At 35.6% G+C, this 72,089-nt stretch overlaps 3 protein-coding genes across 3 annotated transcripts; all 3 read right to left on the reverse strand.

Moving 5' to 3' along the window:
- Positions 1–1,209: 1,209 nt before the first annotated feature.
- Positions 1,210–7,569, reverse strand: LOC134470473 (endogenous retrovirus group K member 113 Gag polyprotein-like). The gene is made up of 3 exons (XM_063224807.1): positions 7,055–7,569; positions 5,570–5,669; positions 1,210–5,295 (listed from the first exon to the last, which is right to left on the reverse strand). Exon 3 carries the CDS (start codon positions 3,977–3,979, stop codon positions 2,855–2,857), a length of 1,125 nt encoding a protein of 374 aa, XP_063080877.1. The 5' UTR covers positions 3,980–5,295; positions 5,570–5,669; positions 7,055–7,569; the 3' UTR covers positions 1,210–2,854.
- Positions 7,570–19,940: 12,371 nt separating this feature from the next.
- Positions 19,941–22,884, reverse strand: LOC134470565 (protein kinase C iota type-like). The gene has a single exon (XM_063225327.1). The coding sequence runs from the start codon at positions 22,693–22,695 to the stop codon at positions 20,632–20,634; it is 2,064 nt and encodes a 687-aa protein (XP_063081397.1). The 5' UTR covers positions 22,696–22,884; the 3' UTR covers positions 19,941–20,631.
- A 31,306-nt stretch (positions 22,885–54,190) lies between these two features.
- LOC134470539 (histone H1.8-like) lies at positions 54,191–55,075 on the reverse strand. Its single transcript, XM_063225272.1, has one exon. It carries the CDS (start codon positions 55,073–55,075, stop codon positions 54,191–54,193), a length of 885 nt encoding a protein of 294 aa, XP_063081342.1.
- Positions 55,076–72,089: the final 17,014 nt, after the last annotated feature.

A 72,089-nucleotide genomic window follows, 5' to 3' on the forward strand; every position in this document is an offset into this window, starting at 1 on the left:
TCTAATTCTGCACATTACAAATAATTTAAAATATAAATAAATGTAAAAGTAATACAAATATTTTATAATAAAAAAACCATGATTTTAGTTTTGTGGTATCTAATAAGCAATAATCATTTTAAATATAAATTCAAATCATCCATATAAAATGTATTTGTCATTTAAAATACATACCTAATAAAGTATGAAAATAATAGACTAAATATATTTGCAAGTTTTATAACCATTGAAGATTTTTTTCTTCAAATATAACATACTCCTTCAAAACTACAGAAAAAAACTAATATAAATCAGCATAATTAGGACCATATACAGAAAATGTGCATAAAATATGCTCAGTATTATCAGTCATAAAGGAAATACAGACATAAAAATATGCTCAATATTATTAAGCATAAAGGAACTGCAAATTAGACTCCCAAACAGATTCATTCACATGCACTATAACAGCTACAACCCAATGTAATTATGTCCCTGTGATATGTTGGCAAGAACTGACACAGTTGTAGCCCCTGTATATTATAGGTGGGAGAATCATTAGAGGAATACATAGTCCAAGCTTCTTTTAATTAAAGTTTACTTTACATCTGGCTAATAATCCTGTAATTACAGTTCCGAATAGTAGCCGTTTCAGTTGCTCATTGTGAAATGCAAGTGTGTGACGGAAGGAGTCTTTCACGATTTGCTGTCAGGTTTCCCACCACTGCAGACACTGTAACACAAACATTATTGCTTATGAATTTGCTCATAAAGCTAAAAGCACATGAAAAGCACAACAAAGGTGTTATAAAACTAGTTTTCAAAGGATGAAGATTTTGATATGTATTTTAATGTATTTAAATGATTTTGATAACTAAAAATATCAATAAGAACAGTTCAGTATTATTCATTCCTATGCATTAATTGAATACTTATCAGCAAGAATAAGAGGATGTGACACAGGCCACAGCAAAGAATGGATTTGCAGTCAGACAATTCAGTACACAGTATGCAAAAATAAAACACTGAAATGAGGGATGAGATTATCTCCATTAGATTTCTGTGGTCCAGAAAGGTAAGAAGGATTGGGAGGCGGGCATGCAAACAGAACCATGTTTTCAAGATATGAAAATGCCTGTGAGAAGAGGAAAAGCAAAGTGGTCTGGTGTGTCTTATGTACAAAGCAGAGGCCCAGCTGCATGTAACTGGAAGGAAACAGCTTAAACTCTATTTTATTTTGTTTTATCTGAACATTTCTTCATCATGTTTCATTCACTTTGTGAAATTTATTTTAGATGATACAATAAGACATAAGATTGTACATTCTAATGGAGTTTCATGTAATATTTTGGTAGCAGGTTTCCAAACAGCAGCAGGAAGCAGTAGTAGTTTTGGCCAAAATAACTTCATCCAAGGTGACAACAGCATCTCTAACTTGTCCTGAACGAGTCACTTGCATTCATAAGCAGGGTCTACTCAGCATCCATCAGAGGGAGTCAGATTTTAGGCACCATCTTGTCGATGTCACTCCCGGCCGGCAGGAAGGACACACGACAAAGTCTGGCAGTGGACAACCTTTTCTTTTATTTTCTCTCCGTACAGCCTGCCCTGGGATCGCTCCCAGCCGAAGCCTCCTCTGGTCCGCTCCCTGCGGCTCCTTCCGTGCTTCGCTCCGAAGCCTCTACCGGTCCGCTCTCCGCGGCTCCTTCCGGGCTTCGCTCCGAAGCCTCTACCGGTCCGCTCTCCGCGGCTCCTTCCGGGCTTCTCCTTCCCCCCAGGGGTGGCACCAGTATATATACGGATACAGTGTCCAATCATATCAAAGTAAGCAAGGCAAGCTGATTGGCTAACATATTATTGAGCGGGTTGTTTACGCGGTAAGCAGGAAACTAACGTGTTCGATGGGAGGGGTAATCTAACTCAGGCTTTACTCTTTACCACAGGCCGCATGATCGCTATATGCGGCGGCTCGGCAATGTGGTGGCTCCCAACATCTCCCCCTTTTTTATTTTAAATAAGTCTACGCATCGTAGCCCGTCCTGAATTGAGTGTAGAGGCCTATGCCCTGATAGGAGGCCCACCAAGGGCTCTCGGCGTCGGCCCGGGTCGGCCGTCCCCGAGTCTGCCAAGGCCCCGAGGCCCTCGTCCTTTTTCCAGGGCCAGGAAGGAACCGGACGGAACCTGGATGCACACAGGCATACACTCATGTCGCTCCGCATGATCCCCCCCGGGGCGACATTTGGTTCGGGCGGAACCTAGTAATTCAGCGGCTTTCGTGCGGTATGGGGTAGGGCCTGTCTTAGGTTGAGTCATGCTGGGGAGGCATGCTCTTACCCGTCATTGACTCATCTACCCTGCTATATCATAATTTTTTAGAGGAGGAGTGTGGGAAGCTCACCGTCCCTAGACTCGGTCGTAGGCTAGGCGAGCGAGCCATGCATATGCCTGAGGATCTTCTTGTCTATTTCGGGCTACCGCTATTTTTATTCATCTTGTTGGTTGGTCTGTGATGGATCTCCGGTAGGGCAGGTCTGATCTTCTGTCGAGGGCTTTGTCGCCCGTGTCAGTCTCTCCGGTACCCACAGTGGTTCTCGTCCCGATTCCTGCAGAAAAACACAAACCGCACCTCGGTTCCAGCTGATTACCGGATCCGGGCCCATCCATTGTCATGCCATAGATAACCGCACCTTTGGAGCCAGGCCTTGGCTTACTCCCCCTTTTTGTTTTTTATTTTTTATTTTTTATTTTTATCTTTTTCGTTTTTTTTTTTTTTTTTTTTTTTTTTTTTTTATTGGTACCAGGGATCGAACTGGCGATTGCCTGCTTACAAGGCAGGCGCTTATGCCGCTGAGCTAAATCCTCAGCCCCCATTTCCTCAACCAGCGTTTTTCTCAGCCTGCTCGGCAGAGAACTCTGTGTACCAGGCTCGCCAATCCAGGTAACTACCCGAGGGCAGACACGCCTTTGCCAGCTGAATCCAGTCCGCGGGGGTGAGGGGCCCAGAAGACAGGTTCTCCAGCATGGCAATGGTGTAAGGCGCAGTCAGCCCAAAGGTTGTAACTGCATTTTTAAGTTCTCTAATCTGCTTTATCTCAAAAGGCTCCCATGCATTACGTCCCTGGCCCATAGCTACTTGTACAGGAAATATCCCGTAGGGGCCACTATCTATCCCAGGTGGTGGATGTACCTCATGAGACAAATGTCCCCCCTGCCAAAGCCGCCTGTAAAAATACCGACCCGCCGGCGGCGGAGCATAAGACGGCGGCCGTGATTGGGCGGAAAATGGGGGCCCGTGCATCACTTTCTGTTCTGGCGAAAGGGGAGGGAGCTCCCACGCGGCCGCCTCGTGGCGAGGGATCGCTTCCGGGAACAGCCCCCAAGGTGGGGCGGAAGGCTTCGCCTCCCTCTCGCGCCAGGGGGCGCTCAGGAGCTCTCTACTCCTCCGCAGACCAAGTTGAGCGGAGCGCAATTCGCGGCGCAACGCTGGGAAAGAACCCTGCGACTCCTTATCGAGCGGCCTATCCTCTTGGCATCTAGGCTCCTTGGTCTCATCGTTGTCTAAGCCTTCCTCGTTCTCGGAGTCAGACGACTCCGAGGCCTGAGCCCCGTCTTCCTCCTTTATATCTTTGTCTCCTTTGACGGACCCCTCCCGGGAGCTCCCTGACTGGGCCTTTTCGAATGCCCTACGCACTTTAATGAGCTCTTGAGAACCTTCCCTGCAACCACCCTCGCTCTTCAAGCATGCATATATCATTTCCCACAGTGGCCGAGCGAAGACCGAAGCCCCGCCCTCCCTTTCTGCTAGAGAAAGATCCCTGCCCAACTTCTCCCACGAGGGCAGGTTTAAGTGCCCTGTGGGCAAGAACCAGGGAGCGAAACTATCAATCTCCTCAAAAAAGCTCTCCAGCGTTTTGCGTCCCACCTTGAGGTCTCTGGACTTTAAGAGCTTCCGGAGGACCTGTACCAAGGGCTGGGTGTCGTTACTCGGTACGTTACCCATATTTAATATGTTACTCACCGCGTGAGGCCCAAAAATCCGCCACTTACGCGTGAGCCTGAGGGGAGTCTAAAAACCCTGTAGGTGCGCGCCACCCAGGGCCCAGGTTTATCCCCTACTCACCTGTCTCGCAGTGCTGTATCAAGGAACGTTGTCCACTACCACGTCTCGGGGGTGATCAGTTGTTCCCCGTGCGGGCCACCAAATGTCGATGTCGCTCCCGGCCGGCAGGAAGGACACACGACAAAGTCTGGCAGTGGACAACCTTTTCTTTTATTTTCTCTCCGAACAGCCTGCCCTGGGATCGCTCCCAGCCGAAGCCTCCTCTGGTCCGCTCCCCGCGGCTCCTTCCGTGCTTCGCTCCGAAGCCTCTACCGGTCCGCTCTCCGCGGCTCCTTCCGGGCTTCTCCTTCCCCCCAGGGGTGGCACCAGTATATATACGGATACAGTGTCCAATCATATCAAAGTAAGCAAGGCAAGCTGATTGGCTAACATATTATTGAGCGGGTTGTTTACGCGGTAAGCAGGAAACTAACGTGTTCGATGGGAGGGGTAATCTAACTCAGGCTTTACTCTTTACCACAGGCCGCATGATCCCTATATGCGGCGGCTTGGCAATGTGGTGGCTCCCAACACCATCTGGTGGGCCAAGCGTGGTGGGCAGACACATGTGAGGACTGGGTGGTCGACACTTACTCAGGATGTCCAGTACAGCATGAGGCACCTGGACAATGAGGGCTTGGACTAAGATGAGCTTGTCAGGTTTCTTAATTGCAAGGACAGCAGCAATTAGAGCATGAAGATAAAAAAGGGACTAGGCAGCGCTGAGTAAGCATCATTGTTTATGTGAACTGAAGGGCCCACATTTTATAGGATGCAGAAGCTCTAAGAAATTTGTGGATTTTTTCTTGTAGTCAGTTTGTGCAAGACATTGTGCAGAGCTTTTCAGTCTTTCCAGCAGGCAGCTTGGATGTCATCAGTCAGAAGTGCTGCAATATGTTGAGATGGGAAATCAACAAGGTCATCTGTGAGGGTTTCTCAAAAAGAGGACACATAATTTTTTGATGCCTGGGTGGGTCTTTCCATCTTAAAACAAACATGAACTGCCTGACAGGAGCAAATCAAAGGCAGGAGATATTCTTTAGGTCCTGACAGCTATACCAGCAGACAGCGGGTGGCAGAAGTCTGAGGCAGTGCATATGGAGGCCAACTGCTGTAGCATTGTTAGCTCAGAGATTCCAACCAGGCCTTACACGCAGGAGAGGCCTATTTTAGCAGTTTGACAGTATACAGTGTTTGCTCAGGAGACCGTAACAGAGCTGAAAGAAACAGAGAAATAGGCTGTCTCAGAGAAAAGGTGTTGGTGGCTTGCCCAACTATGTCCTCGGCTCCCCCCCCCCCCAAGTAATGGGAGAGTCCTTAATTCCTTAGCACAACTGAGACCAAGTGAGCTAGAGCAGTGCAAGAAAAGTGTATGGGTTGGGAAGCACAGAGTGCAAAGTGATGGCTGTACTATTGGTGGCACAGCAGTTATTTTTCTCATGCACGCATTGTGTTCCTCTCAGGGGTCAAGTGACGGGGAGGCTGACTGACTTGGTGTAAAAGTGATGGTCCCTTCTAATTTGAAGAGCAAGCCTCTTCGCAGACAGGAACTGATGTTGGTGAGGTGTCCTTCCAGGCTGTAAGTTAGTGCCTGAAATAAAGAGTGAGAGATAAGAGTCACAGCTGCCCCAAATGGTAACTTTTTACAGAGGGAACTTCGGAGGGTAAGAGGGTTCTGTTCCATTGTCTATCAGGAGGCACAGGTTTGCCCCAACTTCTACAGTGACTGCAGGTTCTCAGGGGCCCAATTTGATAGAGCTCAGTTTGTCCTCTTTATCCAGCCCCAACATGGAGAAAAGAGGTTCAGGCTGAGGGGGCCTGGATAGTCAGGTTTCTTTATGTCTTACATATGGAACGAACATTTTTCTGGTGTCAATAGCCTGAAGCCAGAGGGTATGACTGTCTATCAGGCTGAATTTTCTTATGGACATCATATGCTTTAATCAGGTTTTTGGGTGATGGCAGGTGATTAGCTTTTGTGTCCCTTTTTGATGTCTGAGGTGTTCTTGATTGGGCTATTTCTAGGGAAAAGTGGCCTTTGGGAAATGTCATGGTAACTCATTCATCAGGGCTGAGAGTCCTCATTTCTAGGTCAAAATGTAGAACTCAGAAGGAATTGCTGACAGCTGTTGTGGGTAAGCATTAAATGATGCTATCTGGTCAGTGTAGGAAACAGAAGGCTCTGGAGAGAGGACCTCTGTGGCTGAGTGTGGGCAGCGGCTGACTGGACCTGGTGCAGGGGCTGGAAGGAGGTGAGTTGGGAGGGGGGAGTGACGCTGTAGGTGCTGGCAGGGACTCTGGCAGCTGAAGAGGGGTCAAGGTGGACTTCTCAGGGAAACCTGCCTCTGCTTTCTTTTGTTTTTTTCTTTGACACTTAGGGAGCAGTTTGGTTTCATTTTTAAATCTGTAAAAATCCTTTTCTGCAGTCAAGGACTGTAGGTTTTGCCAAATTAACTGCCATTTCTGGCTTCCTACATGTGGGCTCTCTATTCTTGAACAATGTTGCAACACAAAAAGAGTGAGCACCCCTCAGAGGTGCTCTGGGTTTAGGGTTTCTGCAATTGAATTTTAGAGTGCAATATCATATTTCATCAATTATAGCTTTCAGTCCTATTGACTCTAATTTCAGTGTTTCTCAAAGAGAGAAATTTGAATATAGTTTGTAAACAACAAAATGCGAGTTCTGAGATAGTTATGCTGACTCAAAAGCAAAGAATCAGATGAAACAGTTTTCCATATAGAAGAACTAGGTGACATTATCAATAAACTGAAATGCATGTTAAGAATAGACTGACACACTCCAAGAACTAGTATTATTAGTTATACAACTAGTATTGCAGTTCTTGCTATTTATTATTATTAAGCAAAGTGTTATCTTGATTTTCCTCTTTGAAAACATTTTTGGTGTTTTGATGTCTTTTCTGTTCACAGGGGTGAAACACCTGACATTTTCAATTTGAAGAGCAGAATACTTACTCTTTTGGTTCATGCTGACTGGCTCCGAGACAAAGGCCTGCTGGGGAAGGACCAGGGAAGAAAAGGCTTCTCATGTCATGGTAACCAAAAGGGAGAGTATGCAAAGAAAAGCCAGAGAATGATGGTACTTTTCAGTTTATGCCCACATAGTCCTGCTCCTAGCCAGGTTACACTTCTAACAGCACATGCAGTAGCTAAACTCATTAGAGGATGAATTCAGTGATGAACATACTCACTCCACGGTCTACTCACCTTCACTACCCCACCTGAGATTTAGGGGGGATGTTTTAAGTAAATCTTACAATTCTGTTCTGGTCCTGAAAAGATTTATCATCTCTTTGTGTAAAATATAGTTACCCAATCACCAAGACTCACCAAGGTTTTAAAAGTCCAAGAACTACTTTTTGGAAAAGTCCTAGTCTAAAATTTCCTTTGAGACTGAAGACATTACTCTTAGCCATGAGCCACTGTTAAAAATATTTAAAATACTACCAACATATAATGGCACATCATAAACCTTCTTTTCCAAAAGACTGAAATAAGATACAGAGAGTTATGTAGACTGGATCAAAGTGAGAATGGAGCCCAGCATAGTGAGCATTAAATTCTATAGCACTGTGTCCAGCACTCAGGGAAAGTTGTGAGCACATATGAGAACCCAAGTTTTTGTGAAACCTGGTCCATGTGAATTTGCCTATTGAAGCCCTCGCGGCCTTTATTGGGGTGGTTCTGCTAACTACCTGCAGCTTTTCTGACTAGGTGTTCCTCAGACTTGGCATCTTCAGCTTTCTCAAGCCTCCATTACACTTTTGGCTTCCCCTTTACAGCTTAATGACTTACTTTCAGGGCCACACTGCTGGACCTACCACATCTTCTGAAATCTGGGTAGAAGACACACAGCTCTTACATTCTTCTTTCCCATAAAACCAGCACAATGTGGAAGATGTGGAGTGCTGTGGTCAGATCTGCCAGTTTTCAGTTTCTCCTGGATCATGGTTACAAAGACATCTGATGCCTGAACTACGGGAAATGCTTTCCTGGATAGCACTGAATGAACTTGGCTCCCCAGGGCTCTAGTTCCAAACTAAAGTCTTTCATTATTGGACTTTTAGTCTTGTGATGGGTAATATATTCTTAATTTATGAAATGTTCCTCAGATAATTTTCCTATTTTCTTGATGCAAAGAATTTGGCTCTTTTTTCATGCTAATCTTTTAAACAACTGTGCTCTTTTTTTTCTGCCAACTTTCCCATGCTATATTTGTGATGAAACTGCAAATTTTTAAAATAACTTAACTGTCATTTTTTTCTCGTTTTCATAACAGATCTTGCTAGAAACAGCAAGCATCCCTAACTATAGATGAACTACTGGGCCGCCTTGAACTTTCCTCAGCCACATAAATCCATCATACTTAATCTTAACCTTCTGCATAGTCTCATGATTTAGATAAAGATTTCATTTGATTTTTTTGCCAGAGTATGACACCCATGACCAGGAGTCCAACAGCCAATGGAGTTCGTATTCCTAACTGGAACTTCCGGAGACTAGCTTTACTGTATGCATCGCTATCAGTATTCTGTTCTTCTAGCTCTGATCAGAATTTCCCACCTACCTTGGCAAACAGTATTCTAGATTTTTCTGGTCAGATTTTCAAACTACTCCCAAGAATGTCTTCCAAACAACTGGAAGCCAGTAAGTTAGATACGTTCACAGAAATGATCCCACTTTGTGTGTAAAAATCTATTTCGGTGACTTTCTTTCTTGCAGGGACAAAATATTCAATACCCAGAACTTTAAGGACAAAACGTTTATTTAGGCTAATATTTTGCTGTCTGCAAGAGAGAAATGGCATGATGGAAAGGCCTGACAGGAAGAAATCAGCTCATGTCATGGTGGTCAAAATTCACACAGTGAATACGGACCAGACAGTCATAGATGCCTCCAGGTCAAGGCCCAGATACCTGCCTCTAGCCAGACTCTAAAGAGCACACTGAACTGCTAAATTCACATTGGTGAATCCCTTGATAAGTGTAGTGCCCTGATGATACAGGCAACTTTCAAAACACAAAGTTTGAACACATCAGACTTTTCTGGGAAATTTTAGATCTAACAAAACAGTTGATATTATTTTTAAAGTTCAAGATCCAATATCAATTGGTGGTTCTTTTTAAATTTTATTTTAAAGCTCTGTGCATAAGCTTTCTATGGATTCCAATGCCATGAAATTACTAAGAATTTTTCACACTCATAACCCCACTCTCCCAGAATTTAAAGTCTATTTTCTTTGCCTTTCAACTATTTGTCATATTGTGTCTCGTTTCTTGTAATATATTCGTATAACAAAATAACATTAATTATAGGAGCTAGCTGTGTCTTGTTTCATTCATTCATTAAATCACTTATGCCACCGGTATTTATTGAAATGTATTATTTTTGATATAATATGGATTAATTATAAAAACAAAGACTATGGCTACTTTTGAAAAATATATTCTTTCTAAAAGCAAGGGAAAAACAAACCAAAAGTAACAATTACGTATTTGCCAATTGAGGTAAATGATGTTCCAAATACAAGTAACATCTTAAGAAAACAGTAAAAATGTAGTAATTAAATTTCTCTGCTATTTTGAATATTACCTTTTTTTTCATCTCAAATAGACTGCTTAGCAATTTGGTATGTTATATATGTGAATACAAAAAAATTGGGCCTCCCAAACCTTGCCAAAGTTAACATTATAATAAAAAGCAAAACCTTATTTCTCAAATTTAATAGGATTAATAATATCCTGATTCTTATACTGAAATATTTTGCAACATACTTTAAATTACTGTTTAGCTGTTTCCTTTCACTTGGAAAGATATTAGAATGAATTTAACTAACTTCCTTTTCTAAGAGTTTCCTAAATTTTAAGATATACTTGAATTGAGGGATCTAATTCTTGAAAAGGTGTCTGAACTCCAAAAGAGAAATTGGTATCTCACAAAATTGTAAACCATTTTTAAATCCAGTTATTTGGCAAAATGATTTAGGTAGCTATGGGCTTGTAGCATTCATATTACCTTGAACATTGTGCCACCTTTAATAAGAATGTTTCATCATTCTCTCTATACTTAATTCAGCATCTTGAAATGAATAGCTAAGTTTCAGTTAATATATAACCCTTCTGCTAATGAGCATTCAGATCCCTCAAGGCCTAGGACCAATTTGACAATTGTCTGAGTGCTATATACTCCAAGATTCTATTAAGTGATATCATAATTTCCCGAAAAGTAAATGTCATTTTTGGCAAATTTTCTGCCAAAGCACATTCATTGGCAATATGAATTGAGAAGTTAACTTCCCTAGAGAAAATTTTTCATAAACTTTTGGCTGTGTTATATGAAAATAATCAGTGAAGGTCATTTTGAAAGTCACAATATAGTATTGTTCATGTCAGCTTATTTGATAACTAGAGAAAAATTTAAGTGACTCCAGGAAATTGTACTTTTGTTACTCAATATACTTTTATTAATATGTAAATTTTGGAATGGTTTTATTTAATTGGAAAGTATGAATTATTTAATAGGTGCAACTAAAATTACTAACCATACTGAAATGTATGTACCTACATCTGTGACTGAATTGGCAAAACACTTTGCTATAACTTACATGACTATTTAAAAAGTGTAAATTTATAAATTAATTTTAACTGATGAACAAAAAAATATAAGTTGTGCATTGTAATGAGGTGCTTTGTGATGTTTCAATACATGTGTGCATTGCAAAATGTTTAAATGAATCTAGAAATATTTAATACTGCCAGAGTATTCTCTTTCCACCTGAGACAGAGACATTTCTTAAACTTTGAACTTCTAATTATTTGTTTCATTTTTATAGTTTTACTATATGTATAAATATGAGGGTCTAAACACATGTACAATTAGTTTATGGAATTTTACAAATACAGTAAGTTAACATGTGTGTCTAAAATAAATGTAGGTACTACATAACTCTTCCTACTTTATCATTTCATCTTAAAACTCAGCATTAAACTTTTGCAAATTTCTGTTTTATTTGTAACACACATACCAGTGTATCCTCTCACTGGGATATCCTACCAAAAATGCATAAAACCTAAGGCCTTTCTTCCTATACTCTATTTTACATTGTATGATGACTGTTTCTCTTTTATTACCATTTCATTCTGATAGCACATCTGTTTTTTTTCCCAACAATGTGTCTTATGTTTCATTTGTTAGACTATCTCATCTATTTTTGCAATTATTCATTTTATTTATAATCAATTTTAATGTATAATATAGTAACTATGTAACTCAACATTGACAACTATGCTGGTTTCTATCCTATTAGACTTAATCCAAGGAGTCCTGGGTCCTGACGTTGCTTCTGTTGCATTATATAAGAAATATTGATGAATAGGGAAATTTTATATTTTTAGCTTTATAATTGCCTGGTTAAAAGCTTTCCTGTTCAACACAATCCATAAATATGAGTTATTCATATTACAATTATACTAAAGAAAGTTTAGAGCAGAAGAGGTGTAAAGATTGTTGTTCATGTCACCTAGAAAAAAATGATAATCTGCCATTATGTGTAGGCATCAAGGACGATTTCAGCAAATAAATTCACTCTCAGGTACCCAACACTCATAAGTATAACAAGTACAGGCACTGAACTGATAATTCTCTTGTATTTCTTTCCTGTGTTTAATAGTTTGGTTTTTAAAACTAGTACTAAGGTCTTACTTGGATTACTGTTTTAGGTGAGTAGTTTTATATATACATGTATATGGGTGTATATACACATATGTGTATATCTTTCTGTATTTATATGTATAAACATAAGCATATGTCTCTATGTTAAAATTTGAACCCTAATTGTATTCTAATATAGCAGGTTTTTTGAAAGTCTTAATAGCGAACAAGAAAATATGTCCGTTTAACTCAGTAGATAATCTTATTAGTGTTTTTACGTATGTCCAGAGTTAAGATATTAGAACTCCAGATTAGCTAAATTTAGACATGATTTTTCAGTGAAAATATCTTACTTGTCCTAGTTACTATGCCTACTTTGCCACTGTAGTCACCTACTCAAAACACATGGATGCTTATACATACTATCCTGAGGAAGATAGGTTTATAGACATACCTTTCATCCTGGATGTGTGGAGTTCTATAAACTCCATTTTATGTACATGTCAAATTCTTTATCCTGTTTGGGAAGTTTTCTTCCATTAATTCTGTGAAGAAAACTTTTATGGCCTTTGTGCCATCTCCAGCTTTTTCATTGATTCCATTCATACTTATGATGGTCTTCTTTGCTTCTTCTAGCAAATATTGGATTTTTTATGATCTCTTAAGATTTTTAAGGAATCTTTCTTTTCATAGTCACTAGCCCCAATCCTGTACTCTAGATCTGATATTCCTTCCTTAGAGATTTTTGATCTGTTGCGTATACTTTCAGTGGTGATTTTAATCTGAATTGCTATTTGATTATGTTTCAAGGATTCCGTTTCTTTCCTACGTTGGGCATTCACAGTTTCCAAAGTCCTGTCCTTTTTTAAAATCTGTGTCTGCTTTAATATCTTTCATTTTGATCACCATTTATCTGTGTACTTGGGAGATTTTTTCTATGATCTCTTCCATTTGTTTTTTTCACTCTTTTGCTATCATTGTGGAAAATTTCAATGCTTCGCTTTTGATTTCCTTTATCTCACTGTGCTCTGGGCTTGTCATGGGTGGGATGGGGGGTCTGGGGTTGCATTTTGCTTCTGCATATTTTCATCTTCTCCTTTTACTTTATTTTGTTTTCTGTGTTTTGCTTGCTGATTTCTTATGGTAGGCATCTTTATCAGTAATATTTAGGACTCCCTAGGAAATGTCTTTTGTCTATCCCAAAAACCTATTTTCCCAATTGATTAAGGATGAAAAATTGTTATCTATTTGGCTTGGCACCCAATCCTTTGGTCCTGAACAATGAATGTGACTGTGATCTCATACAATCACCTTAATATCATACAAGGGACAAAAACATAACATATATGAAATCCTGCCTAACGTAGTACAGTTGTCAATAATAGTAGCATCAAGTACAGGCTATCTACTGACAAACTGTAACTGTCAACTTGATACCTTTAACAGGGAGCAAATTTTAAAGTTATATAACAAAATGCAATATATATCAGGAACTTGTATGCAATGATTTCCCCCTAAATGGAGTGATTTTACCTTGTGTGGAAAGAGAGAAGAATTTACAGAGATAAAGGATAAGACAGAGAGATGAAAACATTCAAATATAGTAGAAGCAAGGCTGGGGTTTAAGGATAATAATTGCAATTTTGGGAAAATGGAGGACACAGGAGACAAGACAATGAAACTGCAAGTGAAGGGGTATTGAAGTAAACCAGAAAGACAAGAAACAATATTCATTCGTGTGAAGCTACCAAATCAGGAGATAGTTGAGGAAAAGAGAAATAAGATGAATAGAAAAAAAAAAACATGGTGAAAAAAAAAAAAAAAAAGAAAGCTGAAAGAAAAGAAAAAGACAAAATAAAGGCAAAGTAACACAGCCACCAACAAAACAGGCAAAACCAACCAGACAACAAACAGCCAGACAGAGGAAAATAAAAGTAGGAAAATTGCCCTGGTGTCCATAGTTCTCTGGCAGTTTCCAAGTCAGAATCCAGCAATGCGCACTGCAGTCAAGTGGGGCTTGTGCAGCAGCCTGTGAGCATGACCTTGGCTTCTGGGTTTAGGAACTGGGGCAGATCTTTTGTTTCCTGCTTTCTCCTAGAGCTCTTTGATATAAAATGCTCCCACCCACTTCTGTTCTTCCTGTCTGTGTGGTAGGACATAATGCTCACCTGATGACCAGCGGCTGCTTCATATTCTCCCTCTTGCTTCAGACTGCTCCCGCCACAGGTCCTGCCTGCAGGAGTGCGCACCGTTTCCCAGTCTGTTCTTGCTGGTGCCGCCTGCACTGGCATGCACGCCTGCAGCTGGGCCTGTTCTCTCTTGAACAGAGAACAGAGGATTGGGTAGAGAAGAATTAAAATACATCATATATGGGTACAAATTTGAAACATGTATCAGTGAAGTAAAAAGCAAACAAATGTTTTTCTTCACTGACTTTGGAGCTCTTTTAAGGCATAAATTTCTAGCAGGTCTCTGTCCTTGTTATGTTGGGTTGCATTATCTGCCAAAGATTCACTGGTGAGAATTCTTACACTATTACTTTCTGGCATGTAGGTCTGAACTTTCCAGAAGTTTTCCCTTCAACTGGAATGTATTGATATCACCCTGGAGAAATGCATAGAAGTCCAAACCCTAGTGTTTACCACTGTCCTATCACATGCACTTATTTAGTGGGTGTACAATGCAGCTAAAAGAAATGTAGTGTTTTAAAACAAATATTCCAGTTCAATGGAAATAAAAATGAAAGCACCTGAGATAAATATGGGAAACACTGGGCCTATCTTATGATATATATTTGTAGAACACAGAAAAAAGTGAAGTAATATTTCCAAAACACAATTTTAAAGATTCTAAACTTAAAAAATGCTAGAACTATTTTACAAGGTAATTTCCAATACTTTAATTATATGTCTACACCTCTGATAATATGACGTAGAGTAATGTTTATTCAATTTCCTTTCCCTTTTTTGGTGAAGGTAGACTCACTTCTGAGGTTGTATAAAGAAGATGAATGGAGACAGCATAGATCTGAACTTTTAAAATGATAAGAGATGGATGACATAGATCTGGAAAATAAATTTATATGATTTTATGTAGCACAAATATACATAAAATATATTCATAAGGGAATGTTGTAATATTACTGACTAAATGACTTTTTATTGCACCATAATAATTATTTTATATGAGTATGGTCAGACAATAATATGATAAAATTAGTGCATCAAAGTTTTCAGTGCAGTTCTATTGCTCATATAAATATATCAAATTTCAAAATAATCCCTTTAAATGAGAGAAATTTCCAGGAATATTTATCTGTAAAATTCTCAGATTAGCAAAATCACGTTTTCAGGTTATGATTATATATAATAATCTACATTTATATATTATGATGATTGCATAATAATCTATTATATATAATAATCTATATATTTCTTATATCATGTATAATATTCAGTACAATATCTAAAATGTAACATTAATTTGCTAAACATTAGAAATTTAGAAAAAATAATTTCTTGTAAAGAAAACTTAAATCTTCAGCAATATGAATTTGAACATATTTTTACTTTCTTTTTATAAAATGAATACTAATTTAGATTATATAATCTAAGATGATGTTTCAGGAAAATATTTAAAAACATAATGTTAATAATTTGAAAGATATATTTGCAAATTGTTTCTGAGATGAGTTGTGCAACATTAAGCAGAAACACCGAAATGACACCTAGGATTTGGAGGCAGATTTATTCTACTTGGCTGAGCACTGATCAGGATCATTTCAAGAGTATCAGGCCCTGAAGGCTCAAGGAGAGAGGATTTTATGGGATTCCAAAGGGGAAGTCCAAACACAGAGTGCTTGGCTGTCTTTGGTTCTTACAGTATGCCCCACAGTGGCCAGCTGTGCATTACAGTAGCCAGCTGTTTCTAGTGGATAGAAGCAATCAGAACTGCAACAGGAACTATTACCAGGGTGACTAAGAGACTGAAGTTACTGGCTTGGGGGTGGTGGGGGGTCACATTTTCTACTGAAGCTACACACAGGCATTTATCTTCGCCTCCCCACACTCCCTCAAGTTAAAACAATTTTATAATAGCATTTGCTTTATATGAATCCTGAACAAAGTTTTTATAAAGTTTAAAAGATCTTCCATGAAACACATGTAAACTAGACAAGCCCTTTTAACATAAAATAATATCATGTCAACTGTAGTTCATTTTTATTTAACAACAAAATTACTTCTCTTTTTATTTTGGATATTCAACTTTCTTTAAATTCACATTATCAAGTAACTCACACTTGAATTTTACAATGAACACATGAAATTTTAAGAGTAAGAGAAACATATTTCTTTCATTTACTATGAATCAAGTAATTATTATTAAATCTTATAATTATAAATTTATATTATTAAAATTTATATGCATTTTTCCTGAGTGGTATTTCCAGTCAGGTATATTTCTGTAGTTTCCTTGACAGTTTGATCAGAATGCATTAACTCCTGTAATAACTTCAAAATTCTAGGAGCTTACCACAGGGAAGCTTGCTTTTCTTTGATATCACCATGCACTCATGGTCAGTTCTCTTTTTTTTTCTAATGAGGGTGCCCTGTTCTCTGTCCTAGCCATGTTAATCAGGGATTTCTCTAATAAATTTCTGTATAGTAGATATATATCTTCTTTGTCTCTGTGTGAATAGGTTTCTATGAATGCCTCTGTGAATGTATATAGATTATATACATGTATGTGTATATTTCTTTCCTGTTGGCATATAGGAAGAAACTTATCATTAGACATTGAATCATGTAATTATGGCAACTGAGAGTTCCTATCTGCTGTGGAGACTCAGGAGTGCTGTTGGTGTGACTCGCAGGCTTGGAAGCTGGGGAGCCCGTGCTTCATAGAAGTAATCTGAGAAATACATAAGACAATAAATATGGACCACTTATATATGAAATTCATTTAAAAATCCTTCATATAATAAGCAAAACATAAAACACCCAGGGCTGGGCAAAGGAACACTGAAGTCAGAAGTCATGGTATAGCCTCAGCATTGAGCACCTGTTGTGTTTCTACGTGAAGGCATTTGATTTATGTCAGTCTCCTGGTATCTCTGTTCCTCTAGTTAATTCCCCTCTGAAATATAGTGTATAGCACAGCTCCACTCTGGTATTCAGTTTTCTACTACTGTAACAAATACTTGAAGTAATCAACTTATAAAGACAAAAGGTTTATTGTGGTTCAATTCTGGAAGTTCTACTCTGTGACCGGTGGGCCCACTGGCATAGGCTGCTGGCAGCATATCATGGGCCAGGGTGTGGGGTGACACATAGCAGAACAGAGCTGCTCACCTCATGGCTGGGAAGAGAAGAAGAAGGGCGTGAGATCCTGCTGTCCCCTTCAGGGGGTTCTGCCCAGTGACGGAGACCTTTCACTAGATTCCAACTCCTGAGGGCTCCACCACCTCCTAGTAGCACCAAGCTGGTGGCCTTTGAGGGACAAAAGAATCGCACTCTAGCTCACCAATAGGGTCACCATAGACAGCTGAGTTACTGCACCCAAAGTGCTGCTCCCACAGTGAACACTCAGACATCAGTCATGACTATTGGAAGAGAGAAGGTGGCAGAAAGCAGATGCTAAAGGGCCTGCACGTCTGCCATTTGCTTGACCACTGTAGAGGGTACTCATTCATATGCCCTGCCCAAGCTATCTTGGGTCATCTCATACCATGAAAATATTATGCATTCAGGTGCAGTAACTCAGCTGCCCATGATGACCCTGTTGGGTGAATTAGAGTTCAAAAATATTATTCCCTGAAACTAAGACCAGCTCTTACCTTAAATTTTGCTCCAAAAGATGCACCAGGACTTATTTTTCAGGGTAATCTTATTTTTTTCATATACAAAAATCCATATTTGTTCAAATACAGTCTTGTCACCTTTTTCTAGAACACTATTATAGTTCTCCAAAACCCACATTATGGACTGAATGTCTTGAAATTCCATTTCTATGGAAATATTGGCCCCAGCCTCTCAGGTCCAGCAGTAGAGCTCTGTTAAAATGTGCACATCTCATCCACGTAGCCTGCTCACAGGGCATAGGAAACACAGCTGTCAGTGACTTTATCCCATGAATTTTTCACCCAAGTTACAATCCCTTGGAGGCTGGGCTTCACAGAGTTTCCATTAAATCAAGTATTAATTGAAGACTTAGGAGACAGTTGTGGCCAAAACATGATGGCAGTTAGGAACCATGATGGTTCACACAGAAGCAACAAAAGATTGCAGGCCCCAAAATTCAGAGAATGTTTACTTCACATGAGTGAATTAAGTATGTCTATTACAACACATGATGTATTGAATTTTTAAGATTCATATTATATACAACCATGTCCAGTTGTTATTGCATCCACACGTTGTTCATTACTTAAAGCAGTCCAATACAGCAGATCTTCAGTGAGTGAGGAGTGAAGCAGAAAGCAATTGAAAGTCACCATGAGTCTTGGTTTGGAGCTGGCAGATTTCACTTTAGGTTTACTCCAGATTGCAACTAGTGAAAATGCAGTATGATCACCATGGCGGTTTTACAATATGGCTGCAAAATCTTTTCATGGCTGTGATTTGAATTACATGTTGTAACTAAAGGTTTTTAACATGAGAAAAAAAGTGGTACACAAATGCAGGTTATATCATGACCACCAAGGCTGCATGCTGCATGACAAAACAAATGTATAAAGTAACTGTAGCATTACTGAACCAGGTACTTGAAATTGAATTCAGGCTGAATATGAATAAAGAGAACTGATGGCAGGATTATGCAAAGTAAATTATGTCTTAGAATATCAAAAGGTCAACTATTCTGATTGTAAACTGCCTTATTTTCCTGGTAAATATTTTGAGAAGACTTTTTATAATAAATGCCATTACACTAAAAGATTGCAAAAAAATAGAATAGTTAAAATTTTTGAAATGAAATTCCCCATAAAATACACAGAATAAATCTTACTACGTAAAAATTTTAAAAACCACATAACACCCTGAATAAAGATTGACTTCATTGAAGAAAAATTCTGGTTTTGTGCATAAATCATTGGTAAAAATGATAAGGCTTTACTGGGGCAACAGAGAAGATGATCTATAAGAGTCATCTGTTTAAAATTTGTTCAGAAGCATTCATAAGGTTGTAAATTGCTGCTTATAGCATTAATAACATTTCTATTATTTAAGTGGAGGACCAAAGAATAATGGGAAGAAAATGTTTCTCAAAATAAGGCCAAAGGCCCAAAGCAATTCTAATGTGGACTCAGTAGGAAACATTTTAAACAAATGCCCTGTGTGAGTATTTTACATTCTGAATGCCCAGTGGCAAAGAGCAGCTCTTAAAAGCAGGACCAGAAACACATTTCTGACATGTCAGAGTTCTCTGCAAGTTCATGTTGTGTACACTGATTTTTGTTTTTAAGCAAGATCCGAGTATTACCAGAAACTCAGATTCCTTGCAAATGAACATGTCAATCCTTAGAAACACTTTCTTTTGATGTTTTCCTTACTTTTCAAATTTAGCTATTTGATGGAAAGATAAAATATGACTCCAAGCTCGGGAAAAGTTATATTTCTAATGAAACGGGGCATCCAAATGAAGATAGAAAGATATGTTAGTAAATGCCTACACATGTTGTGATCCTAAATTTAGAACTAGATACTTAGCTAGAATTAAACTTCAGTAAGATTGTGCCATTGTAACTTATTTAGACAATGGTGGTTACTTTTCAAGTCCTTTGCACAGAAATGGCACTGAAACAGATCAGTGCTGAAAAGTAACCATCATAGTCTAAATAAGTTACAATGGCACAAGCTTGATAATGTTTAATTCTAGGCAAGCTATCCAGTTTTAAATTTAGGATGACTTAAAATGTGTAGGCATTTACTAAGTTATCTTTCTCTCTTTATTTGGATGCCCCATTTCATTAGAAATGTAACATTTCCCAAGCTTGGAGTCATATTTTATCATTCCATCAAATAGCTAAATTTGAAAGTAAGGAAAACATCAAAAGAAAATGTTTCTAAGGATTGACATGTTCCTTTGCAAGGAATCTGTGTTTCTGGTAGTACTCAGATCTTGCTTAAAAACAAAAATCAGTGTACACAACATGAACTTGCAGAGAACTCTGACATGTCAGAAATATGTTTCTGATCCTGCTTTTAAGAGCTGCTCTTTGCCACTGGGCATTCAGAATGTAAAATACTCACACAGGGCATTTGTTTAAAATGTTTCCTACTGAGTCCACATTAGAACTCCTTTGGGATTTTAGCCTTATTTGGAGAAATACTTTCTTTGCATTATTGTTTTGATGTCCAGTAATATTAGAAAGTATATCTATGGTGTAATACTTTAAGATGGTTAAAGTTTGACCTAGGAGACAGAGCTACAATGTATGTGGTTTCTGCAGAGTTGTTCAAAGTTGTTACTATTGTTTTTGGATTTCCCTGAATATTACAAAATCAGGGGCCTAAATATATAGGTCATATAGTTTGGGAGCGAACCAAGCATAATGAGATATTATTTTCCAGTGTAGTAAATAAAAAAATCAGGAATATGTCTCCAAGTAACAAACGGAATGTGTTTACAAATTTGGTAAAAAGAAATTGCCTCATCGTTAAGTCTTATCATAAAAAGTAACTCTGTCAACCAAAAACCAAAATCAAGCAGGGCATCTTCATATAGAAAAAGGAAATTAAAATGATCTTCCAGGCAATTATAAAAGTGTCAGTTGAATGCAAGCTGGTAACAAGTTTTGTCATGCATTAGATATACAAACAGATGCTTAACTGGAAGGTGACAATCAGACTCATTCTTCTTATGTGAAAAGGGGATTGATGTACTCAAAGCCCAAATTCATCTATGCTGTTCACAAAGTAACTGTCATCAGGTGTGAGCTGGACAGGTTTGTTGGTAAATTCAGGGTCAAAGTTTTCTATCCCGAATTCTGTACCAATACTTGGCTTAAAGGGAGGAGGCACTTGCTTTTTTTCCATCATGTTCCAGTCCAGATTGTTAAAGAATGGATGCTCTTTAATATCGATGAATCCTCTCTGAGGGTGACAGCCCAATCTTCCCTCTGGCTCCTTCTTCAGAAGACCCTTGAGGATGCTTCTGGCTTCGACAGACAGGTGATGTGGAATGTGGACTTCTCTTTCTAACATAGATTGCAAGACCTTGTATGTGTTTAGATCAGAGTTCTTGGGACTGTCTGCAAAAGGATACGGAGGCTCTCCCACCATCATTTCGAACATGACTGTTCCAAGATTCCACCAGTCCACACTGAATCCATAGCTTTCGCCTCTGATGATTTCTGGAGCCAGATAACTGAGTGTGCCACAGAAACTGTTGGTCTTCTCGCCTGCCTTCAGTCCTGCCTTACATAGGTTGAAATCGGTAACTTTAATGTGTCCGTCCGCATCTAGTAACAAGTTCTCCAACTTCAGATCCCTGTGTAATATCTCATGTTCATGAAGAAACTTGATAGCTAAGGAGATCTCCCCGGAGTAGAATCTCACATGTGCTTCGGGAAAGATTCCGAACTGTTGCAGATGGTATGTTAGGTCTCCTCCACTGATGTAATCCAGGATAAAGAAAAATCTGGTTGGTGTCTCGATGCAGGAATGCAGGCCAACCAGGTAAGGGTGGTTCAAGCTCTTCTCCATTATTTGCTTCTCTACCTGGAGACGACTAAGGTTTTCATCATCCTTTCTCACCACTTTCATGGCATAGAGGTGATCTGTTGTTTTATGCCGAGCTAGTAAAACTTTACCGTAGCTTCCTCTCCCGAGGACACGGAGAAAGTCAAAGTCTTTAAGAGCAGAAGAGCACAAAGGCCTGCCATTTTCCTCACCAGTATGGTGCTTGCATGGAACTCTGACGAGTGTATGGCACTTCTTATGAACTAAAATTTTACAGTGCATACATTTGTATGCCTTGCGTCCAAATCCTCCCGTGGGGTCTGAGCAGACAGCACAATTAGCACGCTTACTGAACCTTTTAGATCGAAATGTGTGGCCGTTAGCGCAGTGAACCTTTCTCAAGTGTCCTGAAGCTCTACAGCAGATGGATTTATCTTCTGGAGAAGGTGTCTTAGGCTGTTCTTGTACCCCAAACACCTGAGGAGCCTCTGGAAATGATGGTGGGAGAGCCTCCGTATCCTTTTGCAGACAGTCCCAAGAACTCTGATCTAAACACATACGAGGCAGAGTTGTTTTTGGCACCCAAGGCACTTGAGGATCTTCTGGTATGCAAATCACCTTTCCATCTTGTGGTAAGCAAGGCACTTCAGTACATTCAGATACACAAGACACCTCAGTATACTTTGGTGCAGGAGATGATGTATGAATTGTGAGGTGTTTATTACCAAATGAGCAGGTGTCTAGAAGTTCATTGCCCTCAGAAGAAAACAAAATCTCAAGGCTTGTCGTCTTCTTATCCCCACCTACAACTTGGGCCTGTTGGGAGGTGGTGTAGGCCATGGAGGTACTTGGGAAGAATGGGTCAGAGAAGGGTTGGTCATGCAGGAAAACTGGCATACAGGGCTTAATGGGTGAGGGAGGCCTTACTGTCTTTATTGTCTGTTCAGTGTGGGGTTGGGCATCTCTCCCTGCCAAGTAATTCTCCATAATGGCTCGGCCCAGCTGGTCGTATTGTAGGTTTCTTAGTGTTTGGTGGTTGCTGGACACTGTGACATTAGTCTCTGCTTCTGGACACCTTGGTCTGTCTGTCTTTACTGCTGCCAGCTCTGCTGAGAGCTGCCCAGAGCTGCTGAGTGTCCTGGGGCCTGTTGAAACTTGCCCATGAATCCTTTTGGTTTCAGTGTCATTTTTACCTGAGTCAACAGACTTTTGGTGTGGGTACCTTGATGGTGGCTGTACACAGTCGGTTGGTCTTGGGGAGACCATCTCTGGGCTGACTGTGAAAGTTGGGTGCCTTTCACACCTTGATCTGTCTGACTTTACTGCTGCCAGCTCTGCTGAGACCTGTCCAGAGCTGCTGAGTGTCCCGGGGCCTGTTGAAACTTGCCCATGAATCTTTGGGGTTTTAGTGTCATTTGTACCTGAGTCAACAGACTTTTGGGGTGGGTACCTTGATGTTGGCTGTTCACAGTCGGTTGGTCTTGGGGAGACCGTCTTTGGGCTGACTGTGAAAGTTGGGTGCCTTTCACACCTTGGTCTGTCTGACTTTACTGCTGCCAGCTCTGCTGAGACCTGTCCAGAGCTGCTGAGTATCTCGGGGCCTGTTGAAACTTGCCCATGAATCTTTGGGGTTTCAGTGTCATTTGTACCTGAGTCAACAGACTTTTGGTGTGGGTACCTTGATGTTGGCTGTTCACAGTCGGTTGGTCTTGGGGAGACCGTCTCTGGGCTGACTGTGAAAGTCGGGTGCCTTTCACACCTGGGTCTGTCTGACTTTACTGCTGCCAGCTCTGCTGAGACCTGTCCAGAGCTGCTGAGTATCTCGGGGCCTGTTGAAACTTGCCCATGAATCTTTGGGGTTTTAGTGTCATTTGAACCTGAGTCAACACAGTTTTGGGGTGGGTACCTTGATGGTGGCTGTTCACAGTCGGTTGGTCTTGGGGAGACCGTCTCTGGGCTGTCTGTGAAAGTTGCGTGCCTTTCGCACTTTGGCCTGCGGCATCTGGATGGTGTGAGGCGTTTTCTCAATTTTTGACATAGACTTTGTCTGCCTGGGGTCCTGGGGCTGTGGCTTCTGGATGTGGAGAAACAACTCAGCATCCTCTCCGCTGAGTGTCTCCAGGCAAATGAGCTGGGGAGGTGGGCGGTACTGGATTGTGATGTCTTCTACAAGGGTTCCAAGTTCTGCTTGGTCATGTTGCCAGGAAGTTATGTCCAATAACTTGAGGTCCAATAACTGATAAGAAAGCCTATGGCTCAACTTTTTCATCATGCTAAGTAAATCAGTGGCTGGTTATTTTATTATTTTATCTAAGTATCTGTGAATCGATTTATCATCTATTAGTTTTTTACATTTGCATTTTCTTATTTTTACTTTGCATCTGCACAGTGAACTACAGATATATCCTCAGATATTCTTTTTAGATACACACTAAGAGTCTTCCTAAGTCACAAAATTGGTCTATCTTGTGATCTCCTTAACTCAGATGCCCAGAGTGCTGGGATTATAGTCATACACCATCTGTCTCATTCAGCATGCTATATATATATCAAATCTGGGCAAACTCCTGGCACTCTCAATCATTGGTGACATCTTCACTTTTAAAGCAATGTGTGTACACTGATAGCTTTCACAGTGTTGGGAGGTCTTTTCCATGTAAAAAAGGCCTTTTTTTCTGAAACCAAGTACTGGGGATTTGAACCTAGAGAGCTATGAAATTTTAGGATGTTTTTCTTTTATATCATCATTTCTATTTCAATAGGTAGTAATGAGTCTTTCTATAAAATTCCACATTAATTTTCCTTTAGAGATAAAAATATTTGTTTCAGTGTATAACATCTGGGTGTGATGATAGTGGCTCCATAGGTTCTAGTTTTAAGGAACACACGTGTGATGAATTGTTGAATTTTAGCTAATGAATTTAATACAAAGTGTAGTATTCAGTATTATCATATATTATATTTCCCCCAAAATAATATAGAACTAGAATGACCTAACTAGGATCACCCCAGCTCATCATAAGCATGGTGATGACCAGGATCTTGCAGAAGATTATACCTTGGTAGTTTCTTGCTCCATAGCTACTCTGTAATGACATGTAAACAAGGACAGTTTGTTGAGGCGGTCAGTTACTTTCTGATTTGTTTTTATTTTCTGGAAATCATAAAAGTGGGGCAGGATAGCAAATGGTGATGACATGGCAGACAGTTTTGTAATCACACAAGGGGTGATAATGAGCATGTACACAGAGCATTTCCTTTTGGCCGCTTGGAATCACTTCCTGTCCTACCCCAATCAGACCATGTACTATCTGCCCCAAGTGGATAGTCTGCATTTTTTAGATGTGAGAAAGCTATAGCCATTCAGGATGTATTGTTTTTGCTTTTTAGAGAGCTTATTCACTCAGTACAACTGCACTGATGGGGGAGAACAGACACAGAGCAGCCCTTCACTCTCCCAAAATGAGTACACCATGCAGGAGGAATAGCACCTCCCAACATGGAGTCACTCTGTGTGGAGCAGTGGTGAATCGCTCCGAAAGGTTACACAAGGGCAGCGAGACTATGAGCTTGAATGTTAACGACACATGTGAGTTGAAAGCACAAGGCCCATGGAGTGTGAGATTTTAACAACAGTGTGTTAGTAAATGTTTAATAACCAACATATTTGTTTATGTATATATATGTATTACATGTACACATATGTGTATTACAAATTGTGCTGTTGTAAAAGGCATGTAACACACAACTTATAAAGTATAAAAACATAGTGCTCTTTCCAATCAATTCACAGGATGCTTTTTATATTTTTGAATCCATAATTGACCTATGCCCCCACCTGACAAACTCCTATAGTTCCAACACAAGTGCTGGATGATACTTTTCTCTAGATTAAGTAGTAAGAGAAAAGTTCAAATATCTGGACTTATGTCTGTATGTTACTTGTTCCTCAATGATATGAGTGACTTTTTTGCTGAATGGAATAATGATGGTTTGGGGGTAGGAGAAGAACATTTTCATTTTGTGTGCAGCTGACATGACAGGTGCAGACATGACACACTTTTAAATTAAGCACATTTTTAACATTAATCTTCCTCATTTTCTTAAGACTGCAGTCAGTCAGTGAAACTGCAAGTCAGGCCCTGATATGTGGCATTTCATTTCTAGGATATAAAACTTCTACCAGGCTTGGGAGTGTAGCTCAGCAGTACAGCACTTGCCTCACATATGTGAGCCTCTGGGCTCCATCTCTAGCACTACAAAGACACAAACACAGAACCTCTTGTCATGGACTTTCTAAACTACCAATGTGAGATGACCAAATGTGAAATAGGGAAGACATGACCAGTATCACATTTTATAGCATTTATTCCTAGAAGAATAAAATAGCCAAGACACAGATAATAATAAAAATACAAGCTGAGCCTGTCAGTGCATGCCTGAAACATCAGCATTCTGGGAGGCTCTGGCAGGAGAATTTTAAGTTCAAGCCTAGCCTGCATAACTTAGTAACATGCGGCCTGAGAATTAAAAAGAAAAAATTAGGGATGTAGCTCAGTATGAAGGGTGGTACTGGGGGAGGAGGTTGGATAAAAGCTTCTGCATGCTTCTGGTCACCAGCCATTTGAGTCACCCCAACCTTCAATCTTCACAAGCCCCTTACCATGTCCTAATCTAAACTTGACTGCACAATTTCTGAATGTGATAAAGTGAATGGTTTATGGCACTTAGTTAGGAGTATTTTGTCCCTAGCAATGGAAAGGGCCTCATAGAAACAAGGGCTGCATTGCGTCAGGTCCTGGCTGTCCAGAAAAGAGTGAATCACTCAGAGATCATAGCTGGTGGATGCTTTTAAGACTTTGACCTCATTTATAATGTTTATAACACTTTCATTTATTCAACAGCTAGAAAATGTGCTCAGTGAGTGCTAGTGTGTGACAGGCACTATTCAGTGTTGGATAAAATCTTTGTCTTTGAGTGTTTATCATATTGTGGAGACCACAGACAATATGCAAGACAAATCCACCTTGTTAGATCAGGCCTGAGGAGAAGATGAAAAGAGACTACCAAGAGGAAATGCAGTGTCAGAGGTGAGGCTGGACCTTCAGAAATGACGGCCAGGAAAGGCCTCCTGGAGGAGGTGACTTTAATAAAGTCCTGTTTTGGAAAGGCCCAGGCTGGCCACCACCAGGCCCCACCTGGCTGTCCCCTGCTCTGCTCATCTCCAGTCACCTAGAGAGGCCTCAGGGCAACCTTAGGGTCCAGGAGTTTGGGCATCTCCAAAACAGCGGGCAGCAGCCTGTTCAATTGCTAAAGGGTGATGTGACAACAGGGCACAAAAACAAAAGGAGGATCACACCTTTTGACCTAGTAACGCTTTTTTTCTCTTGGAAGGATTGACATGACAAGAAAAAGAAACCATTTGAACAAAGATGTGATAATTCTGTTACTTATAATAGTTAAATAAAAACTGAAATTTTAATTTCTAAACAGTTAGAAATAGTTATAATAGTGCCCAACTTTTAGCAATTATTATGTGACAAGCACTGAGCCAAAAACTTTATTGGATTCTCTCACTTCTCCCTCACAAAACCATGAGTTAGCACTGTATTACCCCATTTCTTTATTAAAAAAATAAAAGCTTGTTCAAAGTTATACATGATTAAACATTTCTAGTGTCACATTAACTTGTATAGAATTAAATATAATGCAAGAAAGTATATCATGATGGTCTCTTGAAGTCTTTTTAAATTTTAAAAATTGTATAATTTATAAGTATCAAAATATTTGATAATAGTTAAGCTTGCATAAAATTAATTCAACTTCATATATAGAAACAAAGAATTTATTTTTAGAATCTATACAAAATTTTGTATTCATAATGAGAATAATTATTAAATTTTCATTGCGTTATATAATATAGATATCTAAGTCATTTTAAATGATATGAAATGCACTTAGTAAATTCAAGAAATGATGTGTATATCATACTTACTGTCTGATTTGTGTCTCACTCTAAATACTTGTTAGTCTGTGTGTTTTTGAAGAATAAAGATTTAGACTTATCACTTTGAAAGCATATTCCAAATGAATACATAGGAATTCACTCTGCCTGCAATGTGAGGAGAACAAGAACACAAAAATTATAATAGATTAAGGAAAATTCTGAAATGACATTACAAAAACAAGGGGTTACTAATTATGTTTGAAGTTTAGCACATTAACATTAAAAATAAAAAAGATGTGCTAATCAGTGTTAGCAAAGAATACTTGTAGATAATTTCATTTGTTAGATTGGTTCATGAGAGTAGTTTTAAACATTTGCTTGTTTCTTTTCTCAGAATTTTTGTACAACTTCTCTGGGATGAAGTGTGATCATTGGACAATTAATACATTAACATTATCTGCTGCACTTAAAAGTAAAGACAATCTAATCACTGCTAGTAAAGAATACTTGTAGACAATTTTATTTGTTAGATTACTTGATAAGTTAGTAGTTTTAATCTTCTGTTTGTTTCTTTTCTCAGAATTTTGATATAATGATTCTGGGATGAAATGTGGTTATTGAACAATTTCCATGTAGGCCTGAGAACTATGACTATAAACAAACTCACCAAATTTGCTAACCTATCACTCTTTATAACAAATGGAATTAACTTACTTGGCTCATACATTACATTTCCTAATATTTTTTCCTATAACTTCTTGTGATTATAATTCTTATGCAAATCTCCTGCTTAAATATTTCTTGTGTTTTGTAACTTTTACAGAATTAAAAATAATGCAAGAATGTATATTATAGTGTCCTGAAGTTTTTTCAGTGTTTAATTTGCACTTACATTTTCAGCTCAGTTTTCAGGTTATCATATAGCATTTTTGATAGTATAAATTGAAAAAAGTGCTTACTCAGTTAGGAAAAAGTGTTAACTGAGGTTTTGGAAAATAAATTTGAACACTTACTACATATTACATATGTGTATTAATACAGTATGTGTGATATGCTAAATAAAGCAAAATTTCGTGTTTGCCTCCTGCAAGGTATTCAAGCCCTATGAATCTTTACTTAAAGGGAATTTCTGCTCTTTGTATGATTACTCAATTTCAAAACCTATATTTCCATTTCTAATAGAAATCATCATCTTATTTTTAAATGCCTCACATGTTCAATGTTTGTATTTTTTCTGTCTTTTTGAGTGTATTGTCTCATCTTTTGTTACCACAGGAATGTTCTAAGGGCAAGCTCAAAATTTTGTACTCTAAGAATATTCACTGAATCTCTCATAAACATTTTTATTTTGCTTTGGAAATATAACGTTTAGCAATTTTGTTTAGAGACAGTTATCATTTCCTATCTAGTGTTATAACTCTCATGGGCAAATATCATGTATATTTTTCAGTTTTTGAATCAATTATAATTAGATTAACTTGTTTTCTAACTCTTGAAATCATTTCCCTACTTAGAAGATACTTAGGTAGTTGTTTTTAGTTTATTAAATACATTAACATATATTATTTTGAGTAATGGCTTCCCATGTCTTTCATAAATAAAATTTTCAAAATATATTAAATTTGCACTTATGGCAACATCCAGGATTATATTCACTTACCATAACATTTACAAAATAATAACATTCTATTTCCACCCATTAGCCCTTAAGCCATTAATTCTCTTATGAAACTACATTGTACAGATTCAGTAACAAGGATAATGTGTGAAATTTCTTCTATAAGCTTAGTAAATGTCAAAAGGTAAAAACAAGTGGAATTATATGACATCACAGAATGGAAATAAAATAGCAGAAATATTTGATTAGTATATTTAAAAGTCTGTACACTCTCATAAGTGTCTAAGTTTTTCAGGTCCTCTAAATGGAAGTACACTGATAGAGATATTTGATTAACTTAGTTAGAAATTTCTACCCTTTATATTTGCTTCAGTTATTTAGGCTTTCTAAGCATTTTTCAGGGACTGCTATGGATATTTTTTATGATTCTCAATTATTTTCAATAAATAGGTCATTTTTATTGCCTCTTCATTTCTCATTTCTAGAACATTAAAGTACAAGTGTAATTTTTAGGTAAAGTTTCTTAAATGATTTCTTGTAAGCATTCTTTTCTTCTTTCTTCTTTTTATAATAAAAGTATATATTAATAAGTGAAAGTATTTATATATATTACAATTTAAAATATTAATATATATATTACAATTTAAAATAATAAAAATATTATTTACTTTTAACTTGTTTAGAGTCATTTTTAGTAGGGTAATTTCACAAATATTCCAGTCTCCATAGTAACCATAAAAGTTTCAGTTCTGTCTTATTTTGTTATAATGTTTTTTCTTTGCTTTTCATTAAATTTATCCTATGTGCTTCTTTTAAAACATGTCTCTGGTGATTTTATAATGTGTACTTTTATACTTATCTGTTCATTAGAATTTTAAAAACTTGAGGAAATTATAAGGAAGTTGAATTTCTTATTAAAAATTAAGAATATTATTATGGGCTGGGGACTTAGGGCAGTGGAAGAAGCACCTGCCTGGGAAGTGCAAGGTCATGAGTCTGATCTCTGGAAAGGAAGAAAGAAAGAAGGAAAGAAAGAAAGAAAGAAAGAAAGAAAGAAAGAAAGAAAGAAAGAAGAGAGAGGGAGAGAGAGAGAAAAAGAAAGAAAGAAAGAAAGAAAGAAAGAGAGAGAGAAAGAAAGAAAAAAGAATAAAGAAAGAAAGGGAAAGTAAGAAAGAAAGAAAGAAAGATGAAAGGAAATTATTAACAAAGTTAAAAAATTGTTAATAAAAAACATTCTTTGAGAATATCTTTTGCCTCATAATTGTGTCACATATGAGTAATGCTAGCTTCATGTTGTATTAACACAATAATTTCTTATTGAAATCTAATTTTTACGAATCCATAGAAAAATCTTTGGTGTCCTATAAATTGTACATGCAGTCCATGTTTCTTTTGTAATGGGGAACATTTCTTTTGTCTTAATCTTGAAGTTTGATTGTTATTAAAACTATACTATAACAAGACAGATAAGAAAAATAAAAAGGCTATTGTGATTGAGAAAGGAATAATTCTAAGTACATTTAAATGATATTATAATAAATGTAGAAGTGGAAATCAGGATGTTTCTTAGTTGCTGATATGAAATATTTCATACCTACAAGTTAAACAAAGAAAGGTTTATTTGAGCTCATAGTGTGTTGAGGTTTCAGTACGTACTCAGCTGACCTCCATGCAGGGTGCTGTGAAAGATGGTCATAGCAGAGGAGAAACAGTCCTTGTCAGAGTAGGCAGCAAGCAGCAGGACTTCCTTCTTCTTTCCCTTTGTAGTTCATCCAGGCTGCAAGCCTGTAGGTTGGGGCCACCCAGACCTAGAGGGGGTCTTTCCTCTTTAGTAAGTCGATCATTCATATCCATAACTGTGCTAAACATCAAGCCCTACCTGCAAGCACTTCTGGTTTGAGAAAGACATCCAGATATAATTTAACAGGAAACATTCACAAAAATGACACTAAATATAAGGTCTACATAATAAAATATGAGAAATTTTGGTCAAAAATTCATGTAATTGAAGTAATAATTCTGATTCTATTACAGGGAAACATGTATCAGCACAAAATAATATGATGTTTTTGAATAATAACAATTAATATAACGCAAGGAACCCTCAAATCATTAACTGTAAGTAAGGTTTTTATAATGTTTTCTAAAAATATGGAGCCTCAAAAATTTTCCTGCAATATCTTGTGGGTGATTAAAGTTTTGTTTTCTTATACAATGTTTTTGTATTCTAGTTTATTCTGCTTGTGTAAATTATGAACCAATGTTACTTTCCATTCTGATAAAAGAATTTTCACCCTATTTAGGCAAAATTTGAAATTTATTCTCTCGCACGGCTAAAATAGTAAAAGAAACAATTAATTTCAGAAATAAATAGATTTAGTGATTCAAACAATATTATCCAGATTCTCTCTGAATCTCTCAGATAAATTCATTTTATGCATCATGTTTCATAGCCATTGGCAAACCGATCTCAACTATTTTTTCAATTGTATCAGAGGTGAGACTTTTGGAAGGTGTTGCAACATGGAGGTTCTATACTCAGTGGATTCATTCATTAATGAGTTCTGTTAGGAGATGGGTGTTGATTAGAGGTGAGTTAGGGCACGACCTGGAAGGATATTGTTTTTGGCAGCCTTCCTCTACCATACTTTATGTTGTGGAATATTGAAACTATGGAGTGAAGCCTGTAGGAACTGGGCCAAAATAACTTCTGTCCATTTAAGTTTTTGCATTGGATATTTTTCTCAAGTGAGAAGAAAGTGACCAAGAGAGCTCCTTTGCCTGGTATCTGTTAATGTTGCAGACTCAACATTGCTTTGATTACCAGTAAATCACTAAAGATGCTAATTTCTAATTCAAACACTACAAAAATGTTTGTTTTTCCATTTTCTTTGCCACAAAAAAACATTCATGCTCTAGTCAAATTTCTGGACAATGACAAATACATTATGCCTACTAACTGACTAATATGGATGAATTTTTAAAAGTATGTTTTAATTGTTTTTGTCTTTAACTATATTCTTATTTCTAAAGAAAACTGTTTCACTTAGGGTAGTTTCCATATTATTAAAGAATAATGTTGGCATTACTTTCTAATTGTTTCATTTTTAAAAAGTCTCATTTATTAGATAATAGTAAAATTTATCATGTTAAGGGTGTGAATCATTGTAAACATCTTCTTTGGATTCATGATCAGTGTATGAGTAATTAATGGCTCAGCTGTATAATATTTGGTCAGATATTAGTTAATATACAATGTTAATATTTTTTCAGTAGTGTGTCCTACTTTTACCATATTTTTTCCTGATTTACAGTTCACCAGAGATATATTTAAAAACTGAAATAAAGTTAAACTATGAGAACAGAGAACTGATTTGTTGATCTGTTTGACCCATCAAACCAACTTCTATATCTGGTTTGTCCAATTGTCAAAAGGAGGATATATTAGTGAGCATTCAAGTTGTTGGAAACAATAGTGGACACCCACAAATTAAAGGAAAAGAGGAGGTTTAATTCAGCTCATATTTTAAGGAGACTCAGTCCATGGTTAGCCAACTCCAAAGTGGCATTTCTGCTTTTTAATCATGGTAGAATGGCATGATGCAGCAAAGGCAGTCAGACAATATTTGTGGCCAGGATGCAGATTAAGAGAACAGTGACAGAGAGGAAGAATGAGGGAATGGACATAGATCCAAGTTAACGTCTCACCCATACACAACAAGAAGTGTACATAACTAAAACTTATCAGATCTCAAAGTTAATGAGGTTGACACTCTACCATAGCTATCATATCCTAGTCCTTGTCAAAATCACATCAAAACACATCTCCTTAAATCACATTTATTTTCCAAATGAAAACAATAGAAAGTTCGTAATTTTGTCTTACATAATAACAAATATTTTGTGTACAGCTGGAATGCAACAACTTTCCCCCCAAATCTCAACAATTCCAGAATTTTTCAAAAGTCCAAGTCCAAATCTAGTCAATGCTAGTTTCATATTTCTGTGAAAATCAAAAAGGAGTAATGCAATCCCAAAGGAGACTGGTGCAGGGGTAACATTCTTCTTCCATATGTAGTGAAAAGGTGACTAGAATCAAATCAAGTTAAAGCATGATTGGAATGGTTAATATACTGTGTCAACTGGAGAAGTCTAGAAGCTTAACTAAATAACTAGCTGTTCTACTCTAGTGTACAGAGGGCATGTTCTCAGGACTCTAGGGTATTGCTCATTGTGTCAATTTGAGAAGTTTAGCAGTTTAACTAAGTGATTCAGGATGGGCCCAAGGTCCTCATGTGAGCCTGCACATGAGAAGGGTGCAGAGATGATGTGAGTGCTACACTCAAGTGAGGGCACAGCCTGCATACAATATAAGGAAGAAAAGAGGCTTGTATCCGTCTTTTGCTATTGTTGCCTTTTCTGTCTTCTCCTGCCTTGAAGTGTTGCCTGTGTCACATCACTTTGTCTTGGAGCCAGCTGATTATGTACTGAAACTTCCACACACTGTGAGTTCAGCAAACTTTTCTTTCCTTAAATTTTGGGCATTGGGCATTTTATCCCAGCAATGATAAAACAACCAAGACAATAAGCAATATCCAACAGGGCAACTATTAAGTTCTATAGCATCATAGCTGGCATTGAAGGCAAACAAGGATGAAATTTGAGTTCCAGAGTGCCTAAGTAGCCCTAATACTATGGCTTTGTTAGTTGCATTTCACTTGGTCTCTGTCTTGAGCAGTGTCCACTCCAGACCTCTAGTTTTCCTTACTAGATGGTTCATATTTCTGGCATCCCTGACTTTCTGCCTTGTTCTCTGCTTTATTCCCACAGCTTTACAGATTGCTCTCATAGGAGATCCTTGCTTGGCCTCCTCAGCCCTATTCTGAAATCTAGGTAGACATCTTCCTAATCCCACAACTCTTCATTTGTGCATATTAGTAAAAACAGCATCAGTGGATGATGCCAAGATCTGCTCTCAAATTGAGCAGTAACTGGACACCTTTAAACCTTGACTGCAATGAACTCTCAGAATCTGGATAACTGACAACATCAAAATAAATCTTGGGAAACATTACTAATAGTGTACTTTCCCAGGCAATTCTACCATACGTTATCTTCTAAAATAAATGTATTATTCTTGTTCAACCTTTTCTACTTTGATGGTTAGGGCTTTACTGGTTTTTGGGATGCTCTCAAGTCATCTTTTTTTTATGCCTTTAGAAAGTACTTGTTTTCTTTCTTTCTTTCTTTCTTTCTTTTTTTTTTTTTTGTCTTTTCATTTTTTTATCGGTACCGGGGATCGAACTTAGGACCGCCTGCTTGCAAGGCTGGTGCTTATGCTGCTGAGTTAAACCCCCAGCCCCTTGTTTTCTTTTTAAAGATGATAATCTCTTAATAAGATTTTGTTTTGTTTTGTTTTTCTTGCCCCTGATTCTCATGAAAATTTGGTAAATCAGCCAACAAAGACTAAAGGGTACTCTAAAGGTTAGACAGCTTTACAATTTCCTTTGCTAGAATAATTAGTGTATTATCCTTTATCGCAGTTTTTAAAAAAGTCTTATTGGTTGGACAAATTGGAAACAGCATCTTATCCAGAACATCAGCTCATGGTCTCTAGTCCATTTCCCAGTATAGTTCATTCACACTTGGAACTTAAATAGCCTGGCTTTTCATCTCTGCATTCTCATCATCAGTATGATCTGAGCTCCCACTAGACTCACCCCTGAAGTTTTGCTTATAGCATTTTAGTACATCTACAATCTGTGTTTCCAATGCTTTCCAATTTCCTTCCATAAGCCAGTTCCAAAAGTTTTCAGACAACTTCACTAGGTAGAATCACAAAAAGATTGCCTCTTTTGCTCCAATTTTTCTGTATTTATCAGCTCTCTTCTTCTAGTACACAATATTATATATCCAAGACTTAAAGGAGAATTTTGATTTAATTCATGTTTACAATCTGCGCCCAATTTACTCAAAGACACAAGCATGATGGCAGAAGAATATTGCACAATGAAGTTCCTGAGTCCATAATGACCAGAAATCAGAGCAGGAGAAAAGACTCATAGAGGAAGGGGCCAGAGACCTCACACAGTCCCCATAGTCATGCTTCCTCTCCACTACCCACTCAGACACCCCCAAAATGTGGTAAACCTCTCTTGAGCTATCCCAAGCAATTCTATCATGCATTATCTTCTAAAATAAATGTATTATGCTTGTTCACCCTTTTCAACTTTGATGGTTAGGTTCTTATTGATTTTTGAGATGCTCCCAAGGCATCTTTTTCTTACACCTTTAGAAAGTACTTGTTTTTGATACATCCTAATATAGCTCATAACTTCCTGCATAAATGAAATTAAACTACCTGTCTTAATGATTTATACAAGTCCTTTAACCATAGATTTTATTGTTAAACAAATAAAAATATTCTGTCATTGTTTAAGTTATTTTGATGGTTTTAATACAGCAAAATTTCAAAATAAAAAATGACTTGTTTCTAGCAAAATTATGCCTTATTTAAATATTTTATTATTTCATATTAAAATCAATCAAAATGTTTAATTGCGTACATTAACACATTATGTTCTATGCTACAATAACTCAGTTTCCAAAATATGTGCATAAAGTTAGGTAACTAGATCTATATTTGTGTGTATATATATATGTATATACATAAAAATGTTTTGGGTCCTTCAAAAAGCTTGATATAGTCTATATTTTAATAAAATCTTCAAACAGAGGAATTGAGAGTATTAGACATTATTTTCCAAACTTTGATTAAAGAAGAAAATATGATCAATTTTTGAAACTCTTGTTTCTGAATATGAGTGAGTATAGTATTTCACTCAGCTTTTTAAAAAATAAGTACATAATATAGCTTTATCAAGAAGCTTCTTCAGTCAGTGAGAGAAATAGTCACCCAATCATGAAAATGACATTTAAAAACTATGATTGTCTTTCTTCTTCATATTTCAGTCTTTCTCTTCAAAGTACAGTCATTATTGAAAATGTAAGTTTTAAAGCAGAGTCAGAGTAACATTTCACTCTGCAAGTTTATTTATTAACTTATTCATTTTTATCCATATATCACACCCTGAATTAACTGTTGTGCTAAGAGAAAATTTGCTATGTAGGATAAATTATTGCCAGTGTGTGCTCACTTTTCTTATTCATAAATTCCACAATGGTTCTAAGAGAACAAAGGATGATATAGGTAACAGTAAAGATGGCTTCTGAGTTTGATTTTGCCTTTATTTTCCCCCTAGGAATAGTAAAATACTTAACTCAATTAAGCTAGATATCTTTATGAAATACATGATTTCTTATACAACAGAGCCTCCCACAGTCACTAGTATATTGTAAATATTTTAGGAAACAAGTAAACCATAATGTAAAATTACATGATATTTAGCTTAAGGTAATTGGCATCAATGTTAAACTACTACTATAAAAAAAGAAAAGAAAAAAAAGCAAGCAAGCAAGAAATAAAATTGAAAACTCCCAAATTCTGTAATACAAGAACTTTCTAGTGTGCATCAAATGAGATTAAATTTCTAACCATTTGACCCTATGTCCTCTTTTTTCCCCTTTCCTTACAGGAACACCAAGTGCAGTCATTAACTGGGCCTGTTCTGTGCGCAGCTGGGTCAGTAGGGAGGAGGGAGCCCTAGTAAGATCAAAGCCGAGTCCCATCTGGGGATTGCTGCTTATGTCTCGGGTGCAGGCCTGTTTCAGGGAGGAGCAGGGCTGCACACTTGCTATGAACATGAATATTCTGTCCCACAGCTTCCTGATACACTCTCATTCCATGTTGCTGACACAACACAAAAATAAGGAAAAGGAAGAACAATCCATATAAAGGAGATGAGAGCTGGAATACAAATCACAACAAAAGACAGAAGTCTCTGAAAATGTTGAAAGCAAGCATAAACTTTCCCGAAATTGAGCTTTAAACATGGGGTGCTAAAAGATTGTGAAAAAGTAGAGAGCTTTTGAACACAGGTTAAACCACAAGCTAGGGTAGCAACTTGTTCAGCACAATGTTATTCACACGGTCAGGAAAATTTCTCAGCGGTATGGTGAAAATTTATTACCATTTGTTTAGCTAAAAAAGTAGAAATTATCAAAATATACTAATACAGATCTTTATTATTCATTTACAAAATTCTTTTAAAGTGCACAGTGCTTTCATTATAAAGTATGGACTGATTAATTCATCCTACTGCTTTTACTTCATTCTCGTCTATTTTGATTGATGGGGACACACATCTAACCAGAGAATGGAGAAAAGAGAACCAAAGTCGGAATACAGGAACCTGAGGCCACAGGAAGCCCTCTCTGCCAGTCAGAAATAAGAAAAAAGAAGGGTGTAAGGAGCGGGAGTGCCAACAGCTGCCGCACGTTTATTTATCCACTTGGGAGGTGGAGTCTCATGTGAACCTCTGCCTCATAGTTTCTCCATGTGCCATGTCTCAGGCACCCAGTGTTCTTGAGAGCAGAGCTGCTTAGTGAAGTGACTTGCCTCAGGCACTCTGTGTTCTTCAGGCTGGCCTTGGCTCTGCTGCAAGTGATCACTCCGTCTTTAGTCACTACCCACATCATAGGAATTTGGGTGAGGATGTTTGGATTTTAATATTTGATTGCAATAGCATTCTGTCCTACTCAGCACCCTTATATATCCATTTGCAGAATGTAAGTGCTCTTTAGGTTTTAAAATATTTTCATTAGAATATGTTTGCAATATATTATGATTACATTCATCATGGGGGTTAGTCTGTAGAGATATCCTGACCAGGTCTTTTCTCATATAAGAGAAACCATATGATATTTAACTGCTCTTTATATTGAACTATTATTGAGATTTGATATTGTTCTAAGAAAGAATATTTAAAGTTTAGTCACATGTAATATATACTTATGTATTACAAATTGATAGGCAAAATAATGATTTGTACACAAAAATTGTTGTATTCAATGTATTCGGGATGTTCATTTTCTCATATTTATAAAAAGTTCACAAAAATAATTTTTGAAAAGAAAAATGTGTTTGTATGATAATGCATATGTAATAGTTACATGCTGCAAACATGCACTAATAATTTTATTGAAACTTTGTCTCTTCCTCTTCCATACTTTGTTTACATCTCTATTATCGTAGGCTCCATCTTTTGTTTTGCCTTAAGAATTTGTACTATTTATGCCTTATGTCCAATATTAAACTATGTTTACACTCTCAAAGCAGGAGATGAGGCTCTTTAAAAATGTTACAGGCTTGTTCTGAGTTTCCTACGTTGTTGTACATGGTTGATTAAAAGATCTATTATTCTCATGTAAATTGATCATCGGCATTTAGAAACAGCTATCCTGTTCAATTCTAATGTTCTTATAACTGCTGTCTCTCCCATTTATCTTAAATGTGTGCAGCATTACATTGTCAAAATACTCATCATTTAATATAGCACATTCCTTTCCTCTATGAATGAAGCCCTAGCAATTACATTGCAAAATAGCTGTCAATTCTTGGCTTGTATTTAGTGTTGAGATTCTCCTTTCCAATTAGAAATCAGCTGCTCATTTCTAGGATGACTCCTAAGATACACTGTTTTAGGAAGTAAGGTTTCTTGGAAGTAAATGCTCAGGTACAATTTCAAGTGAATTATTATATGAAACAAAAGCTCTCCGCACAATGGAAGATGAATAAATAAAGTTCAAGAGAGAAGCAATAAATGGTAAGGTCTTATCATCTGTCAATTAGTTTTAATGCGATCTAATGTGAAAACTGTAAATCACAAAAGTCAATGCTACATTCCACCAAATTACCTTTAATCATATAATAGACCAAAGTCTGTGCACAAAATGAGATTAGCCTGTAGCTCCTGAAGGTGAAACTGCTGAAGATTTGGTTAATGGCAATTCTTTGGAGAAGAGAACAGATGTGAGATTTTTTTCTTTCCTGTACTAGCCTGTAATCTCTGAGAGCCCTGTGTACTAACTGGCTCAGGGCACCTTGGATAAGACATTCAACATCACATGAATTTCATCTCATCTGAAGTTACAAGATCAATTACAAAATTTCAAGATCATTTTCTACATGATATTATTATTTAAATGCTATTTGCCATAAGATTTGACAAAGCAGAACAATGCAATTCATTTCTTTACTTATGAAGTCATAATTATGATATTTATATCAATCTGTGTTGTGATGATTATATCACAAGAGTATAAGACTAATTGCTGGAATTACTTAAAATACACTTAATATGACAATTAAAAACACATTAAGACTACTCTTGCCTTAAATAAGAAGAGGTATGAAAATCTACACATAAAGTGTGAGCTATAAATAAATATCTTAGAAATATAATCTAAAATAACTGCCCTTAAAAATTTGTAAATCCAAGTTTTTCCCCAAGTAAGAAATTCATTTCAGACAAAATAAATATCTTAAAAGAGAAATACTTTAAAGAGCTACTCATGGAAATTACTTTAAATATGAGCTGATGAAGCACACACACTTTTTAATCAAATTACACTGCTAGAATTGTTTCAGATATAGTTACATAATAAAAACTACATCTGTGCATTTTACAGCTTTTATATATTAGAAGTTGTGATCTTCCATATTCATTGCTCACTGTATGATGGTTTTAATGCATTATATATAACATTAATCCAATCTGAATACAGATGAGAAAATTTTAACTATTAAGGAAACATAAAATACAAACCAAATAGCTCAAAGTGAAAGTAATACAAAAATCTCAGATCCTCACCATCTTCACCTTCTCTAACAGATGGCCGACAAGTGCCGTGATGGCTGACAAGTGCCAGGCCTACTATAAACTAGGTCCAGAAACAATGAGCAAGACCTTTCAACCAGAGAAGTTCATGCATCATGATTTTTGACATAAAGTAGTTAGCTAACACAAACTCCATACAAGGGGTTCAGGGAATGAGGGGAGACAGGAGGTGAGGAGCGGAAGGGGAAGACAAATGATTAAGATACAATGATGATTGCTTTTGTTACATCAATAGTGCATATCTAACTAAACCGTATCTCTGGATTCATATGTCTGTATCTACATACTTTGTAACCTGTCATAATAACTCAAACTATCAATACCTTTAATTTAAAAAAAAAAAACAACTCACACGGAGTGTTATACAAATAGCAAATATTTACATCTCACAGGACAAATACAATTAATTTGTATTGTTTATTAAAGTTATTTTTAGTATCCTTTGTCTGAATTTATCTAATAAGGAATCATGCTACATTGTGCAAATGTTCCAGTTATTTACTACTCACACTAATAGAACAAAAAGGGGAGGTACTGTATTTTATTGGAACAACAAAAAGAGATTAAGTTTAAAGAGCTGAATTTAAGTGTTGCATTTGACAGTATTATCAAGAACCATGCATGCTTCTAACCTCATTCAATTTCTATTTCTTCAAATATGAAAAGTAAATAATTACCCAATATTTTGCCTAGAGATACAATAATTTATTAGCTAATATTGAAAAATTAAAGTAGTAATGGTAATCTAAATGTAAAAATAGTATTGTAAATTTATTTTCTAGAAATATAGCTTTTTAATTATTTTGAAGCGTGTATGCTCAATATTTGTTATATACAATGTCTATAGACTTTGCTCTCATTTGCTGTCACTTGCTCAAAAATAACTGGTACCATTTGGTTAGATATATTTGATTTTATTTTCATTTATATTTTTATTTAGTGTTCCATTTGTATGATAAATATATTAAAGTACAAAAATGTATCAACTGTTCACAGCAAACCTTTGAAAAAATATATATACTGTATGCAATAATTCTTATAGATTTATAAAAAGTTGTAACTTTCAATTTTCAGTATTTCAGCTGAATGAAAGTGGATTGTTGAGCAAGTCAAGTTATATTTTCAAAGACAATTGAGGTATTATCTGTGTTGTGAACATCCATTGGGCTGATCGCTCTGAGCTTCCCTGTTCCTCAATTTGGCTCTTAGGAATAAAGTAGCTTTCTGAGCTATGTTTACTACTGAATAAGTGGAACATATTCCATAATTCCTACTTCATAATATGATTTATATAACATCTACAAGTCTGAGATTCAATCCATAGATGGAAAGGAAGCATCCTTCGATGAACTGTACAGAAGAAACTCTATAAGACTACCAAAAAATTTCAGCTTTTTCTTAATAAAATTTTGTATATTTCTAAAGGGAAAATTTGGAGGAAATCATTCTGGTATTGAACATTTTATATCTTTTTGGAAATTAGGTTTATTTCTTCATCTTAGTGTTAACACTTTGAAATATCAGGCATGAACACCCCTTTGATATATTTACCACTTTCTAACTGTCTTTGTTTTCCTTTTCAATTAATCCATTCTCTCAAGCTAGGGCTGTCTAGTTTCCACAGTTCCCACACACTAATGGGTGTTATCTAGCTTAATCCATTCAGGATAGGAAAACTTATTGATGGATTCTGACATGTCTGCATGGGAAGCCCACAATGCAGAGGCAGGTTTGTATTCACATTGATCATCATGTATCATTCTATGACCAAAACTTCTCAAAGGGTGGTACCCATGAGGAAAAATGAATTAGTAAGTCTAGTGTAGCTGCAGAATTTATATCAGTACCAGTAGATAAAAATTGTAGATACTTTTCTCCCTTTTAAAAAGTCCAACACAATCCACTCCTCACCATAAGACTAGTTTATTGCCTAGAATGATAGTCATATACTAAAGAGTCAGAGTTCAGAGAAACAACTTCAGCATAGGTCTGAGGGAGGCTCTGTCCAGCGTAACACAATGTGGGCCACAATGTTGTGCATCACCTGATCTCCATATATCTCTACAGCAAAAGTGTAAACATGTTAGTAGTATTGTCTTAGGTAGAGTATTATGGGTTTCTGAACTCTTAACATATCTGGATATTTGCATTCTTTAAGTGCACTATATGATCCTTCTCACAAATATTGGGCCCTGTGGCCTGTCTCACAAAGATTGGAAAAGATATACTTACACATTTATCAAGCAAGCTAAGTGTCTTCCTCCACTGATGGCATCTGACCATAATACCAATCTCTGTACTTTAAGGTGAAGACCTGTGATTTTTCCAAATTTCATTATATTTTCAATTCTTTTGAGATAAGGTCATACTTTGTATATAGTTCAGGTTAGTTTTGAATTCATTACATACCCCATGCTAGCCTTGGACTCATTGTAATACTTTTGTTTCTGCCTCTCCATTGCTGGGATTACAGGCATGCACCACCATGCCTGGCTCAATTAATTATTTTGAAATTTCTCTGAACACATCCACAAAAATAAATACTGTTTCTCGGTTTATAATTTAAATTTACTGGAAATTACAGAATACTATATATGTATATTCAGATAATTACATTTTATTGATACTAACACTTTCTGAAATAAATGCATGAGATGCAGCTTTATTCAGATTTCACAAAAATAAATGTAGAATACTAAGTGTTACTTTTCTTGATTTATTGAAATAATCATAGGTTTTCCAGCTTTAATCAAAGCATTCAATTTGCATTCCATTTGCTTTTAAATGGTTTCATCCTAGGAGGAGATTATCTTATCTTAGGTTATGAAAGATTGGAAACCTGAGTAAACATGATCTCAAAATTGATTAGACTTTTAAAGTCCAAGACCTAAATTTACAAGAGTATATCCAACAGTTGCTCAAAAATTATACCTACCCTCTACAAAATACACAAACATATGGCAACAAGTTATAAAACCAAAGTAGATTAAATGTTATATCAACTTCTGTAACATGAGAATGAAATTGAGGCCACGTTTTTTGGATATTTCTTTTTTTGTGAACAAATGCTTTTGTTTTCCGTAGAGAGTAAGTAAAAGACTCTCGGCTAGCAGATTCTCTTGTTGTTTCATACTTTCCAAAAGGATCTTTTTCTCCTTTTTTCTATAGAATTTACAATATATTTAAGGTAACTTCTGACAGGTGGTGTCCACAAAGTATCAAATACTGCAGTTATCTTTGTAGAAAAAGTATAGAAGTTTCCTTTATGAAACATTCTTCTTCCATTTAACTAATTCTCTTTTTTGTAAAAAAGTTTTCTCCAACCAAAGATTATAAAAAATAGAACCTGAAAATTATTTGTCTGAATAACCCCCCCAATTGTTTTTATCATCTTGAGATCTATGTCAAATTGGAGTTGTTGTCCAAATTTGAGGTGGTTGTTTAAAGTAGCAAGTTTATGGAAGAATATCTGATATGGCATTATTTGTGTTATTTTTCATTATTCCCTTAGCAGAGATGTTTAAAAATGAAGGATAAAGACACCTGACAGAATACAATGTGAAGCCAGGCAGTGTAGCAATCCAGCGACATATCTTCCTCTGACTCACAGAGTGATGGAGACTGGCCACTCTAAAGAGAAAAAAGTAGCAATTTCACAAAATGTTGCCTCGGTCATACAACAAGACCCACTCTGGCTATCTATTCCTTTTTGAAAAGAGCATGTGTTGATATCATTTGGCCAGCTCACACATGACAGATGTCTTTTAGCCAGGCTAAAAACAAAACAAAACAAAACAAAACAATATGAAAGACAGAATTTGTATTTCTTGTCAATTCTGGGCTGCATTCTAAAATTGAAAGTTTATCTCAACATCAGGCTTCCTTGTAGTACTTACACTGAGATCTAACCATCTTCATTTGAGACTATTCTAAATTTTACTACTTTAAGAGCACTGTCGTGTAACTTTACAAATCACATATATAAAGTCAGAAATTGATTAATTATACTTAAATATCCTTTTCTCTGTTATCTCGTTCCGCCCTCTTCTCACTTCCTCCTCTTTTTTCCTCCTTTCTTTTTTCTTTACATAATAATATTTTTATAAATACCATTTTTATGCCAGACAGTGTTAGTTTGAGGATCACATAATTAAAAACACAAAACTTGTTAAAACTTAAAACTTAGTATTTCAGAAAGAAAGATAACCAGTAATTACAATACAAACCATTTGATGGGAAGGTGTGTAGGATGAACACCCACCATATATGTAGACAGATGCTGTGGAGAAACTGACTTCTTCAGTCTCTAAATATTATGTAGAAGACGTGTGGCTATAGAAAAGAAGTGAGGAGCTTTAGGGTTTCAGGATGGTTGAATAAGGCATCAAGAATTCATGTCCTCCTCCATGAAAAGGAAGCAAAGCACCAGGAAAATGGTTACATTTTGAGATGTGTGATCATAGGCAAATGCTTGAACTCAACAAGTTATAGCCTTGGAGATTTAAGTAACACAGAAGCAACAGATGTTCTGGGAACTTTGATATTGGCTCCCAAACTGGATGAGGACTCTCTTTTGCAAAGTAAAGTATAAACATTCGAGTCATTGCAAACTCCATGAGAACAAACTTAGATCATCATAAAGAAAAATTTCACAGATTGGACAAGTTTGCAATCAATTTAAGGGAGCAACTTGGAATTGCATAGCACCTGTGCTGTGAAGAAGGAACTCATACTATATCTCAGCAGATTTTCAGAGCCTAGGCCACTGATGGTGGGTGCCATATTGAAACCTGAGCTTTTCTCCAAACGTACATCACACTGCTGCTTGGAATCATACCTATTCCATCATTCCTGAGACCTCACTGCATTCCCCCACACTAGCAAACGGGCCTGACTTTCACAAAACCATCTTGACCCGGCATGGCAACCGTGATCCCAGTATCCAAAAGTGCCAATCGCTGCTTTACAGAAGACGAATGTTTCATCACAGAGGTAACAAAAGGTGTCACTGTGGAGAACTAAAAGCCCACGGTTCTTGTTTTCTGCGCCCTAAGCTATGAGCAGCTTTGTAAGTCATCGTCTGCCTCCCAGAATGACAGTAGGTGGCTGCTCAGTACCACAAATTTTCTTACAACAATGCACAGCTGTGCATAATCCCTGGCCCTGACTGCGAAGAGTGTAGAAGGACATTTGCCTGCTTCCATATCTCCTCCCTCCATGAGGCTTGTGCCACCACCAGGACTGAGAACACTCCAACGGGGCTCTGAGCCTGTCCACTAATCCATCTCCCCAGTGCATTTGTGTGCCACCACCTGGACTAAGATTGGGTGCTTCTGAATCCTTCTCACTGTAAGGAATGCCAGATGCACAACACAAGCCAGTGCCTGAGAGAACGTCTATTTTCCCATTGCCGTTACCTACCTTGTTAAGTTGACACAGGAAGAGCATCATACCACTTTGCTCATCAATATTTCTTGCCTGGTCCCCAAAGATAGGGAGTTTCTACAGTACTATAACATGAACTAAACCAAAAGCCAAAGGTACAAGGAGACCACACATTGGTGGTCAACTGTATACAAAGTCAACATTATATGCAAATTCTCCATCTCAAGACATATCTTCAACAACAACAACAACAAAAAAAACAATTTACGATTTACTAAGCCCCATCATAAAACAAGTAAAGATAACTGTTCCAATAGATATACAAATATCCACACTGGAGCACAATAAGTATAAAAAAAGTAACAAGGTACAATGATACCAAAAAGAATACAATTATTTAGAAAACTCTACTTAGAAAAAGATATCAAAGAAAAGAATATCAACAAAATTCCTAACATAGAATGTCAAAAACTGACAAGGTCCTGAGTTCAATTTCGAGTACCAAAAAATGTTTAAAATGAACAATTGTAAAGAAACTGAAATATACAGCATTGAAAACATACAAATTTGAATAAAATTAGAAAAATTATGTATGATATGAATGAGAAATTCAGCACAAGACAGAGATCTTGATAGAGTCAAACAAGTGTTTGGAATCAAGGTGGAAATAAGTAAAATAAAAAATGCAGTTGAAACCTTTCCACAGAGTCGAGCAGACAAGAAGTAACTCTGAACTCAAAGGCAGTTTTTAAAAATATCCTAGTCAGAAGGAAAAAAGAAAAATTTATACCACATGGTTTCTTTCATATAAGAAATTCAAAACATAAAATTTCAAAGAGCAAAATTAAAGATAAGCAATATGCAACAGGAACACAGGATTTTTAAATACGAAAAGGAAAAAGTGGAGATGGAGGTGAGCTACAGGAGAGAAGGGCAAGCAGAAGTGTAGATAATTAAAATGTGCTACTTAAATTAAAATGTCCCAGCTCCCAAGATGAGTGTAACCATTGTGCATATCAAATATACCAATAAACACAGAAAGAAAGATGGAAGGAATGGGAGAAGGGAAAGGAGGGAAGGAGAGAAGAGGAGAGGGAAAAAGATAGTAAGAGAGAATAAAGACAGCTTAGAGACATTTTGGATAAATAATAAACAGATATTCACATTTTATGAGCCCTTGAGGAAAAAGAAAAGTACACAAGACACTTTCAGTAATAGCTGAATAACGTCAATCTTACGGATGACGTGCACACTCAGGCAGAGCAGGCCCACACAAACCTCACCAGAGAAGAGCCTTCACTCTGCATTTTATAGTCAAAGTATCAAAAGGATAAAGAATTCTGAAACCTGAAGAGAAAAACATCAAGTCACATTTAAAGGATATCCATTTAGACTAAATTACACTTTGTATCAAAGGCTGTATACCTTAGGAAAGAATGAACTGACATATTACAAGTTCAGAAAGAAAATAACACATTCAAGAGTACTATTTGCAGCAAAGCCATGAGATTTCATTTTCATTAAGAACAAAATACTTGAAATATTTAACAATTCTTCTTTAAACTATTCATTTTATGGATATTAATTCCATTGTGTTGTGATAGCCCAGTGTGTGTGAGTGTACCCTTCAAAGGTTATTAACTTTATGTCGTATCACCAAAAATGCAGGTGGATTTGTAAAATTCCATAGAAGCTTAAAACATGTAGATATAGATTCAGATTTGTAGATACAAATATGTAGATACAGATATTTTCATATTCTACTGCTGTTGGTTGAAGTAGTCTAAATATGCCAATTATATCCAATGAATTGGTAGTGTGAAGTTTATCTAAAGTTTCATTTCTTTTTTAAAAGCTTTTATGTATTTAAATTTTTAAAAATATTATCAACATATGCATGCAGTATATGCAGCTTATGCTCATCTTGGGGAGTGGGTAAATGTGCATACTAGAGCTTGTTTCTGTTTCATTTCAATCCCCTCATCCCTTTCCCTCCTTCTCTGGTAATTCCCCTGTCTCAGTTTTCATTCTTGTTGAGATTATTAATCTTAGATCATGTTATAGAATATAATGTTATATTCATTGAGGTTATAGGCTCCTATATACGGAATAGCTTCTTTTTTTCCTCTTCTGCTCCTTTTCACCCCTCACCCCTGTTCCTTTGGACCACTTTCGTACTGTAACAGATTCATCCTCTTGTCCTCTTCTATCCATCGTTTATTATTTTCTTTTTTATACGTTGTCCCCTTACTCAAACAATGGCAGCTCCTGGCATGCCCCACATGTCTCCTAAGGTTCTCAGGGGGAAGGACCAGGCAAGGATGAGAGAAATAAAGCAGAGCTGAAAGTTGGGGTCAGGGGAGACCTCTCTCTCCTGATGGGAGAAAAGGAACTTATCCTTCACTGCAGGGCATTTATTTATACATTCAACAACACAGTGCCATGTGGCGCCTCTTTGACTAGCAACCCATGGCTTGAGTTCTCTGGATGCTTGGTGTTATTTTGGGCTGAAGCATCTTCTCACGTGACTTGCCCCACTGCTCTTTGTTCTTGGGGCAGTCATGCGCAGGCCATGCTCAGCCCTGCATGTGTTATAATTCTCATTTCCCCGTAAGGTACAATATGATATTTAAGCTTGTGTGTCTCATGTATTTTATTTAGTATTATGTTTTCCAGCTATACCAATATTTTTCTACAAATGTTAATATTTATAGCCAAGCAGAGTATTCCAGTATATATGGATACCAATTTCCAATTGTCCTGCTATAAATATTGGTATATATGACCCAAAGACCAATATGTACCAATAAATACTGGTATATTTATATGTTGACACCACCAGTGATACAGCTGAGTCATATGGAATTTCTAGTTTCAGTTTATTGGTATGTCTCCACACTGATTTCCATAATGGCTGTCCTAGTTTACATTCCTACCAACCACGAAGAAAGTTTTATTTTCCCCACAGCCTCACCAGAGTTTGCTATTGTAGATTTCTTAATGACTGTCATTCTTTCCAGATAAGATGGAATCAACATTGTTTTAAAATGCATACCTCTAATGGATAGAGATGTTGAACATTTTTTCATATATTTGTTGAAGAGTTGTCTTTGTTTCTCTGTGACATTTGTTGATTTGTCTTGCCCATTTCTTGACTGGAGTTTTAATTTTAGGTGGCTTAATTTTTTAAAATTCATTTTACAGGCCTGGGTCTGGTAATATCAGGCAAAAAGTTTTATGCTATTCTGTAAGTTGTCTCTCCACTTTATTGATTCTTTTGCTGTACAGAAGCTTTTTAGGGTGATATATTCCCACTTCTTGATTCTTGCTTTTATTTCATATGCCACTGAAGCTGTTTAGAAAATCCTTTTTAAACATCCATGTCTTCATGGGGATGTTTCTGCATCCTGTTTTCTGGTCTATTGATCTACGAAGCTGTTCTTGTTCCATTACTGTGTGACCTTTTCCACTATTGCTTTGTGGTATTGCCCTAAATCAGGCATCACAAGGCCTCTTTCTTGCTCTTGTTTCCCAGAATTGTTATTGCTACTCTGGGTATCATCTGGTCCCTTATTTATTTATTTATTATACCAGGAATCAAAGTCATAACCTCATGCTTGCCAGGCAGGAGCTGTGTCAGTGAGCTATATTCCCAACATGGTTCCATATGAATTTCAGACTCTTTTATGTCGGTCTGTAAAGTATGCTGTTGGCACTGAAATTGTATGACAATTTAGAAAGTATGGCTATTTTAACAATATTGGTGCTGCCTATCCAACAGCAGGGGACATCTTTGCATCCTGGTGTCCTGTTCTGTCTCCTTTTTCACGGTACTGAATTTTTATTTGTAGAGGTCTTTCATCCATGGTTACATTAATTCTTAGGTGTATCATTTTTCTTGAAGCTAATGTGAATGGAATTCTTTCATAACTTCCTTCTCACCAAGTTCTTTATTGGTACATACAAATGTTAATGATTTTTGTATGCTGATCAACATCCTGCTACATTGCTGAAGTTAATTATTAATTCTAAGAGCTTTTTGGTGAGATTCTTTGGGTTTTGCATGTAGAGTATCATAAATACTTGTATGCAGAATATCATATCATCTGCAAATAATGCTAATTTGAGGTTTTCTTTCCCTGTATGTATACACTTTGTTTCTCATGCCTGAAAAAGTGTCAAGTACTATGTTCAGTAGAAGTGGTGGTAATAAACATAACAGTCTTCTTCCTGATTTTTGGAGGAATAGTTTTGGTTTTCCCCATTTAACAAGATCCTGGCTGTTAGTGTGTCATAAGTGGCTTTTATCATGTTTAGGAATGGTTACCGTATACCTATTTTCTTCAAGCTTTTTTTTTTTCATCGTGAAGCCATTTTGTATATTACTGAAAGCCTCTTCTACACCTACTTATATGATCATATGGTTTTTTACTTTGCTTCTCTTTATGTGATGTACTAACATTTACTAAGTTATGTATGTTGAACTATCCATGCATCTCTGGGATGAAAACTGCTTGATCACAATCTATAATCTTTTTGATAATGTGCTGCATCCTGCTTGTTAATACCTTACTGAGTTTTACTGCATCTATGTTCATTAAGGACGCTGACCTATGGTTTTCTTTTTTCATTTGGTCTTTGTGCAGCTTTGAGATCAGTGTGATATTAATTTCCATAAGTGAATTTGGGAACAATTAATGTCTTTCCATATCATTGAAGATTTTGAAGAGTATTAGTGACACAAAAGATTTTTTAGTATTTCAACCATGAAGCCAGTAGGTCTTCGACATTTTGTTTCATAGATTATTTATATGGTGTCTATTTCATTGCTTGTTACTGGGTTATTAAATATGATCATGTATTCTTGGGTCAGTTTTCATAGTTTGCATGTGTCTGGGTATCTATAACTAATACTACTTCTTTAAAATTTGCTGATTTGTTGAAATATAATTTTTCTAACTAGTTAGTGTCATCTGGATTTTGACGGTGTTGTATCTTTACCTTTTCGTTTCTATCTGCAAGACTTTTCTTTCTTTTTCATTTAAAATCTGCCTATAAATTATCTATTTTATTTATTCTTTCAAAGGAAAAACTCTTTGATTCAAAGAGTTTTTATTTTTTTCTTGATTGTTGTATCTTCCCACTGTTATAAGATAGTATAAGTCAAAATATATTATAATAAGTCAATTTTTCCTGTGTATTTCTGTCCGCTTTTGCCTTAGATTGTTTTGGAGGTTAAAGATTATTACACACAGTTTGAGATTTGAACCATTATCACTATGTGGTGCTCCTGCTTGTCCTTGATGATTTTCTTGTTCTCAAATCAAATTGTCTGAAGGTAACAAAGCTATGTCCTCTTTTGATTAGGGATAACATAACAGATATACTTTTTAATACACTTAGACTCAATATTTAAAGAGTTTCAAAGAAATATAAATGAGTCGTATTTTTAATTCCCTCTGATTATTGTTATTTTCTAATGGTTCTTTTAAATTATTGACACTCATATTTTTGTTGATATAATAGCGATATCTACTATAGTCTTCCTCTCATCTATGCATTGCGTATTTTTCTTTTTTTCCTATTTTTGTCTTTCATTCTTAGTGCATCTTTTAGTGTCTGTATTGAATTTATTTTTTACACTTTATTTCTTAGTATAACAGTTGTACTTTCTTTACCATTTTAGTTGCTGTGTTAGTGTTAGCAATACACATTTAAAATTAACACAAACTACTCTTTCATTAAAGCATAAAGTAACATACACACCATAAACATGTATAATTAAACAAATTATTTATATGTCCAATAAATTGTTTGTTAGATCAACTAATAACCTAATATATATATATATATATATATATATATATATTAGTTTTACATTCACTGTTTTCTCCAGTGCTGTTACTTTGCTATGTCAATTTCTTGCGTGTATCATTTTCTTCTATCTAAAGAACTTTGAAATTTAAGATAGATCTTCTAATGAAAACACTTCAATTTCTTTTTATCTGAGAGAGTGTATATTTCTCCATTATTTTTGAAGGATAATTTTTCATGGTACCGAATTCCAGATCTTTTTATCTTAGAAACATATGAAAATTTTAGTCTACTATTTTCTTTTTGACTATTTTTAAGTAGTTGAATATGGTGTTTCTGTTTGTGTCTCTGCATTTTTATTCTGATTTCTTTCAAAATATTTATTTTTAGTTTTCTACAGTTCAAAAGTAACATTTCTGAGGACAGTTCTCTTTGGCACTTATCCATACTAGAGTTCTTTGAGCTTCATAATCTCTGACCTGATATCAATATTTTTTTTGGTCTTTTTCTGTTTTTATAGGTACCAGCGATTGAAGTCAGGACTGCCTGCTTGCAAGCCAGGCACTTATGCTGCTGAGCTAAATCCCCAGCCCCTTGATATCAATATTAACTGGGGAGAATTTTCAGTCTTTGTCTGTTTATTATATTTCTTATGTTTCTCATCTTTTCATGTTATGCACATTTGTAACTTTTATGTTTAACTGAATAATGTTGTTACTTTATTTCAAGTTATGTTTTCTAGTTTATTTTCTGCTTGCTTTTAACTGAGGAAGTTAATATTGAAATATCCTGAAGCTTAAAAATTTTTCTTCTCATCGATGTCCAGTCTACCAGTTAAGACCAAATGAACATTGCTTCTATCACAGTGTTTTTCAGTGTCTTATGTTTCTTGTTTGCTGTGTCTTAGCATACTCACTGCATTTGTCACTGATCACCTGGTCCTGTGTATTGTTTTCTTTATCCAGTATAGCCTATTGCACATTAATCGTAAGTGACTTACGTTGCTTTTCTAATCATACTAATGACTCTCTTATTTCTGAGTCTGACTCTGTCTTCCTAACTGTGATTTTACATTTTAATGTGTGAAGTACTGAAAATAAGGCTTTGACAATGTAGTAACAAGATGTTAATGAATGAGAGATTTTTAAGGTTTTACTTTAAAGAGAACAAAGCAAAACAAAATGAAACAGAATAAAGCCAATAAAAACAAAACCATGAAAGCAATACAGACTTTCAAAACAAGATAATAGATAATCAACGACTATCATAATATCTCATATTATCTTTAAAATAACTGTACATACAATAAGACAATAATATCAAGGAAAACAACAGAATAAAAGCAATCAAAAAACATAATACAGTGATACAGGACTTCAAAACAAGAGAATAGGAGATGAACAATGGCTACCATAATATATCTTTTTATCGTAGAAATAATTTCCCATACAACCTGACACAATAGAATCTAACAAAACAAACAATAAAACGAAACCAAGCCAAACAAGGAAAATGATCCAGAACTTCAAAACAAGTTAATAGGAAATTAACCATAGCTCCCACCTTCCCTTTTTAGACATTTCCTCCCCTTTCACCTTCACAATATCTATTGTACATTTTGGATCCCACTAATTCCTTCAGTTTTTCCTTATTTTTAAATTTAAGGGGAATAAAACAGCAAAAAATGCATCTAAACAGTGATAAGACAGTAGGAAATGTACCACAGTTACTATACTACGTACTGTTGTCCTCTAAATAGTTGCTTGGTTTAGGCTTGCTAAGTCAGTCAAACAATACAGTGCCTCCGAGTCAGCTTGCTGCTCACAGGGGAAGCTGTACTCCTCACCCCACCCCATGCACCAGCTGGCTCACAGGCAGGGCCTTTGCTTCCATCTCAGCTCTCCCCACCTGCACTCTGAATGGCTTATAGGCAGGGGCAGGAAGGAAAACATTTTACAGTCTTATAGCTCGCTTATCTTTTGGTGAAGCTATGCATGTAACCTTTACATTACATAAGTCCTTAACCACCACCACGGATTCGTGAAGTGAAATAAAATGGCTAGAATAAAAACAAAAGCAAGGGTCAGTAGTTTTCTTTTGTCACATGGAAGATTGGAGGGAGATATTTTGTTTATGTCATATCAGTAAAGCTTTGAAAAAACCCAAGCAGTTCAGTTTTTGTAAAATAATTTATACTGAGAAAACTTTGTTGGGTACAGAAAATGCTGGTCAAAATAATTCTTTTTCTATCTTTAAATCTACAATAGAGTTTCTCTCTTGTATTTACTATAGGAACCAGGTGAGACTTGTTTAGGTAAAACACAAAAGTATTGTGGCTAAATCTCATTGCGTATTTTAATTCTCAGAATGACACTGAACTTCCAAAAATTCTTCAACTTCAATTCACAGTTTCTTACCCTGACGTTTGGCCACATTTGTAGGATCCTGAAGTAACTCACTGGGTTGTCTGTATTCACCTGGCTCTCTAAGTGTGCTGAGGACAAATTCGTTGTCCTGTGCTTTCACTTCTTTTACAGTTCTCAATCTGGTAACAGATAGAGCTTGTCCACTTCCTTCAGTTATTTTTCTTCTGATTGTTAGAATAGAATGTTGAATCTAAGTTTCTCATTTAGTGGAATATAGGAAGTATTGTGTTGCATTTTGGTATGAATGAATGAAAAATTCATGGGGGAATTGCATCATTCTGAGCCACAAAAGTCAGGGAGTTATCAGTTGCAGATCAATTCACTGTGGGTCACAAAAGGGTAGTGATATTGATTCAGCCTATTTGTCAGGTGGTATTAATAGATTAGACTTAGCATGTGATTTAAAATCCACGATCACTATTGTGGAGGAAAAATAACGTGAAATATGAGATAGCAGCACTCCTATTTTACATGTCAAACTTATCAAAATTTGTATGAAAAATATTTGGAATCTGAGCATGTTAATACAGTCTTAATATGTGTACTTCCAAATTCATTTTATTATTTTAAGTTAGCATGTGTGACTTTTGTAATGTTAATTTTCTTTTTTTTTTTTTTTTGTGATACATCAGTGTCTTTATTGATAACTAGGCCATGATTTGAGAAATAAGTTAGGGTTAAATTAGTAGTGCAACGATTTGGAGGAATAAAAACTGCAGCCCAGCCGCCCACAGTCCCACCGGCCTATAGCTGCTGAGCTCTGAGCAAATAACTATGACCTCTTGACCAGTGGCCTGGGGTTCTTGGGGCCCCCAGCCTTCCTGGCTGGAGACAGAGTCCTGGTCCTGGGGGCACCAGCCTTGGAAGCAGTGGCGGCTTTGGGGGCAGCAGTGACTTTGGGTCCAGGCCCTGGGGCGGCCTTCACTGCGGGTTTTGTACCCTTCAGGGAGGCAGCACATTTTCCAGCCTTGGAGGCTGCAGTTGAAGTTTTCCCAGGGGCTCCTGTGTCTTCTTGCCTGCTCCTGCTGCCTGGGACTTTGGGCTTCCTGCCAAGCTTGTGGACAGTTGAGGAAGCCCCAGCTGACTTTGGGGGGTCCTTCTTGGCTACAACCTGCTGTGGCCCAGTGCCTTTCGCCTTGCAGCCTCCCTGAGGGGCTGTCTCTAGGGCTTTGCCCTGTTTGCGGGGAGCTCTTGCTTCACATGGTTCTGCAATCTTTTTCTTGCTGGAGCCAGCAGGCCCTGTCCCAGTACTTTTCCTGCTGCACTGCGGCTTCTTCTGACACTTGGGGACAAGCTTGAAGCTGCCAGTGGCACCCCTGGCCTTGGAGTTGATGGGCCTGGCAAGGAGGCCACGGCTCATGCCTGTGGCAAGGGCCTGCTTCAGTAGGTACTTGAAGCGGGTGACATCGACTGTGGGGTACTTGTGCAGGATGTAGAGCTTGATGGCTGCCACTGAGGTGCCCCGGCGCTGCTCTCCTGCCTGTAGGGCCTCCAGCACCATGCGCAGCACTGTGGGGTAGCGACGGGTCACCATGACCCTGTTTGAGTTCCGGCCTGCTGGCTTTCCATATTCAGGGGGCTCTGCTGGCCCTGCTGTGGAAGAGGAGGAAGAGGAACAGCAGGAAGAAGAGTAATTGGTGATGCTCCCAGGAGCCATCTGAAGGACACTTATAAATGACCACCTCCGCTGTTCACATACCGTTAATTTTCATACTGAACCTTTAGCACTCATTTCTTTCAATGTTTATACACAAATCATTGGCTATATCACAGTGCATAATGAAAAGTTATTTTTGTGGAAGAAATGTTTGAAAATCAATTGAAGCAAGAGTAAGGATTGTTAGTATTTTTAATTAATGAGTTAACCTTTTGATGGTTATTGTAATAATGTATTACTTTTTTCCTGTATTTACATTACAATAAAATTAGTAAAATGAAACTTTTCATAAACATTGTCAATTGGCTTAAAGTTCAGTTTTAAAAAATGACAATTAAGGCATGCATACACAAAGATTTTGAATCAATAATTTAATTACTGTTATCCTAATTAGAACTTGGAATCCTCTGTTTTAGAAAGCAGAAGAATACCTCAGCATTTTAATTATAGGGCTATATATGGAAATATATTTGAGCCCTCAGTTAGAACTATATTATTATTTCAACTTTCATTAATGGAAAAATTTATTTTTAATGATTTTTATTGTACTGATTTCTTACTGATTTAATGATTTCTTTGTACTGATTTAATGATTTTATTGTGTCTTATAATAAAAAAAGTGTCTTAAAATGAAAATTCTAATTGTAGTTTAATATCAAAATGGTTTCTTGAGCTTTTGAAATATCAATAGTACTGTGTCTGCAATTTCACCTAATTCTGAACTTTGTAAGGACTCCTAAATGCTTCCTAGTGAGCAAAATGTTAAATACCACCTATTTAAAGTACAAAATTATTATGCCTGGTGTGCTCAAATACAATCATTTTACATTTTTTTCACTCAGAAAAAGTACACTTTTATAATGACTACTCACTTTATTTCTGAATTTTGTCTACTATACTCAATTCCATATGAAACAAATACAATTGAATTGATCATGTTGTCATCACAAAAATGATAATGAAATGAAATCTAGCTAATTAGCTAGATTTTTTTATTTCATAATGTATATAAACTTCAAAGCATATGGACAACATATATGTTAAATATATATATATATATATATATATATATATATCAAAATAAGAAGCCATTTTAAAATATTTTTATAGTGTATGCTTTAGTTTATATCTTAAATGTCCCTCAATGGCTCATGCATTAAAGGCTGTGACTTAGGACGCCCTGTAACACTAAATGGTGGCATCAGAAGTTAGATATTAGCAGAAGTGCCTTAAAGGGGATATGTAATTCTAAAACCCTCCACTTTTTCTCTTTGCTTTCTAGATGCCATGAACTGAACATACCTCTCTGCCACATGTTTTTCCAAGGTGTATTGCACCACCACAGCCCCATAGCAACAGAGCCAATTGAATATGGACTGAAATCTTTGATGCTATCAGCTGATGTAAGACTCTAATTTTTTACTACATTTTTAATGTAAATATTTTGTCACAATGATGGAAACTGGCAAACAGTGTATTTGAATAAAATACAAATGGAAGGAAGCCGTTGGTCTTAAAATGAGTAATTATATACCCTGTGAATGTGTAATGAAACATTACATATTACTAAATGCATAAAGCATTATAATATATTTATTATGTAACTTATATGTATTACTTGATTTTATTATATGTCACATAGGAGTTAGCTAACGTTATGATTATCTATCCTTTCCCAGTAATCACACATATAATAATCCTGGAAATACTGCTCCTTGAAGAGATACTTACTTCCTACAATACCAAATGACTGTCATGGAAATATATGCAAACCAAAAAATCCAAATCCTGTATGGTGAACTATGCCCTTTATTCGGCTCACACGGGTTGAAATAATATCTTCCCGCTTTCCTACAATCCAGGGCCAGCAATGAGAGAATTTCTACATACCAAAGCCCTGGGCTTGTTTTACATGGAACAACCCTTCATCCAGTGCCCCTGCTCGTCTCATCTTCACTTTCTCACAAAAATCACAGTACGTGTTCTTATCCATGACTTTGTCATCACTTATTCTGCTACTTTACTAAGCCTGGTACTTTCTTGTGCAGTTCTCCAGAGATTACAGTTCTCCTTTTCCTTTTGAATACTATTTATTCAATACCATTAATTTCCTTAACTACTGACCTCATCAAAGCTGAATAAATTCTCCATTTTAAATACATAAATGTTTAAGTGTGTTTCTGTATTTGATCTATGTGTCTAATAAGGATTTTGTGGTATAATTCAACAATTTTATCATTTCTGACTTCTGTGCTGATAAAATATCGTCTATACTGAACAAATAGTTTTACAAAATACATTAATTTATTTATATTACTTTGGCCTCCTAAAATATCAGTTAACAGTATTAAAAATAATATCAGTTTAAAAACATAAAATTTAAAGTACTGAAATTTACTAATGCAACATGAAAAGCACTTTTTACTAAAACTGTCAGTAGACTTTTTTCTGGAACTATTTGTAAGGTTTTTATTAAAGGAATTTAAAATTAAGAAGAAAAACATATAACCTCACACTTAGTTTTCAAAAGGCCACATTTTAAACCTGTTTGAAAACTAAAATATTGCTAAATAAACAAGGTTTTATTATTTTATAGTTTTTCATTTTGAACAAGAAGTTTATTGAAGAAACAAGGCGCTTGACTTAAAGGGAAAAATATTGAGGAATCTTTTTTTAAGAGTGATGTACAGCTACATATGTAGCTGATTGTTGCAGCTCATACAGAAAAGTCATAAAATTGTGCTTGCTTTACAGTGATAAATGAGAAACTTGAAATTCTGCAGTCAAACAAGATATGCCAGAATGTTTATGCTGTTGTCTCTTCTGCTAAAATTTTGAGGGCAAAATAACTTACTTAAAATACAGTATGCAATTATATCAAAGCACTTAAGTTTTTATTGAAGTTTCCTGGGAAGTCTTATATATTCACAAGGAAATGTTGTATCTGTTGTATTTGTTATACAAAAAGAAATGATATTTTGACATGTTAAAGAAATTATGCTGTCTTTTTTCACCCTTTATCGCTTGGCTTCCCTTGATTTCTGTATCAGATTTTGAGGTAGACCAGTTTAGTTCCTAGTGTTTCTTAAGCAGTGTGGAGATTATATGTTGCCCAGAAGTCAGGTATACCTAATGAGAAGGAAATAGGAGAAGGAAATAGAGAAGGAAAAAGGAGAAATGTTTTTTCCAGACTAGAGAAGTATGGGGAATGGGCAGAATGTCACAATAGTGAGCAAGGGGTTGAGTCTTCTATATTCTAAGCCACGTCCTTAGAAATGAGAAAATGAGAATAAGATAAGGGAAACCACTGAATTGGGAGATTTTACTCCATGTTCTCTTTTTGGGAAATTCTGGAACCATGAGTTCCCAAGATAATGGCTTTGCCATCGCGTGAAAGAAACACATTTAGTGGATCATGTATCTTCAAATCCCTGAGGATCCTGAAGATGGTAAGTTTCTGGATACAAAAGTGGAATCTCCAGTTTGTCCTGTTGCCACGGGTCATATAATAGTACTTTTCCTTGTCTTTGACCGGGCTGATACATAATGAAACAGTGACATTTAGCTTGCATGTGTTCATAATGAGAACACTGGAGGACCTCTGACACTGTTTTGATATGAACAGATCATTTCTACATCTTTTTTCTGAAGAAGCAAGTTTAATCATTCTGATGGAGGGAACTACATCTACCAATCATTTGAAAACAGCTACATTAAAGCATCCTAATTACATATAGTTTTTTTTTAGTCAAGTAATAGCTAATGTGCAGTGAAATCAATCTTTTCCAATTCATCATAGCATACAACACTTGAACACTTACCAAAAATGGAGGACATGAAAAGCTATGAAGTCACTGAAAACAAGTGGATACTTTGAGATTTAACGAAGGTTAAATTGAAAATGATTTTTCTGGAAAACACAATACTACAATCAGATGCAAGAAATAAGTTGGTAAAATTTCTATATAGTTTTATAAATCTAATTTTCTATTTTCCAGTTAAATTTTTCCAGTTAAAATTAAAAACTAGACCTTTACCCTTCTAATCCGTTTTCTAGGTTTCTTTTCTAGTTTTGTATTGAGACTGCTTACTTTCAGTGTTTGCTTTAATACGTTTTATATATTCCTGAAAAAGATTTATTAGATCTGTGAAACCCAAGTAGTTGATAAAAATTTCATTATACTAAAAATTATTGTAATAATTTTTACTCATGGATAAATTATTATCAAGTAGAAAAAATGTATTATTAGGATATTCCAGGGCTTACATCAAAAATGATAGTAATTTTATATACATAAAATTTAAATAAGTTTAATAAAATACTGTTTAATTCAAAGAACATGCTATTTGACCACAATGACTTCCAAAATAAATTCTATGACTACAGTAGCTTTGTTCATCTGTTAAGAATCATTTATATGTAAAATATATATTAATATGTTTTAAATCAAATAAAAATATAGATATATGATGATTTGAGATGATGTGTTTATTAAAAGTTTTAGAGACTATCCTTTTTTATTAAAAAGTATATATGTGTATAATAGAGAAGAACATTTTGTAGAATCACTGGTTAAACAGCCTCAAAGTTATTTTAGTATTTTGGTTTATTTTTAAAAATATGACCTAGGAACCATCAGCACTACCATCATCCTGTGCTCATTTACAATGCACAGTACTAAATCTACAATGAGTCTTCTCAAAATAAATATGCCTTTTAATAAAAGCTGCAGGTAATTTTAGATACTTTAATGGGTTGGTCAAGCAACTGAGATTTAATCTGCCTACTTATAATTTTGAAAAAATTTTAAAAAGTTGTTAATAATTAAATGTAACTATCAAGAAAAAGTATTCAGAATTAACATGATACTGGTGAAAGAGTAAGTGTCATGGTGTATGTTGTGTCCCCCAGGCCTCAGGAGTTTGCATCGTGCATTTGTGATTGGTTCATCGTCTAGTGCTTGGATTGATGGTGTGAGTGCTCCACTCACAGAGAGGTGGAGCCAAGATGTGATGTAATGGCATGAAGAAGGTGTGTCAGGCTCTTTTGCTGGTTTCAGCCTTGCTGTTTGCAGGCTCCATGAACTGTGGCTATGCCATGCCACCCTGCCTTGGAGCCAACTGAGTATGGACTGAAACCGCCAAAAACTGTTAAAAAAAAAAATCTTTCCTCTCCCACTTTGTGGGATATTTTGTCTCAGCGACGAGTAAAAAGTAACCAAGACAATAAGCAAAGAGAAAAATGCACGCAATAGTGAGCCCATAAATAGCAACACAGAAACATAATCAACTGAGTATTGGTAAAACACATACAAAGTAGGTAGACTTAAATAAATGACCATGAAAATACTGGACATCTGGTTGCAAAACAAATTAATGTAGATACAAACTTCATCAACTTCACAAAAATTAACTCAAAGTGGACCATGGTCTTAAACATAGACTTCAAAATTGTAAAACTCACGGAGGATAACCTAAAAGAAAGCCTAGGTCACTTTTTGATGATATCTCTAATAACAAAGATATTAAAAAGTAGTTGAAAACACTCACTTTATTCTTTTTTAAAATTTTATTTAAGGAGAAAAGAAAAAAAAGCAGGGAAAGGGTACAAGTTATACAGATTTACAGAAAAAAAATGAACAGTAGGAAATCACTAGTTAATGGATTACATATTGTCATCTTAGAAATAATTGTTCAAGTCACAAAATTAAAGCTTGTAAAGTGGACATTCCATCAATGATACTGCAAACAGTTCTGTTCATTGATCCAATAAAACTCTGTGATATCATTTTCTATCTTATACACTTAAATATACATGCAGTTATATAGTTTGGAGCACTTTCTTTTCCTCTCTTTTGTACCATGACTATTACACATTTTGGGTTTCATTGCTCCCACGGTTCTTACTACTTTTTTGGAAGAGAGTAAAACCAAAAGTGACATAACAGAACAGAATCGGTCAAGTCAAAAGGGTGGACATAATAGATAATGTAAAAACATAATACAAGGTGATCAACAATGGTTACCATAATGCCTCCCGCTATCTCTAATAGAATTGCCTATATTGTTAGTTATAATACAATTGAACAAAACAGTAAAGAATAAAACCGACAAGACCAAAACATTGGAGACATTGTAGGTCTTCAAAAGTAGATAAAAGTCAACAAGAATGGGTGTCATAATGAATCTCATTATCTTCACAGCTGATGCCTAAACTTTCGAACCTGATACTATCCAGCAAAACAGAATAGGGGAACATCAGTTAAAAACCAGATGGTGAGAGTAATACAGGGCTTTAAATCAAGGTAATGAAAAGTCAAAGTGGGTTACTATAATATATCCTGCTATTTTTTTCCTTTAATTAAAAGGATAAAGATAAAAAAGTAAATAATGGAGTGGAGATTGAGATAAAAGAGGGCATAACAACGAAACAGCGCAGATCAAAACATAACCATTTAAGCAGAATAGTGTTTCACCACAAGATAATCCTGACATAAAAGTAGTTACCATATTGTCTCTTTCTTTGAAATCCTTGAGTACAACTTCGTATACTGTAGCATTAAGTATATCAAAACAATGTAAAACCATTCAAGAGAATGACAGCATTACAGAGTATTTAGAATCGACTAACAGAAAATGAACAATGGTTTCTGTATAATCTCCTTGTCTTTAAAAGGTTTTTGCTTATACTATCGTACATAATAAAATCCAATAAGATACAGCCTATTTAGACCTTTGGAGACAGAAGGACAAAAGCTAGATGAGACTTCAAAACAAGATGATACTAAATCAGTATTACCTAATAAGATGTCATTTTCTCCAAAATAGCTGTTCCTATCATCCAATCTTCTCTGCCTCATTTCTGTTGAGCTCTTTTTCAGTCAGTAGCTGTCAGTTTGTCTATTAAAACTGAAAGCTCCAGCCATGCAAAAGACAACAATAAGGAAATGAAGCCACAACCCCACAGACTGAGAGAAAATGTTTCTTCAGTAAACCTCTAATGAAAGCAATATTCCAAAATGTGCAAGGACTCCTTTATAGTAACAGTAAGAAAAAAACATTGATTGGAAAAATAGGCAAAAGATTTGAGCAAAAGTCTCAGCAAACACAATCCTAAATGACAACATACATTTTAAAAGGCGTATTGTCACATGTTTGGAAGAGCTCTTAAGATTCCCATCACTATGGATGTCGGTTTCTACTTTCTTCAGCCTTCCAGTGCAGACTTACACAGATGTCACGCTAGTCAGTTTCCAGGCTTTTGATCTTGGACTGCTGCTGTATCCTTGACCCTTCTTGTCCATCCAGCTGGGTTGAACAGCTTCTGTATCTTCCAGTTCTCCCTCACACAGATAATCACTGTGGACTCTTCTGCTTCTCATCCTCTAACCTTACCTAAAAAAATCCTCTTGACTAAGTGTTTGTATTTTCTACTTATGCTGTTCCTCTGGAGTACTAAAACAAACATGGCAACATACTAATTCCAACTGTACGACTTTCTGGAATACTGAAATCTGCAAGGACAGTAAAATGATTAATAGTTTTCAGAAATGATTAGAGCATGAGGGAGAATGATCCTTAGCCAGCAAAGGATATTTAGGGTGATAAAATATTGAGTTATGATGATGTGTATATGGTCATATATTGTCTTAATCTTTAGAATATACAACTCCCAGAATGAATTCAAAAGTAAGCTGTAGACGTAGTAATAATGGTTTATATACATAGTTTCATCAACATCTACAGATATAATGCTCTGGTGAGGCATATTGATAGTAGAAAGATTGTATAAATATGATGAGAAAAGTTTTCAAGAATTTGTAACTTTCATTTAATTTTTCTGTGTTTTTCTAAAGAAATAGTTCATTAAAATTGATTACAAAAATATCTTGTTAATTAAGATAAATACAAACAAGCTAATGTGTTTGTATATTTACAAATGTGCGTATGTATGCACAAAGTCTTTATAAATGATTAAATTCATCATGAGGAGTTGATACATGTAAATGACTCAAATTAGTTATTTTTTTACTATTGATTTCTCTGCTTCTCCCCATCAATCTTTTGTTTTATAGATTCAGTTTTATCCAAATTTTCCTGTAACACATTTGAGAAGTGACTGGAAGTTCATTTAAATTTTAGAGTATTAAAATAAATATTTTTAGGCGGATTCTCCATGAATATCTCCTAACTCTAAAAATATGCTAGGCAAAGTGTAAATGCTGAAGAAAAGAAGGGCAAAGTATAAAATCTAGTGCATTTAAAGGCCCTTGGATGCAATTCCTTGTTAAATGTTTTCTACTAATTCCAAACTCCCCAAGGGAGAACAAATGCCATAAGGCCTTGAGTACCATAAAACAAAATGGCTAACACTGTAGTCATTCTTCAGGGTTCATTTTTGAGAATGCAAAACTGGTGATTATTGTAAGAACTGGCAGCACTCAAAGTAAATGCAATAACCAAACTACACTCGGTGCTATCACATACATTTAATCAGAGGACACTGCAATCTATATACCATCGAAGAGTCCGTTTATCTATTCAGTTAGTCTGGATTCATTTTTGTCAAGAAATTTTTTATCATTGAAATTTTATAATTAGAATATATTTAAAAATGTAGAATTTTAAAACTTTCTAAAATTTTTCTACTGATGATGTTTCATTGTGATATTTATTATTACCTTTTGAGTTTCCTACTGCAAAGAACAAAACTGACTTTGCTGAATAGTTGATATTATTCTTTTATTAATAGTTATGCATTGGTTGCCCGATTTATGTAACATCAATAATTTGCTATTCCTTTTGAAGAATACACACTATATACAAAGCAAAAAAGTGCATAAATTTTCCAATGACTTTGTAAGTTATACTTTAGGCCCCAAAATATTCAGAAATATATTTGTTGTATTTTTATAGCAATATAATATTTCTGTATGTTCTAATAGTATTTTATATTTAGAAAAATGATATTTGCTCTTTGTAGTTACTGCAAATGATTACATTATTTTATAAGAGTAAAAATTCAGGTAAATACAGACTACTGCACCCTTGAAAAATCGGTCAACTGTGTACTCAAAGAGGGTTTCAATCACATTAAATATTCTAAATTTATGTAAGTATGATAATTTGATATTCTATTCCTCACCATAATCAAAGACTCTAAAATCAAAATCAACCAAATTATCAGTTCAAAGCAAAACTACACTATCTCCAAGTATAAAGTCAAAGTAGATAACAGTTAAGATTTTTGTAATCACACATTATTTTATTCTAAAATTAATCTTTTTTTCTACCCAAATATCTTATTTCTCTAGATAGGAAAAAAAAAACACAAATCTGTGGCACTGGCTAGAGCACATGAGATGTAACATTTCAGAGGCAGTTCAAGTATCCCAAGATCAATAACCAGTAGTCCCAAATAAATTGCTTTATGTTAGAGTGTTTTTCCTGCATTAGAAATTGCTGATGCTCTACTTGAAACCAAGGGAAAAACAGAAATAGAAAAGTAGTCTTTGACATGGCATGATAGTAACTGCGTTGCTTATAAGTCAATGGGTTGACAGCACTATCCTGACGTAAATCTATTGTGTCTTTGCACATTAACTACTACACAGTCATATCCATGAACTGTTCCAATAATAGAACAGATGAAGAAAAGTGAATGCTGACAAATTATACATTCTCCATATAATTACTCTCATAACTACTGATAAAATACACACACACACACACACAAATAGTAACGATGTGAAGACAAAATAGTAGCACATAGGTGGCAAAGGTGTGGCTTGGGTGTGTTTCTGTGTGTTGCACTGCTGGCTGCAGTTAAAAGAATGCATAAAGGAGAGAGAAATTTCATTATAAAAGTCATGTTATAATTTTGAATTTTAAATAAAAGATAATCAAAGTAGGGTACTAAATCAGGTATCTTCACCATCACAGGAAGACTAAGCATTGCTCAACGTTTTTTATTAAAGTTTACAAAACTGTATAATAAGCTAGTAATCAAAAATATCAAAAGGTTATAAGCCATAAGGTCATTTAAAACAATATGGAGATTTCTCAGTCTAAAATGTGTTTATACTAATCCGTAAAACATGCTCTGTAGAACGACATTTAAGTATAATGAAATATTCAGTAGATATTTAAAATACATGGTAAGATTTACAGACAAAGATAAAAAAAAGATTCACTTTTGCCAAAAAATTTGATAATGTTTTGTTAATGTCTTATTAAAAGTACAATTTGATCCTTTTCGGATTTATTACTCAAAACTTTGCATTTGAAAACATTTGCTTTGCTTTGAATTATTGAGATTTTGATATTTTTGTGGAGTGAAGATAACTTTTCTTATTCATAAAATCAACAGTTTGAAAATTGTATTCTGGTTCTGCATTTAACATTTCTAGATAGGAACATAATTGAATATAAATATTCAATGAATATAATTGAAAAACAAAATTCATTTTATTGTTACCTGTGGATGCCTCAAATTGTTTATTAATTTTAGTGTATATAATATAATCAAAAATAAGATATACATTTAAATTTGTAAAACTATTACTTTAAAAAACACATAAACATTAATTCCCATTAAACTTTCTCCTTTCCTTTAAACATATTTCTTCCACCATTCTTGTCATTTTCTGAAGCAGTTCTTAAAGTTTTAGTGAGTATCTTTGTTAAATCTTTTTCCAAGTTTCAATGACTCTTAAATAATTGGAATTATTTTATATTTGTTTCTTTATTTTACTGTGTTAAAAATTTTAGATTTTAGAGAGAAACTTAAAATATTTTCAGGCTTATCTGTAAATTGGAGTTTGTGGCTTACGGTACAAAACATAATTACTGGGTATAGATTGATTGCTTTCTTCCAATCAGTGACTCTACTGACAGTATAAATTAACTAACTTCTCCAATATATTATTTGTTTCATCTGTAATTTTAAAAATATATAATCGCAACGATAATTTGGCATTTGTTCGCTTTTAGACATAACTGGGCACATGTAAAAAATTAAAGAACTGATAGATCCTGTTAGGATGTGAAAATGGATAATTTTTTAACAATCAGAGATTCAATATATCGTGGAATGGATCAAACCCTCTCTTTGGCAAATAATTTTCCTTTCACTGTTCCCAACATTATTTGTTATATTCTTTGCTTTTAATGGCCAAACCCACTGTTGCTGTGATAAACTATTTCTAAGCTAGTGAATAAAGTGTACACACAATACTTGCTTAAAGACTACAAAATAGAAAAATTTAAAGAAAAATATTTCCTCTGATATTTATGTCATGGCAGCACAAAGGCATGTGATATTAGATAAGGTGTTTATACATTAAAATGTCCACATTTCTAATAAACTGTTATAATTTATATAAGAAATTATGCTCCAATTTGCTAGCTATAACTCTTTGAACTGACTTTTCAAACTTGACAGGAGAACTTAGCGAGAAAATATTCCATCATGAGTTTATTTTAGAAATGACTGGATGAAAAAATTTAATGATAGATGACAGTGAACTATAAAACTTTTGTGTCATAAAACTAGTGAAACATGAAATTACCCAACTCAATTGCTTAATTAAACTTAATAACTTTAAAATTTGAAATTTACTCATAGATTGAGGACAAAGAGGAATTACAATATAATATCAATAAAAGGTCACTGGAAAGTCTTCGTTTTAAGGATTTGCCCTCAAACTGTATTTTACCATTTCTTCTTAACTCTCAAATCTCTGTTAAAATTTCCTGTTGTGACAAATTTTAATATTAAATTAATAAGTGAGCAAGCAGATATATTTCCTTTGGTAACAGGTCAAATGGCAGTTGAAAAATTCAATGCACTATTAAGAATAAGAAGATTTCAGATAAACTCAATTAAAATAAAACTGATTACAAATAAACACATTTCGGGCCTGTGATCTTAATGATGAAAATGATTTATTTTACCAAATAATATTTGAAACTTCAAATATATATTGTTACTTCTCTTTGCATCAGTAAGGCTTACAAAATGATTTGAAAAAATTTTCTGAGGAGACAGCTCCTCAAAGTGATTTAATTATGATTTTTAAGTTTGATCAAAAGTTATTTTTATCTCCACAAAGAAGAAGAGTAATAAAAGTAGCCTAAAGTGAGGGCATTGTAGTTAACTTCTGTATGACACAATGTTTTAAAATCAATTCTTATTGAGCTATTCTTATTATTAAATGAACTTCTTTTGTGTTTAATAAATATATGTCATATTTCTTGGCAAAACCATGGTCCATTTAATCATTCAACATTGTTTACACACACACACATACACACACGCGCATGCACACATGCACACACGGACACAGGAGGCTCCAAACACTGACATTGTGCAGACAACTACGGCATAGACTTGTTTAAGGACCCCTAGCAGCCCAGCAGAGACACATGTCACCACAAAGTGTAGGAATATTTGACATAGATATGTTCCTAAAACATTAAGATTTGATGGAGAAGACATATAATTAGGTGAGAGAGGCAAAAGAGGGCATTTTGTGTCTGTGGGGAAAACAAATTCAAAGAAATTTATAAGCTCCAGGAATTTATTATTACGAGGATTGAGTTCAGAGCAGAGGTGAAGGATCCAACCTCTGAGGATGCTGAAGAAGGGTAAAGAAGGGAAGTAGTGAAACTTGAACTCTTGAGGAAGAGCTTGCAAACTGAAGGGGACTAAGCTTAATGGTCTCCCTGAACTGTGCAAACTGAAGGCCCCTGAATCCTATAACAACGGCAAGCCATGAGTGACACATTTAAGGGGATGGCAGGGCTTCAGATGAGAATGACCTAGATTGCATTTTTTCTTTATTTTACAAGTTACGCATGTAATGTGTGAATGTGCATTTCTGTATCTATAAATCAGTATTAATTTAAACCTGCTCATTAGTGTCTTAGTTACTGTTCCTGTTGCTGAGACAAAATACTCAGCAGCCAAATAAAGGAGAAAACGTACCTTTAGCCCACAGTTAAAAGATTTGAGTCTGTAATTGGCTGGCTCCAAGGGAGGTGTCATGTCAACAGGCACTGGGGAGGAAAAACAGTTCATGGAAGGGTGCAGGTAGAAAAGCGAGAAGGGACACCCATAGCTCTTTCTATCCCTTATATCTCATCCAGGACAAAATAGGATGAGTGGCACTCACACCCTTATTCCTAGTGCCCTAGCAATGCACCGTGAATCAATTCCAGCATCCCGCACTCTAGATCCAGTCACCTCTGGAACAGCCCCACCAATGACTGCGTGAGAGCTGGGAAGGCATCTTTACACAAGCCATAATTAAATTTAAATTTGTTCATCTGATAGGTTCTTTAGTAAAGGAGAGGTGATATTATGCATTAAAAGTGGTGCTATAGTTTCAAAATGAGGAATTCTATCCCAATTAATTAACAATTTGATGCTAAGAAAATAATTTATCAATCTTAGTATTTCATTCTTCATACTTGTCTAAGATTTACGCTACTTGTCTAAGGTTACTAAAATGCATAGAAAAATATAATTTAATATAAATCTACCTTGGAACAGTGTAAATATATTCAATGAAAAAAAGTTTCTTTGGTTAATACATAGTGGATCCAAAATATAGGGCAAAGGTTTAAACTGTGTACAAACTTACACTGTCTGAATTTCATCTCCACTGAAAATGTTTTTTTCAATCATCACCTTCTTCTGCCTTTGGTTTACTAAAAGGATTTCTAAATGATCTCCTTGATATTAACAAACCACACCTGCTAAAATTCATCCTTTATGCAACGGAATAACACATTTTAAATGTTATATTTTCAAATGTGTCAAAAATAGGAACAATATTAAGTTGCCCTTACAAAGTATATTCAAATGCTCACCTAAGGCATAGGCCCGTCCATGAGCTGTGCTGGCCCATTTATGTGATCTTGTCCACTATTCTACTCATACTCACTTATGCCACTCAAGTTGTACTGGTTTCCATGGTATCCTCATTCAGGGCAGCCCTATTAATGATTCAGGTCCCCTACACCTTCCTCTTTCAGCTAGGAACTTTAATGATATCATTGTATTTCTGCTCCTTTTCATCAGATTTCTCTCATTAAAATTCACTTTATCACAGACGTCTTCCTTCATCATATCACCTAAAGCGAAGGTTAACTTTATTGTTGTTGATGCATTTCTGAGTTAAATTATTTTTTCTTGCTTTTTCTGCATGCTCTATCTCAAATTTAATACTTGGAAACTGGGTTGTTTTCTTCATTTGCCAGCCTATTTGTGCCACTTAAAATAGAAGCTGACACACAGCAGATGACACAATGTATGGAATTGAAATTAGTTTGGTATGAGAGTTTCTTCAGTAATTAGAGAAAACATTGTAACTACTGTCTAGATAAAATGAAAATGTAGAGATATCTAGAAATGATACAGATTGTAAAAATATCTCCTAAACTAGAAAAATAAATTACTTATAAATTTTTATAACATGTCTATATCACTTACACGTGAAATAAGCACTACTTATTAGAAAATAAAATTTGATTAATTTTTTTCAGAATCTAATAACTGCCAAGCACAACTGTTAATGTTGCAAAATAAATATACTGTAAAAAATTACATATGAACCATTGTGGAGAGATTGGAATATAAGGAAGTAAATATTAAGTCTGAACCTCACAGAACAGAGGTATGGAATGAAGCCATGCATCACATATTTGGACATAACTCAGAAAGTGTTAATTTTACACATTTTAATTTTTTGTGTCATAAGCACTTGAAATCCACTGCACATTTCACAACTATAATGCATTCTAAATTAGACTATATACGTCTTAAATGTTCATTAGAGTAAAGTACAGTACAGACCTGTAATTTCAGCCTTCCCCGAGTGTAAGCAGGAGGATTTCAAGTATGACCCCAGCCTGGGCAGCTTAAGGACTTACTGACACCGTGTCTAATAGACACACACACACACACACACACACACACACACACACACGCACATGTGCGCGCACATACACTCACACATAAATAAATGATTACAGTCACCTAGGGTTGTAAAGCTCAATTCAAAAGCCCAGAGTTCAATCTCTAGTATGAAAAAAAGAAAAAGAAATTGTTCAGCACAAACACGTTCCTACAATCATATCATACCAGCTTACTCCAAGCAAGTCTGTCTCTTTGGTGTTGTAATCAGATTGTAAATGACTGGCTCACTTTTCCATGTATTGAGTTCTGCTCACTTTGCAGCAAATTGAAGTTCCTCAATCACATGTTTTGTATGTATAAATGGTGGCAAATGAAATAAATGAAAATGTGAGCCAGCAATGAAATATTCTACAGATCATCAAAAATTGTGAGTCAAATGTTAGGATTCCTTTAAATGTGCATGTCAGAACAAGAGATCCAGAAAATAAATATATTATAAAGAAAAAATACAGAGGTAGAGATACTAGAAATAATATATATTTTAGCACATATGTATATATGGCACATATAGGTGAGAGAGATGTTAAAGAACTAAACTAACAATCTTGTGGGCTGTCCTGGTCTCACAACTTCAAAACTGTACAGAGTGATAGAAAATTGATATTAACTGTGATGGAGAGTATACTACAGAGAAAAATTGAATTAAATTTAGTAAGAAGTTTACCAAAATCAACCGTAACAATTGAAACTACTTTATAAGTTAACATTGCCAGGTCCTGATACTTTAGTGTTCATAATTCACTTTTTTAAAAAGGACAATTGGAGCAATTCTGATGCACAGAAAACTCTCAATGTAAAATTTTATTAAAATTGGTAGCATCTTCATACTACCAATTATATTATTCATGCATTCAATATGATTGTATTAACTTTATAATTATATCTACTAGTTTAATCATTACACACAACTTAATTGTAATTTTACCCACTACTCTTATTACAAATTCATACTTTGTTTGTATTTTTTACCCTAACTAAAATTTATGATTTAGTCTAGCACAAGTCACACCATTCTAACCCATATTCTAATCAATCCATGTGCAATTTTCAGAAACAAGTTATAGCACAATTCATATTGTATTCGGCCCTCTTAAAATAGGCTTATTATCTGAACTGTTGGGATTCAATTTAGCTGTAAGGTAATATCATGAACATGAGGCTAGTAATGATTCATTTTCTTCCATAATTTAATAATATTAACTTAGTAGCTTGGAAAGTGAATCAATAAAGTCCTATGAATATATTAACAGTGTTTAAAAATGTAAATCAATGATAAAATATAGGTTATTTCACTGAAATTGTTAAAAAAATTCACTCCACAATTTATGGAAGCAAAAGTAGTATTTTATTGTTAATAGCTATAATATGGGATTAATTAGGCACCTTCAGAAATGTATTAAAACTCTAGGGTACCATCTGGTAAATTAGCACTTTAGTACATCAAAGGGTACCTAAATCATTATAGTGCTCACTTCCTTCTTATGCTAACCCCGAACTTTTCAACTATTAAGGATAAAGATTGCTCAGGGCATTTAAATTTGGAATATGAAGTAAGAGACTATGACTGACAGTGTTTGATGGATTCCTGGGAGGCAAGTGGACCTTCTCTTTCCTGATAACTCAGACATGAAACATGTAAAAATCATATGGATGAGATTAGAAACTTATTCCGCGTGGCCTATGAAGCAGGTTCTCTTCTTAGCCTGTTCTTTACCTTTAGTATTTGATGATGTGAAATCTACTACAATCTAATAGAAGTAATAATCTAGCTAAGTGCTCATATGTTTATCATTCTTAAACAATGTATTCAGTTTTATATATTGTGCAGCATTATTGTACACTTGCATAATTAGCTTTATTAATTTGATAATGTTTGCATGCATATTTGTATTGATTAAATTTTTATGTTAATGTTTAATAATTAAACGCATGCTCCTATGGCACATATTCAGTATATACAATAAATATTTTTTAAGTTGCACATTATTATATAGAAAACTTTCAGGGAATCGACATCCTAGTCCTTGTGAC

This window comes from Cavia porcellus, unplaced genomic scaffold (genome assembly GCF_034190915.1).
Source record: "Cavia porcellus strain 051 isolate PalLab524CR breed Dunkin Hartley unplaced genomic scaffold, mCavPor4.1 scaffold_15, whole genome shotgun sequence".
NCBI lineage: Eukaryota > Metazoa > Chordata > Mammalia > Rodentia > Caviidae > Cavia > Cavia porcellus.

Excerpts from the sequence above, each read along its gene's own strand:
- LOC134470565 (XM_063225327.1), bottom strand. The coding sequence starts at position 22,695 with ATGGTCTCCCCAAGACCAACCGACTGTGTACAGCCACCATCAAGGTAC.
- LOC134470539 (XM_063225272.1), bottom strand. The coding sequence starts at position 55,075 with ATGGCTCCTGGGAGCATCACCAATTACTCTTCTTCCTGCTGTTCCTCT.
- LOC134470473 (XM_063224807.1), bottom strand. The coding sequence starts at position 3,979 with ATGGGTAACGTACCGAGTAACGACACCCAGCCCTTGGTACAGGTCCTC.